This window comes from Talpa europaea (genome assembly GCF_964194135.1).
Source record: "Talpa europaea genome assembly, chromosome: 7".
Classification (NCBI taxonomy): Eukaryota; Metazoa; Chordata; class Mammalia; order Eulipotyphla; family Talpidae; genus Talpa; species Talpa europaea.
In genome coordinates this window covers 120,574,383-120,646,471 of record NC_140074.1, presented here as the reverse complement: position 1 = coordinate 120,646,471, position 72,089 = coordinate 120,574,383, and the positions used below count along the sequence as shown (strand labels likewise).

General features: G+C 44.4%; 1 protein-coding gene across 1 annotated transcript; it reads left to right on the top strand.

The window, feature by feature from the left end:
* Nucleotides 1–45,906: 45,906 nt before the first annotated feature.
* Nucleotides 45,907–66,203, top strand: STAT5B (signal transducer and activator of transcription 5B; the record flags this gene model as incomplete). Its single annotated transcript, XM_084239325.1, has 18 exons — nt 45,907–46,034; nt 49,110–49,266; nt 50,369–50,458; nt 51,330–51,504; nt 53,405–53,535; nt 53,756–53,907; nt 54,361–54,516; nt 54,816–54,995; nt 55,438–55,525; nt 55,600–55,722; nt 56,300–56,392; nt 58,501–58,707; nt 60,120–60,214; nt 60,313–60,443; nt 61,563–61,733; nt 65,119–65,170; nt 65,457–65,564; nt 66,077–66,203. 18 exons carry the CDS (start codon nt 45,907–45,909, stop codon nt 66,201–66,203), a joined length of 2,364 nt encoding a protein of 787 aa, XP_084095451.1.
* Nucleotides 66,204–72,089: the final 5,886 nt, after the last annotated feature.

The window sequence follows — 72,089 nt, the reverse complement described above, 5'->3', positions numbered from 1 at the left end:
TTTGGTGTGTGTGCTTCAGAGAAAAACCAAAGTTTAAGGCTGCAGGAGGTGGAATGTCTGGGTCCCCTCCCACCACCCCACTCCCACTTCCATATGTGGTCGCAGTCTCTTAGTTGGCAGGACGACAAGGAAAGGAATTGAAAACTGTAAGGGGGTTCTTCTGAAAGACTGGGGAAACCTTGCTCCTCACTTGTTCTGCGGGGGTCCTGGGGGGCACCATGCCTCCCCTTTTCCCCCATTCTGTGCAATAGATCGGCAGAGGACAGTCAGACACGTATTGCTGGAGGGCCACCTGGAATGAGAGTCAAGAATCAGCACTGGAAACAACTGTAATGATTTTACAAGTGGGGGGGGGACCGAGGCTAGAGAGGAGTGACGTGGCTGGTGACACACAGTCTGTCAGTGGAAGCTCCAAACCCACAACCACACCGTGCTCTCCAGCCTCTCGCTTCAAGCAGGTGCCTAAGTCCTTTGGTGAGAGCAGGTTCTCTGGGTTTCCAAGCTCTCTACGCCAGGACTAGAGGGCAGAGGTCCACTCTTGGCACACACCCACATCTGGAGACCTGGAGAGGCTGGCCTGGGGTCCCCAGCTCAAGTGGAGGCCCTACCCATCCATTTCCAGGCCGCTGCCTCTCCAGCCTCCTCCCCAGGGCCTTCAGCTGGCAGCCCCACCCAACCAAACATCTGGCTCAGTTGGACAGGGCTTGGCTAGGGAGTGAATAGTCTTCCCTAAAAACTAGCATTGAGGTGCTGTGAAGAAAACCAGAGAGACTGACCCAAAAAGGTGTGACCCAGTGCTTTCAGAGCCCCTTGTGTCTTCTCCACACCTTGTATCTATGGTCACGGCAGTTCCCCTGGCCTACCTCTGGCGCTCTACCCGCAAGAGGCCCTGAATCCCAGGGTCCTGCACTGCATTTTCTCCTCTTGCTTTTGGAGTCTCCCCCTCCTTGATTCTTTTTCCTTAGGTTCCTTTCTCTCTCTGGTTGTGTCTGTGTCTCTCTCCATTTCTTTGAGCCTCTGTTCTTACTTTTGAGAGGCAGCAGGGCAGGGAGGAGCCCTGGAGACTTCCCAGGATGGGCAAAGGCCAGCCAAGGGAGAGAGGAGGGAAGGATGTCAGAGTTGGGTTGGGGGCAGAGGTGACTGTGGTCAGGGCTCCGGATAACACAACTACCCGGAAATGTCAAATTTGGGGTTTCTTTTTGCTTTCAGTCCCCTGGTTTGGTCTCTGCTATTTCCCACCACAAAGCACCCTGGTGGTTTTAGGGGCCCAGACTAGAGAGGAGAAAACAGTCTAGGGGATGGGGTTCAGGAAGATGAGAAACTGCCAAGGATCTAGGCTGAGCCAGGATCCCAGGCTTCCCCTCATCCCCAGTGGCAGCATTGAATCAGGGTGAGAAGGCATTAAAAACCCTACGGGAATGCCTCCCCCCCCCAGAAAACTGGCCACATTTAATCAGGAATCATAAGCCCTGGCCTGGTCTGTGACAGGCACACTATATACCCATCGGAAGCGGATTGTAGCACAGTTGTGTACACACTCACGATGCAGCAACAACCTTCAAGGTGGTCAGGGCCGGCATCACACCCTGTGATTAGTCCAGGAATGAGGCCTGACCGAGACTGTCTGGGCGCTGAGCGCACAGCTGGTGCCAGAACCCAAGTTACCCAGTCCAGTGGGCAGGGTCTTAGCACAACCTTCTCAACTTCTCTCTGCCCCAGCGCACACCCACAGCGTGAAGATGACTCCGTGGCCGGGCCAGCCCATAACCCCTATGTCTCCCTGCCAGGCCGGTCTGTGCCTCTGCCACCACCCCGAGGCAGTGTGACCTGTGCATTCCATGCAGGTGGGTTCAAGTTTATGGAGAGAAGGAGGAATTATTTCAAGTCCGGTTTCTAGCCTGTCCTGGAAGACCGGGTTTGCCAAGAAGGTCCTGCTGATGGTCCTACCCTGGGAGAACAGAGTGAGGTCACCTTGACCTAACTGTCCCTCATCCCTGCAGTGGGAAGAACAGAGGGGTACAGAGGTGCCTTTGTTTCCTCTGCTCCGGGTCGCTTCTTCAAGGAGTGTTCCTGTTGTGTGGGAGCCAGAGGGGAGGTGGGGTGGGGGTGAAGAGCCTTCCCAAGAAAGCTGGAGGCATTCCAAGAAGTCTCTGTGTGGCAGAGAGGGGAGAGCTCAGGCCTCGAGCTCTTAAATATCCTGCTTCCCCCGACCTTGCCTTGGCTTGGATTGTCTACCTCCACTCTAGCCCCCACAAAGATCCCGGAAGCGGGGCCTCTGATCCACGCACAGCATATTCTGCATCCCCAAGCCCAATGCCCTTGCCTCTCCCTGAGTCACTTCATCCTGGTACTTCCCTGAAGAAATGCTGCTTCCACTCTTGTCCATGAAGACAGCCCGGGCCGAATCCAGGGAGAGTGTGTGTGATGAGAAACTCTGTGTGGCTTGGGGGAGGGGAAGGAGCTGCCGTGTCCCCAGGGAAGCTGTCCACACTGCCTTCCTCTGCCCCTGCGCTCCAGCACTCTTCAGGGAAGTCAGTTTACAGTGAAGTCACCAAGAGAACACAGGGCCATCCCGCCTGAGGCATGGCAACTGTCCTCTGATTCTGGGAATAGAGTGAGGGGAGGGGTGGGGACTGCCCACCTGCCTTGGGAGAGATGCTGGAAGGACAAGGAGAGGAGGGGTGAGTCCCTGGCCTAGAGGGGGGCAGTGTGGGCCTGTCCCGTGGTGAGCAGCCGGAGTGGGAGCTGCTACCCCTTCCTCCACAGTGACCACTAGGCCCCTTCCCATGGAGCTGGCTTCTCTGCTTCTTGCCCAGCAAGAAGTCTTTTGTCCTGCAGCCAGCCTGGTATCCAAGTATCCAAACTCCAGCGCTCTGGGGGCTGTGTGGGAGACGGCTCTGCATTCCCCCCTCCCACCCCCGTCCCCACTCACCACTCTCCTTTGTTATGACTGGAGGGCTTTCCTTTCCAGCACACTCTCATTGTGGTCTGGTTTCTTAAGTGCACAAACCCACTCATGTCTCTGCTATCCACTCCCTGCTCTGAGCCTCAAAAATGAATGCCCTCCTCCAGGAGCAAGAGGGGCATGTAAAATCCAAATGAAGAATGGCCATTGCCCCATTCTCTCCTCATTGGCTACTGGCCTGGTCTTCAGTTGCAGCTGAGATGGCCCCAAGAATGGGCCTGTCCTTCATTCCAGTACCCCCCCTCATCCTCCAGTGCACTGACCTCTTTCAACTGCAAGGCTTTGCCTCCTCTGTTCCTCCTACCTGGAATGCCATTCCTCCATTGGCCGCCTAGTGACATCCTCCTTATCTTTCACAGTGTCCATGTGGCATAAAGGAAAACATAACAGCTCTGGAGCCCTAAGGACCAACCAACCAGGTACAAATCCTGCCCCTGCTGGGTGACCTTGGGCACTTGAGTATGCCTCTCTGAGCTTGTAAAAGGAGGGCATCAAGACACACCTCCCAGAATGGCTGCGAAGATTCAGTCACAATGCCTAGAATATAGTAGGTGTTCAGGGATCTCAACCAGATAAGCGAGACTGTTTATCCTCAGCACCCCGAGCCCCTCAACCGCACTGGTGTTTCAAGCTTCTCGGGGCTCTTACTAGATGCCTAGACTCTTAGCAGTGACTTCATAAGTATTTGTTGAATTAATGGAGATCCCTTTAACAGGCCCCCCTGAGCTCCAACAGTTCAGGGGCTCCCTTGGACCAGAGCAGACTCCTGTTTGTCTTACATATCCTGACCAACAGCAACCTGAAGTCTCTCTCTTTGCTGCCTTGGCCTCTGCCAGCTCAAGTCCTGCTGACCTGCTTCTCCACGGCAGTGGCTGTGGAAGCCTCAACTCTGCCTGGTGCTGAGCTGACTTTTGAGTTTGCGATAGTGCCTGGGGTGACTCTCTGCTCCCTCCTCTGTGTCATGCCCGCCCTCTCTGGATAATGGAGCATTGCCCCAGGACTCTGAGTGGAGAGGGCAAGGTGACCCAATCCCAGAAGGCCCTCAGGCCCTCCAGAGAGCCACTGCTTCTAGTTCTGGCTGGAAGGGAGCCCAGACAGGTGAGGCACACAGGAGCAGGACGGAGAACCTGCAAGGATCTGCAGGTGGTGAGTCTTGAACAGATCTTCACATCCCACCCCTCACCCCTGCTCTCCTTCCTCCCGACCCAGCAGGCTGGCAACGGTTAGGCTGAGGGGGAAAAAGGGATTGTTTTTCAAGTATCTTCTGCAAGACAGACACAAATACTTAGTGCTTTGCAGAAACCCTATCGCTCTGCTTTTTCCTTTTAAAAATGTTCATTTTCTGAATGTTTTAATAGGATATGTGGTGGAGAGTTTCCTGTGCCCCTTGCAGGGATAACCACAGTTACTAGGGCTTTATGTGAATGCCCAGAAAGGGTCTATGCATTTACAAACATAAATTATATGTTACCTCCTATTAGATGCACATGAAGGAAACTGAGGCCCTCAGAGACATTATGTATTTTTTCTTAAAATTTATTTTTATTTATTTATGCATACAAGTATTGGGGTATAGGCCAGAGGTGCAGGGGTGAGAGGATTCACAGAGACAGAGTGGGGAACAGAACAGGCAGATCTACTGAAATACACTGCTGAGGGGAGTAGTGGGCGAGACAGAGAGGTCTGCTGTGAGACAGGAGAGGTCTGCTGCGCCATGTGGGTAGCTCCCTGGCAGAGGATTGAACCCAGGCCACAGTGGCTGGTGATAACTTGATAGCACTGAGATTTCAATGCCTGCACCACTAGGGAGGCCCCAGAGACATTATGTATTTTGACTAAGGTCACACAGCTGGTAGGTTGGCAGAGCTAGAATTTGGAAACTTATCTGCAAAATTTAGCTCTCTTCACTGCCCATGCCCTGGCAGAAGTAAGCTCTGTCACTGACCAAGCCCCTGGCCAGTGAGCTGCTGTGACAAACCTCCATTCTGAGGCCCTGAAGATCTGGAGTCTCTGCCTTCCAGTCCGAGTGTCTGATGCCTCCCATGGCTCCAGCGGCCAGTACTGACTTAATACGGAGAAATCATCCCCATGTGGAGGAACGGAAGCTTCTGTAAGTGTCCTTCCTTGGTTACTGTGTGGCTGGCGTTTCCCCGGAGCCAGCCTGATTCCTGGGGCCCAGAGAAGACAGGAGCATGAGTCTCTGGCCAGAGGGGGTCATGGCTATAGTTTCAGTTACACTTTCAGAAAATGGCCTCATGTTCTCCCTGTGGCTGGGCAGCGCAGAGGGGGGATGTGAGCCCTGGGGAATTGCTCTTGGTGGCAGCCACTTGCTTGTCCGTGAGACTGAGGGAAGGAGGCTGGAGGAGCGGGTGACATGCATGAACAAGGGCTGCCCACCAGACTTCCAGCCTCCCCCTTAACCTCTGCATCTCCGGGGTGAGGCCAGGTTGGGCTGAGGCGACTGCCTGCCTGTCTCTCCTGTGAACTCTGGTCTTTCGGGATCTTAGCTTCTAACTCAGCTTCTCTCTTTCTAGGACTCCATCAAAGACTGCATCGTGATCAGTCCAGTGTCCTCTCAATCCAGGGGACTATGTCCCTGAGGCCCAGGAGAAAAAGTTCTTGCCTCATCTGAATGGGCAAATAGGGAGAGGCAGGTATTGTCTCAGGTCGACAACATTCTTGTTTTGTTGAGGTGGTTACCCAGAACATTCTGTCCTATGCCTCTGAGCACACAGCCAGTTAGCTCTAGTTTGGTGCCTAGTGGTCAGTCAGAGATGAGCGCTGAGATGCAGAAGGGAGAGCTGTCTGCCCCCAAGGATCTCTGACCAGCAGCCTGCCCATTATGCTAAGTGAAACATCAGAGAGAGAAAGACAAACACTGCATGATCTCACTTAGATGTGGAATCTAAAAAAAACAAAACAAACTCATAAATACAGAGGACAGCATGGTGATTACCAGAGGGGAGAGGGCTTGGGGGTGGGTGAAAAGGGTGAAGGGGGTCGAGAGGTACATTCAGTTCTAAAACAAGTAAGTCAGGTACAGCCTGGTGACCATAGTTAATAATATGACAATAATATTTGTTTGGTTTGTTTGATTTGGGGGGGTGGGTAGTGCCATATTGAAAGTTGCCAAGAGACTGGATCTTAAAAGTTCTCATCACGGGCCTCCCCGGTGGCGCAGCGGTTGAGCGCTGGGTTGCGAAGCTGCCCGCGGCCTCTGCGGCGCCGGTTCGATCCCCGGCTGCTTCCCGGCCACCGGAGGAGGGTCCCGCATGGCGCGCAGACCACTCCTGCCGCCCGCTGCTCCCCTCAGCAGTGTACTTCGGTCCTTCTGCCTGTTCTGCTCCCTGCTCTGGCTCTGGTGAATTCTCTCACCCTCCCGCGCTTCTGACTGTACCCAGTGCATGTATAAACACAACAAACAAACAAATAAAGAAAGAAAGAAAACATGCCTCTATAAAAAAAAAAAGATTAACTATACTATTAAAAAAAAAAGTTCTCATCTGGTGATGGCTGGTAACCATCTTGAAATGTGCGCAAATATGGATTGTAATTGTGTACACCTGAATGAAAATCGTGTTACATGTCAAGTATAGCTCAATAAAAATAAACAAGAAAAACAAAAGACCAACAAAAACAAATATCCCAAGGCTGCTGCTTTTCAGCACCCATGGCGGCTGATGGGGTCCTAGACCTGACTGGTCCTAGGAAGAGGGATGTAAATCTTAGCTGTTGTTAAAAACAATAATTAGAGCAAACTGCTCAATGGTGCTTTACAGTGTTTGAAGCACTAATTCTTGCAATAATGCCTCAAGGTTCCTTCTATATCCCTATCACCATGTTACAATGAAGCAAAGGCTTGCTCAAGGTCACGTGGTTCAAGGGGTGGACAGTGAGTCTAGCTTTAGATTGTGTGTTCTTCATTACTATGCCATCCACCTGGTTTCCACTTCTATTCCTAGAGTGTACGGTTATTGACTGTCTGCTGTGGGCTGGGCTGGGTGTGGGGTGGGGGATTTAAAGGTGAATGGGTTACTGGAAGCTGTTGGGGGTAGAGAGACATGTAAATAAAAAATTGTCCTTCAGTATGAGAAGTGCCCTAATAGGGCAAAATATGAGGTGGGAAACAAGGAGGCTGAGGTTTGTGCTACTTGGAGCAAGGGTCACAGAAGGGAGGACATAAAGAGGGCAGCAGGACATTGCAGGCAGAATGTGTGCAGGTATGTGAAAGCTTACAAGAAAGAGAAAGGTGGTGTATCCCAGTGTCAGAACATTGTGAATGGTGACCACAATGAGGCTGCCAGAGCTCAGGGCTGGTGTTTCTGTCCAGTTTCCTGCTCCAGCCTGTCCTCCTGCTCTGGCCTTCAAGCTTCCTGCACCTGTTCTGTGCAAAGCACTGTGCCAGGTGTTGGCCCATAGTGTGGGACAGAAGCTGCAGTCTGGGTGAGGGAGGACTTTGTGATCAGCTTACACACACAAAGATCCCTGGGGCTGGTGTTAGTCTGTTGGTGAAGGGAAGGCTGCTGCGAAGAGCTGCTAAGGGAGGAGCGTGGGAGAACTTGGGGATTTGCAGATCGTGGTCATCTCTAGACATGAGAATTTTCAGACTATAGGGTGGGGGAGATCTGTGTGTACGGGTGGTCCTTTTCCTTTTGCCCCTGCAGCTGGGTTTCTGGAGACTGCACATGCCATGCTTTGGTGCTGCCCCTTGGAGGGTTGCCAGGGAAACCGTTGGCCAGCTCAGGAGATGAAGCCTGAGAGGAGAGTGGGTGACTCAGGCTGCCTTCTCACATACACCACACCCCCACCCCATTACACAGAAAAAGGGTCTCAGAGACCCTTTTCTTCCGGATCCTACAGAGGCAACCCTGCTTATTCTCTCTTCTCTGGATTGAGCCATCAACCCCTCCAACAACTTTGGTGGGAGCCAGCAAGGCTCCTCAGGGAGGGGAACGGTTTCAGACGCCCCCTGGTCACCGGAGATCCACTCTGAACAGGGGACAGTTCAGTCTGACTTTTCTCACCCCCTGAGAGACAAACACCAGGAGCCCCAGCTGAAAAGCCCTCCAGGGAGCAAACCCGGGGTAATTATTGATGGGGCAGCGGCGGACTTCTGACCCCGGCCTGGGAGGGACAGGCCCCGGAACCGGGCCTCGGCCCAGGGGAAAGGAGGTGGGCGGGCCGCCAAGGGGCCAATCCACACGACCCCGCCGTCCAGCCCCAGCCAGGCCCGGGGTGGTCGCCCCTACCCGACCCCGCGGCATGTGCTCCGGCCCGCGGGGCCCGGCCGGGGAGCCGAGCGGGGTCGCCCCCGCCTCCAGGGACCGCGCGCGGCGCCGCCCCCGCCAGCCCCTCGCGCGCCGCCACCCCCGGTGCGCGGAGGGGGTTCCGGGTCCCTCCAGGGCGGCCGCCGAGGGGGTGCCGGGGACCTCGGGGTTCGCGGGCGCCCGCCGGGCGGAACCAGGAAGCGGCGCGCGCCGGCGCGGGGCGCGCTTGGGGCTGCGGGCGGCGCGCGGCCGGGCCTCCGCGTGCGCGGCGCGCGCGTCCCCGTGGCTCCGGCGCGAGGAGAGTCGGCGGCCGGAGCCGTCACCCCGGGCGGGGACCCAGCGCGGGCGACGACGCGCCGCGGCCCGGCCGAGGGAGGGAGCGAGCGAGCGGGCGAGCGCGCGAGCGAGAGGGCGGGAGGCAGCCGCTGGCGCCCGAGGGCCCGAGCGAGGTAAGAGCCGCGGGGCGAGCGCCGCGCTCGGGGCCCGGGGAGCGGGGCCGGGGAGCCCGCCCGGGCGGAGCCCGCGCTCGGGCCGCGGAGAAGCCGGGCCGGGCCGGGCCGGGCCGGGCCGGGCCGCGTCGCCGCCATCGCTGCCCGGGCCGGGAGGCGGCGCGCGCGGGAGGCGGCCGCGGGCCGGGGGCGTCGGGCGGGGCGGTGGGGGCCGTGGCGAGCGCCCGGCGCGGGGGTGCGGCGGGAGTGCGGGGCCCCGCGCCCACCCCGGCCGTGAAGGGGCTGCCGGCGCCACCTCACGCCTTCTCGCGGCCGCGCCGCGTAGCCCCTGCAGGCGCCTGGCTTCTTCTGGGTCTTGACGAAAGAGGTATCTGTGGTTCCCCGGGGTGGGAAGAGCCCGGAGCGCCCGCTGGGGTGGGGGCACGAGCGGAGCTTCAAGGAACAGTGCCTTATATGGAGTCGAGAGGACAAATAAGAAGCTTTCCTCCCGGCCCGGGGCTGCCGGATCCCGCATCAGGACCCGCCAGGCCCGGGGTCGTGCGCCGGAGCAGCGCGTGCAGCCTGCTCTTCTCCTTCCTAGCCGGGCCGAGGAGTAGAAAGTGCTCCTGGCGCCCGGGGGGGACCCGGCTAATCGGCGAGTCGGGAGGGGAGTCCAGGTGCACCAAAGCTCGCGTGTGGCTGAAGGAATCTGGCAGCCTAGGCCCATCAGAGAGGAAAGAACTTATGTGGAGCAAGAGGCGTTTGCAAACACTTGTAGCCGGCAGTGATGGAAAAGGCAAAGAAAAGCAAGTGCCAGCTTTTAGGAAGCTGGGATCCTTGAATCCCACAAGCGTTTTAAAGGCAAAAAGAGCTACCTACCACTCCCCTCTTTCCCAAAGGGCCATACCCAGGCTCACTGTCCCCTATGAACCTGTCATACCTTTGAGCGAGTAAATAGTGCTCAAAGTGGGTCACAGAATGTCAGGGTGTTAGAACGTTACAGTGTTAGAACTGGCAGGATCCTGGGGAGCCTGCCACGTTCTTTTTTTGTTCTAATGTGGAAACGGAGGCACAGAGAGGTGGAGTGAGTGGCCAGCTCCTTTCACACAGACGCTTAGTTGTCCAGGGATCAGAGGACTCTCAGAGCAGTGCTCTTTCCAAAGCACGGTGCAGTAGCAGATCTTTGCCCGCATGCGATTTCATAAATTGTCTTGGGAGTGTCCTCAGAAAATGCCTCTTGAAGGGACTAGTGTGTCACCAAATTAAACTGAGCTTATGTCATTTTTTCAGTCATCCAATGTGTTTATCATCTACTTGTATCTTAGGTTTCCAAGGCGGTTGGATAGCCGCCTGGACCATAATCAGCTTTCAGCTGGGGAGCATATAACCTTAAATCATTTTGTTATTGTAAATTAAGATAATATAACCACCTCTTTCCTCAACATTCCTCCGTTATTGTTCATTTGTTTATATTGTGTTGTTTATATTGTTTATAGTCAGTGGCTGTAGTTCTTAGAAGAGGACATATTTTATTTTGTTTAGTGTGCCTTTCACATTTTCCTAATTTCGTTTTGTAACACTGTGAATGTCGGTAGGGTCTGATCCTTTCAAATGGTGGAATCTTATTGATTGACTTTCTTTGAAGGCTTTGGGTTTTTTGTTTGTTTTGGTACCAGTTTCTATCTCATGGAAGAGCACAGTTGTTAGACTTGGTAGTGCAAATGGGTAACCAGGCTGCCTATTTTAAGAAAAATTGACTTTGTGACCATATGTGAGGACTGTTGTATTTACTGAAAACAACAGCACACCTTTGGTCAGGTAAGTGTTATCTAGTGGACTACCTCCTATCCGTAGCCTTAGGAAGATGAAAATTTCAAGCATCTGGTTGAGACACAAGGAAGAAATAGAGAGACTTTTTGAAAAAGCAAAACATCAGAAAAAAAAAAGTTGATTTCTACTACCAGCAGTTTGGTTATTGCATAACTTGCAGCTGACTGCACAGACTCTTTGCTGTTCACCCAACTAAACAAATGATACTACCCTCTCCCTAGCCTTAGCCTTTTTTAAGTGTTCACATTTTTGCCAATAAGCTGTTTAATACAGATTGTGTTAGGAAATTTAAGATGGACATGTTTCTTAAATGGGTACTTCTTGATGTATGTGCTATAAGAGGAAAGAGTACTATCATTGTTTAGAGGGTTACAACATAAATATTTTGGTCAGCACTTCCTATTGTGCCCCAACTTCTCGTTTCATCTTCATTTTCTTGCTCTCAATTGATTTTTTTTGAATTTTATTTGCAGAGGTAAAAAGCATGTCAAGACTAGCAAAGGGTGCCTTTTATGGCTCTTTGGGTACTTATGTCAAGTTTTTTTCAAGTTGTATGAGTGTTAGCACTTGAATTATTTGTGATGTGTGTTAGGTTTAAATTTACGAATATGCTTGTTATTCATTTGGCTTGTTCTTCTGTAGGTGGGAGAGAATCTTATAAAAGGAAGCTGTTATGAATGGGTAAATAACATGCTCCAGAGTAATTGCAGGTTGAAGGTAGAATCAGAGGTAGAAGCCTGCCTGTTCTAGTGACCTAGGGACCATGTATATATCTCACAAAGTTAGTCACAGATTTCTAAATGTTCTAATTACCAGTGACACAGTTTTTTCTGTTAATTAGAGTGTAGATTACCACATTATTCCTACAAAAGGAAGCAAAAAATATCACCAGTTTTCATTAATTTGTTTTGAGTTTTTTAAACTTAATCTAAAAAAAATTACCTGACAATTCCAGGTTACTGACCTCTTCAGAAGAATTATCTTTATACTGCATAATAAAGTATCAAACTACTCTGATTCTGGAGCTAATTAATAAAAATAACATTTAAAAGTTAGCTCCAAAGTAATTACTGTCCCCAAATTGGTGTGATGTTTGAAGGAAAAACAAGTTCTTTCAACCTGAACTTTAATTCAACTGTTGTAATTTCAGAAGCATTTTTCCCCTGCAATATTGGAAACACAACAGTTTTATATTTATTTCTGGGAATAAGAAGTCATACTTAACAATCTAGTTTCCATTGATTGGACAGATTTATTTTTTGTACATTTAAGTGTTTTTTTTTTTTAATTGCATTCACTCTTAACTATTATGTCCTTGTCTTAAGTAGAATATCGATTTTTGTTGTTTTCTAATTAATGGTGTACCTTTACTCCTGAAAAACCTAAGCCAGTTAGATTTTACATATCTAAATCTGCTGTTTTTGTTTATCAAAAGAATAATTTGTGTTAGATTTTTAGATTGTTTGAACAAGACCCTCAGTTTTGGTTTCAGGGTTTTAAATGACGTTTTATTACTTTTGTTAGTTTTGGTCACACCCATGACTTCCTTGGAAGGTATCTTTGAGGTTTGGTTTCCTTTTTTTTAAATGGTAATATTGGGGTGGGGGTGCTTCCTGTTTGTATTTTCAAAATTAGGTCCACATGTTAACCTTCCTGTAGCGTCACATCTTCATTTTAAACATACGAAGACAAGCGTCAAGTGTCCTGTGGTCTGTCTCTGATCCATGGTGCGGCTTCATGACAGCCTTCCTGAGCCCTGGATGTCTGGGTGAGAAGGCAGGACTTTCCTGAGTATTTCCCCAACTTTCTTCCAGACTTGGCCACCCTGGAGGGAATCTTAAAACAACTACACATGTACAGTTAGCCCCCCAAACTGGGAGGGGAGCGCAATCTGATTCCTCTCGAGTACCTAAGAAATAAGACTCTGATGGAGTTTGAAACAAGGTTCGCAGATCCTTGAATGTCAGACCTTTCAAAGGGGTTGCCATAGGCTTATTTCATACAGAGCCCCATGTATTAAACAGCAACTCTGACCTCCCCTGAAAGCCACATACACTGTTGTGTAGGAACAGGGAGAACACATAGGATATGTTGGTAGAACTCTGGAGGGATCATCCTCAGTAGTAAAACTCTTTCTTGACTCTCCTGAATAATTTTGACATGCTAGGTCTCTTTCAAAGTAACTGTTGGAGTATGCGTTATATGGAGCCCCGAGAAGTATATCCTGGAAAAAGGAGGATGCCAAGTATTGTGTCAATGGATGAAGCCAGTAGTTTTTTTACTGGCCTCCAACTAACTGTATTCAAAGAAGTATAATGACTAAATAGACTCAATTAAATTAGCATTCAAATATGTTTGCTGCTAGATTTTCTTTTGGATCACATTACTAAAAGCAGTACTGCATTAGCATGTTGCACAGTTACGCATAATTTGACTTGCAAATGAGGTTAATAGGTTGACCTCCCATTACTCCCCTCCCCATACTCAAGAAAGGAGAAGTTTTGATTTGTCATATACTGGATATTTTCTTTGGGCTTATTCATACTAATCATATCTTTCCCCCATGTATTATAATACTATTAAGATAAAATACATATATCGATGAGTAAAGAACATTTATCTTTTGGAAGCTAATTTGCAAGATCTACTCCGTACTTACTGTCCATTTATTCTTCCATTGCCTTTGGTACTCTCTTTACTTTTGGAGATTTCTGTTGTGAAGAGAATCAGCTCCATATTCTAAGCACTGCTTTTTGAGGTGCTTGTGCTGACTCATTTTTAAATTATACTAAGATATAGAGTATGGTTTAAGAACAGTAATGAGATTCTCAGAAAATATGAAAACTTTCCTTTCTGATTAGTTAGAGAAAGGTTGGGGAAGACAAGGGGAAATACATCAATGAGCCAATCGATTACTGTTATTTGTTGGGATTAATTTGGTGACTAATATTTTCAATGCCCATCAGTCTAGTAAAAGTGATTTTGACTTTACTTTGTAATGATAACAGGACAGCCCAAGTGTTTTCTAATATTGCTTGTTTTCCCCGGGTCGGGGATTTTTTGCATATGGGAAACCAAGCCAAACTTACTGGTAATAGCCACATCCATGATTTGTATTAAAAACAACTATCCCTCTGGGCTAGTTAGATCTGCTTACATGGGTGCATCTGGGAACATAGGCTAGTTATCTGTATAATAATAACGTGCCATCTTTCAAAAAGGGATCAGAAAAATTAATTAAAAAGTACTTCAAATTATGCCCATGGTCAAAAAGAACATAGTAGAAATGATTCTGAACATTGTCCACTCAGAATTTACCGAGCAGAGTATGCCAAGCAGATGCTTATAAGTTCTTGCCATGTTTTAACTCATGATCCGCAAAGAGGTGGGTATTTTCCTCAGATGAGAGAAGAAGAAATGGCCACAGAGAAGCTAAGTAACTTGTCCAAGGTCACATTACTAGTGGTGGCAGGGTTGGATCCAGGCTGAGGCCAAACTGTTCTGGAAGCCGCATTCCTAACCACTGTGGTACAGAGGAGAGCAGGCACCTGCAACTTTGCAGCAAGACCCTTGGTTTCTTTAAAGGCTTTTCTTTCTTTATTTGTGTTCCAAATGGACTCTTGTTGGTTTTCAATGGAAATTTTGTTATATGTATTCGTTAAAGTGCATGAAGGTAATTAAGTATTTGTCCGACTAATATATATATATATATATATTCCTGGAAATGATATGAAAACAGAGAAACTCTAAATTCTCTGACTGTAGGTTGTCCTTTGCTGTTCTCCCACCAGCGTGGCCACAGACATCATAGGAGAGGAGCTATAAGCTGTCTCCTCGGCCGGTGTTTACAAACAAAAGAATCGTGCATCATGGCAGGTGACATGGGAGTTTGTGTTTTGAGAATGCAGGTGTCCAGCTCACTTTATTTACAACATCATTTGAAGGGATTTATGGTCTAAGTCTCGTTTCATTGAAGCTTTAAAAGGCTTCAATGAAAAAAACAGCATTGCTTACTAATTGTGACTTCTGAGATAGAAAGACAAGAATTTTAATTTCGGGGGATAGATAATTTTTAGAGCAATTGAACTAGTTACTGTGTGTCTACAGCCTTTGAAAACTAGTTTTAGAAATGTCTTCCTTTCCATATGTTGTGGCGCTTTTCTTTCAGCGCTTTTCCTTGGAGGTGGGTTTTGAAGTTGAATCTTGGTGGCAGAATTCACCACCCTAAAGTTTACTGATCTGAACCTGAGAGATCAAGTCAGGGGTGAGAAAAACTTCAATTCCCTGGGCAGATTATAAGCTTGTTCAAATAAACAGAGGATGTTAGCTTCCAGAATTGTCAAACTGTCACCTTTGACCAGGGTTGAATTTTCTTTGAATGTTGACAGAAATTACAGTGTCAGTGGAAAAAGCTTAATGCGAAGTATCTATAACTCAGAATTTCCTTATGTTTGTGTCAGTAAGATCCTACAATTAAAATTGGTTATTTTTTTTCTGTTGTTTTCTATGTCTGATGAGTTTTAAAAGCTTTGAGTGGGGTTTTCCAGTCTTCAGATGAGAGTAAATTAGAAAGTTTGTGAAAAACTCTTTTCTGTGTTGTCTAAAATTCAGAGCCTATAGCCGGTGGCAAATCACTATGTTTTTATAAAGAGTAGGATTTAAAAATACAGCCTGGGGAAAATAAGTTAGATTCACAGATGCATAGTCACATTATAAAAAGAAACTGTTAAGCACTCATCTGTTAAAATGCTAAAAGTTGGAATTAATCAACTTTATAACAGAACATTCTACAGGATATTCATCTGTAGTTTAAAATTGGTAAGATTTTCTTTCAGAAGTAATTCCAGTTCTATTTCTTCATTTTGTTTCATGTTTCTAACAATTTTTTGGTCACCTTTTAAGCTTGAGAAAAGTAGCACACCAGGGGTCTACAGAAATACACAGCTCTTCACAAAATCAGAGTCACTTTGCCTACCTGGTAGGTTTATGTTGTTATGATGTTTAGATTTGTGATGTTTCTAGCAGAAAATGAGGAAGAATTACAGTGAGAATTGGACATTACAGAGCCTGGTCCTCAAAGGGGCAGAGGATTTAATATACAGGGTTTCAATAAAATATTTCCTCATTATTTGTTGTGTTTCACTTATGTGATGATACATGGAGAAGCCGAGCATACGTTTATTTTGAAGGTGAGTTTATACTGCAGTGAGTTTAAACGTCCCAAGAATACTAATTCCATTGTATTGGCCTTCCTCCTTAACTTTTGAAGGTATCAAAACAAAATAGGAGATATTTGGCTTCCTGAATAGATGAATGCAGTTAACATGCTGTGCTGGTGATGAGGCATGATCCTTTGATTTTTGCAATTCCAGAGCAAAGCATATAATTTTAAAGGAGTGAGTTCTTAAATAAGTCACTTATTTCCTTAGCACACATTTTACATTTTGTCCTAAAAAAGTGACTTCCTTAAAATTTACAGTTTTGAATTTTTGTTACCCAATGTGAGAGGTCTAGTTTGGATAGAACTTAACATTATGTTCTGGTTAAATTTGAACAGGACGAACATAAAAAAACAGTGGTTTTTATGGAGTAACTCATTAAAAATTGATACATATGTATAAATGCATAAGAATTATTAAGAACTTCTTTATGGCAAAAATGCCAGGAACCAAAGGTAAATGACAAGAGAAGAAAATATTTTTAGCATATATGACAAAAGATTAGGGGCTAATAGTCTTGATAAATAAAATATATATATACACACACACACACACACACACGTATGTATATAATTAGAAAAAGATAGTTCCCTCAATAGGAAAAGAATAAAAGAAGAAACACAAATGGCCAGTAATCATGTAAAAGTATGTTCAGAAATTAAGAAATGTGGGCAGAAGCAGTGGTATAGTTTTTCTAGTTTACAAAGGCTAAAAGTACCGAAAAAAGTGAAAAACGGCATTGCTTAGGAATGTGGGGAAACTGGCACCTTCATACTCATTAGTTGGAATGTAAATTGATACCTTTTTTTTTGAAGAGCAGTTTGATACATATATTGAAAGCCTTAAAAATTTCATACTCTTTGACCTAACAATTCCATCTAGATGACATAATCTGAAATGCATTCACTATTTGTATACAAGGATATTCCTCTTATGTTATTTAAAATAGCAGTAAATTGGATACATCATTTTTTAGCATTACAGGATAACTAAACTAAACTGAGGCATATCTGTACAATGAAATACTATTCAGCCATTTAAAAATGTTACAAAACAATATTTAATGACGTAGGTAAAGGTCACAGTACATTACTAAATAAAAAAACAATCACATACAGTTGTGCTTGGGGCAAAAAACAGGCATTGAAAAAAGATTTCTTCTGGGGTATGGGAACCTGGTATGTTTGTGTTTCTAATATCTTCTCATTTTTCTGTAATAATCCGGGACTACTTTTGCAATTTAAAAAATGTTATTTTTAATACATGGATATAGAAAATATGAGGTGTACATGTATATATGGAATATTACTTAGCCATTAAAGAGAAGGAAATTCTATTTGTGACAACCTGGATGACTCTTGAGGGCATTTTGTTAAGTAAAATAAATCACGTAGAGAAAGAGAAGTCCTGTATGATTTTACTTATTTGTGTACTCTGAAAAAACCGAACTCAAAAACAGAACAGATTGGTGGTTGTGGGGCAGGGACTGGAGAAATGGGGGAAGGTGGTCAAAGGGTACAAGCTTCCAGTCATAAGATGAGTAAGTTCTGGGGATGTGAAGTGCTGCAGCCTGGTGACTACACTTAACAATACTGTCTTGTCAGTTTTTAAGTTGCTAAGAGAGTAAATCTTAAAACTACTGGCCACACACACACAAATTATAAGTGGTAATAGATATATTAACCATATTGTAGTAATCATTTCACAACACATGTATATAGACATACCAGATTTTCAGGTTGTACACCTTAAACTTCTATGATGTTACTATGTCAAATATCTCAATAAATCTGAGGGGGGCTTCTTTTTTAAGATTATTAAGATTAAGATTTATTTATTTTAGGATGAAAAAACCTGTCTTTGTTTTCACTATGCCCTTTTTAGCAATGAGTAGTTTGTAATGTTTTAAATATTTGCCATAGTATACTTGTTAGGTATGGTTATATGACATCTTTTGTTGAAGAGATATCAAAACCATTCTCATTGTATTTAATGTTTTCAGAGTTAAGTTAATAATTTGAATTTAAGGGCTGAGTTATTTTCTGTATCTGGTGGAATATTCTATGTTTTTGTATATAAATTGATGGAAAAGTATATTGTTTTATAAATATAAAAAGAAATTATAGGAGTTACTCAGTTTTACTGGGTCTCTCCATGTTCCTATAAAATTTGGGGAGTATTTTTTTCTCTTGTCAAAAAAAATTATTTTGTTTTACTTGTATATGTGCTCTGCTAATTCATCATTCATTTCATATTGAAGATGTGGTTTTTTTTAACTTTTGAAACAGTTTCATCTAGTTTATTCTACCTTTGCACCCTGAACATTTTATTATTTCGATATGTTTTCTGCATTTGCCTTGGTACTGCTTTCCCTTTCTGAGGATACCCACAAAGGCTTCTAGGTTTATGGATTTCTTTTCTTATAATTACGTTAGTTATGTTTAATGACTTCTCTAAATGTTATTATGGTATTCATTTGGGACTAACTGGTGAAGGAAATCTCTAGTGAAAGATGCTTTCTCTTGGGTATATATCATTGCTAATACAGGAGACTTCTGTTTTGCCTTAATTAAATTCATATTTAATAGTTTCTTTGCAACTAGATTTAGTGTTTAAAAGCATTTTAACATTTTAAGGAATTTTAAGAAGAAAAATGAAAATAGATTCAAGTTGATGTTTTAGAATTGTGGGGCACAGCTGTTGGATCTTATCACTTTCTAGCAAATTGTGTGTGTGTTTATGTGTTTATATGTGTGTGTATATATACAGTGAGAGAGAAAATTATATATATATATATATATAGAGAGAGAGAGAGAGAGAGAGAGAGAAGACCTACTTATTTTATGTAAAATTTGACTCAGTAAAAATCTACCTTCACTTAGATTGTGCCTTGTAATTTATTGTAATGGAATTTACTGTTACAGAATTTTGTTTTTTGTTTTGAGAATACTAAAACATAAAATAAATCATACAGTACTTTTTAGTGCTTTTAAAATCCAAATCCATAAGTAGTTCATTCATAGTATTAAAAACTATGAATGTGTATTTGCTGATGTGCCTGCATAAATAAAACCTGCTGACTTTGTTTCTTTTTTGTTTACCCTTACCTCTTCTGCCAGCTGAAAGTGTGATGATCTTGTTTAATCCAAAGTTATGTTTTCTTCTGTTTACAATTCACTTATAGTTGCTGATTTCCCTGTAATTTGTTTTATCTCAATGATATTTAACCAGTTATGATAATCTCCATTCTTCTTCCTATGTATCTGAATCATTTTCACCACACCGTGGGACATTTTTAAAATCATGTACATTAGGTCATCAAATCTCGCATCTTATATTTTATAATGTGATCTCAATAAATTATAGAACATATTTCAAAAATAATATATAAAATGATTTATTGCTTTTTTAAATTTTGTTACTTGATTGTGTTCTAGTCATTATCTGATTCTGAGAACTTGGCTATCTTCAGATTTTTGTCTCGTGTGTGTGTGTGTATGTGTAAAATACTTCCAAAGTATATAAAGAAATTTAGGGCCTCCCGGGTGCCGCAGCGGTTGAACGCTGGGTTGCGAAGCTGCCCGCAGCCTCTGCAGTGCTGGTTCAATCCCTGGCTGCCAGCGAGGGTCCCACATGGCGCGCAGACCTCGCCTGCCGCCCGCTGCTACCCTCAGCAGTGTATCATCAGTCTGCCTGTTCTGTTCCCCGCTCTGGCTCTGGTGAATTCTCTCACCCTCCCGTGTTTCTGACTGTACCCAGTGCTTGTATAAATAAATAAATAAATCTTAAAAAAAAAAAAAGAAATTTATTCCAAAATTTTATGGTGATTAGGTTACCAATCAAGGTAAGACTTAGAAAACACTAAGTAAATGTTTGCTGACTAGTGGGATGTATAATTTTGCTGACTAGTGGGATGTATAATATTTGCTGACTAATGGGATGTATAATTACATATGCTATTTAAGGCAAAATTAGACAACAACTTGACCTAACAAATTATATATATATGCCAGTGGTTCTTAACCATTTGGGGTAAGGAGGCCTTTTGAGATTCTCTTCCCAGTAAAAAAACACCCATATATATGTATATTTTTGTATATATATATGTTTGTGTATATATATTTTTTTGTGTGTATGTATATATATATATATGGGTGTTGTGTGTGTGTGTATATATATACAAAAATTATATATATATATATATATACACACACACACACACACAATTTTTGTATAGAGATTCATGGAATCAGATTATGAGCCTCCGACATGAGCAACCAGCTCCCCACTAACACGGGTAATGCTGGTTGAGGAATATGGAGAAGAGATAACAATCCAAATTTATGGTTAAAATAAACATCTCATATGGTCTTATTTTCTAGGAGCTCAGGAGGGACTTGTTTCCCCTGGAACTCAATAAATATCAATCTACTTCAGCATTCTTAAGGTCTATGTTTCACTATATCTATAGCCCTAAATAATTTAGTTAACCCATTATTAATCTATTAATGGATATTTAGGTAGTTTCCAGTATTTTACTCCAGCATTGCAGTTTCTTGGGCTGAGTGGGTTTTTCACATTTATCAGACCATCTACTTAATGGAAGTTCTAGAAGTGGAGTTGCTGAGTCATTTGTATAGATAGTGCCAAACTGCCCTCCAAAATGACTATTCCAGTCAACATGCCCACCAGTTAATAATGCTTGACAGGGTTGGCCACTTCCCCACATTGTTTATAATGTGAGTGTTAACAGCCTTTATGTCTTTGCTGGTCTCTGACTTTCGTTTGTATTTCTTTGTTTCACATGTGTATTACCATCTTGTTTCCTCCTTGTGATTTGCCTTTTTGTATAATCAGTTTGTTTTTCTATTTTAGGTGTTTGAGTTTTCCCAAAGATCTTGTTGTCTTAAATATTATGAGTAATTTCCTCTTAGATTTTTTTTTTTTTTTGGGTGGGGACAGATTTCAACTATGTTTAGTATTTTTTTGCAGCACAAAACTGTTAACGTTTTTATTTAATAGTTTTTTCTTCTCTGATGGCTGTCAAGACATGCAACACATTTTTTTTTAAAGATTTATTTATTTATGCATACAAGAGCTGGGGTACAGGCCAGAGATGTGGGGGGTGAGAGGACTCACCAGAGACAGAGTGGGGAACAGAACAGGCAGACTGACCAAAATACACTGCTGATGGGAGCAGTGGGCAAAACAGGAGAGGTCTGCATCGCCATGTGGGTTGCTCCGTGGGCGGCCAGGGATTGAACTGGTGCTGCAGAAGCTGCGGATTGCTTCATAGTGTGGTGCTTAACCCCTTGCAACACCAGGGAGGCCCGACATGCAAGACATTTAGATAAACCTCCTCTACCCAAAGATTGTAAAATTTTCATTGGCATTTTGTTTTAGAATATTTTTAAAAGATTTATTTATTTATGCATACAAGAACTGGGGTACAGGCCAGAGGTGCAGGGGTGAGAGGATTCACCAGAGACAGAGTGGGGAACAGAACAGGCAGATTGACTGAAATATACTGGTGAGGGGAGCAGCAGGTGAGACAGGAGAGGTCTGCTGCACCATGTGGGTCAGCTCCTTGGCTGGGGATCGAACTCGTGCTGCCAGTAGCTTCATAGTGCTGAGGCTTAATCCCTTGCACTACCAGGGAGTCCCCTGATTTAGAATATTTTATGGATTTATTTCATTAAGTCTCTAGATCCATTTGGAATTTATTTCTATATAAGAAGCGAGGTGAATGTAGTTTTGTTTTCCTGAAAATAGCAAAACTTATTGTGTGCTCACTTATTGTGTGCCAAGTCCTCAGCTAAATGTTTTGCATGTATTAACAATTTTACCTTAAATCAATTCTACATGGCTAGTCAATTATAAAAAAATCAACCATTTTGCACCAGCGTTCTCTTTTCCCCATTGAAGTGAAAAGCCATCTTTATCACATACTGAGTCTTCATATATGTTCAGATCTGCTTCTTGCCTGTGCTGTTCCATAAATCAGTATATCTCTGAATATACCGCATCATCTTAATTTTTGGACAATTTATTTGATCATTATATTTTGTTCAGAGAATAAGTCAGAGAAATGAGAATGCTGCATGGATTAGGATAGATTTTTTTAATATAACTCAGAATGAATTTCACATTGTTTGAACAGATGGTAGATCATCACCAGTCATTCCATTAAAAAGTCATGAGATTTAGTTGTCTTAAACATATCTTTCTATAGAGATTATGTGACAGAATAATTTTTAAAAATCATACTCTAGGGGCCTCGCTGGTGGCACAGGGGTTAAAAGACACAGTGCCATCAAGCTATCACCAGCCACTATAGCATGGGTTCAATTCCCGGCCAGGTTGCTGACCCACATGGCACAGCAGACCTCTCCTGTCATACCCGCTGCTCCCTTCAGCAATGTATTTCAGTGGGTCCATCTGTCCTGCTCCCTACTCTGTCTCTGGTGAATCCTCTCATTCCCTGCACCTCTGGCCTACACCGCAGTTCTTGTATGCATAAATAAGTACTAAAAAAAAAAATCCTCTCTATGTTTTCCACTTAAAATAGTGTAGTTTCATTTAAAATTTTCAGTAGGTATAGCAAGACTATAAATTTTGTAATTTAAGAATTTAGTATTGCTTTCAATTTTTTGCTCATTCTAAGCAAAATATAGAAGGAAAATTTAAATGTTATAGGTAAGACACATGTGAACTAGAAAACTGTAAAGCATTATTTAGGAATATGTAAAACATTTATTATAGATTAGCATTGTCCAGTACAAATATAATTTTCAATAGCCAAACTTCAAACTTTAAAAAAGTTTTAAAAAGTTGAAATTAATTGTGTTTATTTTTTAAATCAGATTTTATTGACTTATCATTTATTAACAACACCGTACTTTCTTGGGTGCTTCTTCACCCCTTAGCATGTGCACCAACTTCACCCACCCACCACCGAAGCCCCAGTGCCACAACCTTGCATGTTTATCCCTTCTCCCCTTCTCCTTCTCCCCTGCTACCCTCCAACCTTGGTGCCACCATATTTTTCATAGAGTCTAAGAGTTGTTTTTGTTGTGTTTTACCAGCGTGTTTTCTTTGGTTATTATGAATGAAACCATCTGGTAAATTGTCTTTCTGAATTAGTGAAATCAACTTTACTAATACATTTTCTTTAACCCAGTATATCCAAAATATTGCCATTTCAACATGTAATCAGTGTAAGAACTGTTAATGAGATATTTTGCTTTTCTTTTTTTTTGTACTGAGTCCACAACATTTGGTCTGTATTTTAAATTTATAGTATATTTTAATTTGGGTGTAAAATTTTTACCAGAAATACATGAACCGTGTTCAGATTTAATAAAACTTAGGTGATACGGTTGAAAAAGTAGATTCACGTGCTCAAGTTGTTCCAAACATACTTAAAAGTTTTCCAATAACTGAATCAAGCATCAGTTTTTGTTAACATTTACGTTAACTAAAATGAAAAGTTTAGTTCCTCAGTCACGTTAGTGACATTTCAAGTACCCAGTGGCACCTGCGTATTGTGTCTGTCATACAGGACAGTGCAGTTAGTCCTTCTAGACAAACAAAATACAGGAGGCTTGGGCCTCCCCGGTGGCGCAGTGGTTGAGCGCTGGGTTGCGAAGCTGCCCGCGGCCTCTGCGGCGCCGGTTCGATCCCCGGCTGCTCCCCAGCCACAGGAGGAGGATCCCACATGGCGCGCAGACCTCTCCTGCCGCCCGCTGCTCCTCTCAGCAGTGTACTTCAGTCCTTCTGCCTGCTCTGCTCCCCGCTCTGGCTCTGGTGAATTCTCTCACCCTCCCGTGCTTCTGACTGTACCCAGTGCTTGTATAAACACAAAACAAACAAACAAATAAATAAATAAAAACATGCCTCTAAAAATAAATAAATAAATAAAATAAAATACAGGAGGCTTCCTACTTTTAACATCTAGTTTACAAATGACTCATACAAATATGGCCTGGGAACTGAAGCCACTTTTCCATATGGGAGCACCAGTCACTCTTACCTGAAGGTGATACCCTAAAGCTTCCCACCAAATTCCACCCCAGAACACACAGATGTATATATGTGCACCTCCTTTTCTGCAAATTGCAGCATTGAGGTCTGGTTGAAGCATCAGCCACATCCTTGGGGTGCCTGCTCTCAGAGGCCGGGCTCTTTGGGGAGTGGAAGATCAGTCTTTCCTGTGTGGAGCTGGCATGGGGAACAGCCGTGCTAGAACCATTGCTTTGTTACTAATGATCTCCCCTGACTAAAGATTTAGCATCTTCTCCTTTAAAAACAAAATTATAAAGGGTAATTAGGTTTTGAAGCATTGTAAATCAACTTTACAGACTCACCTAGCAACTTTTTATCTCTTTATAACTTTGTATCTCTGGGGAAATGTGCCCTGTCCATACAACAAATGTGCAAGTGCATCTTGGAATATGATTTTATTTGTAAGGCAACCCAGGAAGTGTGCAGGGAAGAGATTGGGGGTTGCTTGTTGTTTTAATTAAAGAAAGGTGTAGGGGCCTGAGTTTTGGGTTTGATGCCTTGCCTAAAGTGTCTCTTGTCTCCTATAACCTTGCTTATAACTCTGGAACAAACCCATTCTGTTTTAGGTATAGCTCAACTATCAAGTCCTTTTTGGCAGAATATTTTTGTCATTTTGTTTTGCTCAAAGGTAGGGAGGTGTTTTTGAGACTGAGTTTGCCTAGAAAAGAACTGTAGTCATCTGGTTTCAGCTACTATTGATTTTTATAGTATACTTAATGTCAGTGCTTAAAATGTGAGCGCTTACAAATGAGATTTTTCCTTCAAAAGGCATCCCTTCTTCCCACCTATTAGTTTAGTCTTAAGAGATACCTAAGGGAGGGAAGTAATTTTTAGCTGTCTTATGGAGGAGATGATGATAACTCCAATAATGTATGGAAAACTGAACAAACAGAGCCTCAGAAGGCAGACTTGGAGAGTTTCTAGGACCTACCTGCTGCATAAGTCCCATCTCCCCCCATTCTGCAGGCCTGCCTTCAGACCTTTATCTTCATGGTCTGTTTAGATCTCTGGTTTTAGAAGGAAAATTTTGAAAAAATGAATAAAACTTCTGCTTTTCTCTGAATATTGGCTGACATCTAAGCCATATTAGTAGACTGTTTAATGTTAAAACAGTAGCTTTTACTACTAGGTGAACAGAGCTTTAGGAACACCTTTATTTATTTATTTTTTCAAATAATTTTTTAAAAGATTTTATTTATTTATGCAAGAGCCGGGGTACAGGCCAGAGGCACAGGAGGGTAAGAGGATTCACCAGAGACAGAGCGGGGAGCAGAACAGGCAAACGGACCGAAAGCACTGCTGAGGGGAGCAGTGGGCAGGCAGGAGAGGTCCGCCGCACCATGTGGGTATCAACCTGGTTGGCCGGGAATCGAACCTGCGCTGCAGAGGCTGTGGACAGCTTCACAGCACTGCACTCAACCTGCTGCGCCACTGGGGAGGCCCAGGAACACCTTTATTTTAATACAGTGCCCAAAGTAGCTTAATTATAATGCTTAAAAAACATCCAGAGGGCCTCCCCTGGTGGCACAGTGGTTGAGTGCTGGGTTGCGAGGCTGCCCGCAGCCTCTGCAGCGCCAGTTCAAATCCCAGCCACCGGCGAGGGTCCCACAAAAAAAAAAAAAAAAAAATCCTGATGCAGTTTATTGAATATAAATTATTCCTAAATAAAACTGAGGCTCTTTCCATAAAGTAAAAATCCTTTTCTTCCAAATATAATATGGCAACCCATCTTAGAATATTTAAAATCATCCCTTAAAGATGAAAATGTACACATAAGAATTATGCACCAAGCAGTCAGATTCTTTTGTTATAAAATTCATTCTATTGATTCCACAAAAGATTTTTGCATTGAATTGAGAAACAGTTGGGGAATTTTTAAGTATTTCAAAATATTTCTGTTATACCTAGGTTTTCACTATGGTGGTATTTGTTGTTTCAGTAGGCTATGAGCTATATTTTATTCCATGGGAAGAAGAGGAAGCTAAATGCCTGCTGGCCACCTACCGCCTCCCGCTGCTGCACATTGACAGGTGGAAGCACAAGTCCTGTTGTGGATTTTTTAACTTCATGCTGTGTTTTTAGAACCTTGTAGAGATTGAATCTGCAAATAATCTTTGAAGAATAAATGATTTTATTAGTGGCAAGTATGAAAGTTATCCTCTAAAACCATGTATCATAGAATAAAATAAAGAAGTGATCTTAACTGTGGGATCCTGATTAGACCAGATTCATTTTGCAGATACTATAGTTCCATAAAGGTGATCAGCTCTCAGCAGAGAGGAACAGATGTCTTGGTTTTATCAGAACTTGTTTCTACACTGCCAACCAAGCCTTTTGCAAAAATCAGTCACTGCCCTTGTTGTTTTGATTGTATTCAAATGCTTTTAATTTTTTTTTCCAGATTTTAAAAAAAGATTTATTTTTATTTATTTATGCATACAAGAGCTGGGGTGTAGGCCAGAGGTGCAGGGGGTTAGAGGATTCACCAGAGACAGAGTGGGGAGCAGAACAGGCAGGTCTACTGAAATATACTACTGAAGGCAGCAGTGAGAGAGACAGGAGAAGTCTGCTGCCATGTTGGTCAGCTCCCTGGCTGGGGATTGAACTTGTGCTACAGTGGCTGCCATAGCTTCATAGTGCTGAGACCAGGGAGACCCTTGTGCCACCAGGGAAGCCCTCCAGATGTTCTTAGATGCCCAGGCTTTGCTGTTTACCTAAAAGATTCTGTAGTAGTCAGGTAATATCCTTTTCCCCTAAAATAAAAAGAAGAAAAGTAACAAAAATTAGAAATAATAGTATAGGCTACATTTACTTAAACTTTAAAGTATTTAATATTAGACACTAGAATTTAAGTTCCATAAAAGGCATGTCTGTTTTGTTTACCCCTTATATCGATACCTGGGTAGAACCTGTCATATAACGGATGCTTATTGAACATGTGTTAAATCCTTATTGTTTCTAGGAGAGGGTTGTTTACAGTAGGCAGATGCTCATCTCTGATAGCAGCTTAATTCCATTTACTCCCCTTTAATCTCAATAAAGGGGTTATATGTAGAGACTGCTTCATCCTTAGAAGGGCTGAAAGTGTGCCTATCACTTTGGAAGAAAGAAAAGAGGGGAAAGTCAATTCTCTTGGTTTCCTTTAAATAATAGAGTTAAAGATGAAAGAAATTTTAGTTCACTAGGCAAGAACCCCCTTCCCAGTACAGATTTTCCTGTATTATATCTATGTGTGTTTAAATTTTCCATTTTAACCATCTTTAAGGGCAAAGTTAAATGGTATTGAGTCCATTCGTAATGTCATGCTCCCAGCACACGACCCATCTCCAGAACTGTTTGATCATCCCTAACTGAAACTGTACCCATCAAAGAACAGCTTCCTATCTTTCTGTCCCCCAGACCCTGGCCACCACCATTCTATATATGTTTAGCCATTCTAGGTACCCCATGTAAGTGAAAGCATACAACATTTATCTTTTTGACAGTTTTTCTTTTCTCTGGTTTTAAAAATTTTTTTTCTGGTACCTAGAACTAGCCAGTGATGCATGCACAGTAGGTAGCCAAAGACCAGTCAATCCTACAGTTTGTTACATACCACTAGGGGGTTATTAAAGCTCTGGGAATGTGATTCCTCATCTGTATGTCTGTAGGCTTACGTCCTCCATGTCTTGCTGATAAACCTGCACCAACAGTAATATCAGAGATTAGTCTTTCTCCATGTTTCATAAGCAAATTGTTCTTCTTCTTACAGCCTAATTATGAATGGAAAACTACTGATACACTGTCATAGTTGTATAGACATTAAGAAAAACTCTGCATAAGAGACCATAGCTACAAGAGAGGTTTCTTCAATAGCAATTTCATTTAGAAATTTTAGTCTTATACTTTTTTCTTTGTTTTCCTATTCTTCTTGTATCTTCCCTTTCCCTCTCCCTATCTCCCTTCCTTTCCCTTCTTTTCTAGCCTCTCTGCTTCCCCTTCCCTCCTCCCTTCCTTTTTTCTTTCTCCCCCCTCTCCCCAATTTTTCTAAGTAGTTGCTACAGAGACAGCTTGATCTTATGCTCCAAATAAAAGTTGTGGGTCTGTATCAGTCCACCTGGAGAGAGATGGAAAAAAAGAGTAAGAACTAAAACTAAGGAGGAAAGAGCCTAAAATTTTTTTTTTAATAGAGGCACGCTTTTATTTTATTTTATTTATTTGTTTGTTTGTTTTGTTTATACATGCACTGGGTACAGTCAGAAGCACATGGGAGGGTGAGAGAATTCACCAGAGCCAGAGCGGGGTGCAGAGCAGGCAGAAGGACCGAAGTACACTGCTGAGGGGAGCAGCGGGCGGCAGGAGAGGTCTGCGCGCCATGTGGGACCCTCCTCCAATGGCAGGGGAGCAGCTGGGGATTGAACCGGCACTGCAGAGGCTGCGGGCAGCTTCGCAACCCAGCGCTCAACCGCTGCGCCACCGGGGAGGCCCAAGAGCCTAAAATTTTTAATAAACAGAAACTAACTTGTTGAGGAAAAGGAGAAATACACTAGGAGATCTGAGTGGTAACAAAACAGGGAAATTCTGTAATGAGAGAGAGCGCATGCGCCTTGGAAGTAATTTGAAAGTAACCTGTGGAATTTAGATTTCAAACAGGATCTTAGTCTATGGACTGTTTTAGAGCCTCTTCAACAGAACATTGAACATGGAGCTAGTCAGGTAAGTTCTGCCTCTGTCTCCTGCACACTTACATGGGGCAGAGCTCTTCTTTCCTTGACTCTATTTCTTCACCCTGTAAAATGGAGGGTCAATAATTAGATTTAGAACCTCAAGAGTTTGAGCATTTTTAAAATTGCTCTGCAAGCATTTTTTAAAATTGAATTTTTATTGTGTCTCCAAATGTGGGTGTTAGTGTGCCAGACAGTAGTATTCACAATGGCAGATTGCCCAAAACCAAGATGGACTTCCATTGGAGAGGTGGAAATGGCTGTGATGGAACTCAGTAACCCCAGTACCCTGGACTTCGGGATGTTAGGAGAACATTCTTTCCGTCCTTCTTGTGAAAATGTGAGTCGACGTACACTGCCGTCATCGTCATCGTCCCACAAATTGAGATGGCCAGGATCTGTAGCGTTTGCTAGTCACAAATAGATGCTTGCGTTTCTCACTTGTTGTCCTACGGCCCTTTTTCAGTTCAGTATGCTTTCATTGGCACTTACTTTGGTTTTCTTTACAGCAGCAGCTGCTAATTAGTGACAGCTTTTGAGCAAACAGCTTGTCATTTTTGGCAGGGGTAGAGGACAGCCACAGCAAGTCAAGACTGTATTTTCATTTGCTAAATATACTTTGCTACATGGAAATACATCTTGAATAAAAAATAGTCTGTAGTCAAAGGTGGCTGTATTTCCTGAAATATCTTCCTGAGTTGCTATCCCATCCTGTAGCTGAGGAACTCTGAGGAGATAAAAAATAGGTTCAGTGTCTATCAGACCAGATCCATTAGTCCTGAGTCATTGTCCTAATGTTAATCTACATTCTGGATGTAGAACCTCATCCTCTTGTTTTGGCACAATAATAAATCTTTCTGGATTGTATTTGGTAGTAACTGAAGGAGTGAATTGTTGATAAAGGAGCTTTCCATTTGTACTTAACTTTCTTGAGACATAATCAAAGGAGAGAAACAGTTTCATTTGCATAAAGAAGCAGCTTTCTTTGGAATTTCAGCTCATATTAGCATCACCATCTTCCATGTAATTCTCTCTGAAATTGCTGCATGGGGGTCTTATCTCTATTTTACACACTGGTCACAGTGTTTATGGAATAGTACAACTAGCAATTATATTTACCTTGATTAACACCAATGATGAGTCAAAACCTCCGTCACAGTTTCTATAAAGTATGATTCAGTCCCATTATTCCTGTAATAAGGATTCAAGTTAATGATCTTCAGTGTTAAAAATAACCTCTTGAAGGAAATGACTGACCTACTATCTATTTTCCCCAATTTAGCTTCGTTTTGTAACATGCAGGTCTGCCAAAATTATATTTAATTTAATACACAATTATTGAATATCTACCAAGTACTGTCTTGAGGAAATCAAAATGAAAAAGACATGGCCCTGCCCTGTGGTAACTTGCAGTCTGGTGATTGAGCAACAGATCACACAAAATTGCTTTGTTTCTTATGTCCATGGAGTAAATTCTAATTCTAGAGAGGTGAACAATCCATCTTTTAAAAATGGGATGATTAAAATGATAAAAGGCATAGGATGCAAGTGTTATATTGATTCTTTTTTTAGCTAAAGATGTTAAAGGTTGTGTGAGGCACTTTTCACAGGAGTCTGGAATTGCCAGGTGTCCCTGTCCCAGATTTCTCGGGCATGTCACCCTGTCTCTGCACAGCGCTGTGAAATTCTTCCCCAGCAGAGCACCTGCTGCTTGTGTCCTGGCTTGATGAGCCCAGGTGATCTACCATTCAAGTGGGGTTTCATCCACACTGTACACAGCAATGTAGTCATTTCTACATTTGTCACGTTCATGTTTATATTTATAACTTATTTCTTTTCCTAGCACTTAATGAATATTGGCATTAAGTAAGTTGATGTGTAATTATTGATGTGAACAGTTATCCAGGTGACAGCTGACTTCAGTATTCTTTGCAGTCCTATCTTACCCATGAGAATATTTCACAAGGTTTTCTTTTTCTTCTCCGCATTCATGTTAGTGATATTCTTCCTTTAATGAGAAATGTTTTCTGTCAGTGGAAAATCTGGTGATGGATAATAATGTATCTAATGGAAACCTGGTAAGGAATTTGGGAATGAATAGAACCACTTGGCTTATAGGAAATGTCACAGAGTCATTCTGACCACAAGCGGTCAGGATCTGGCTTGGGCCTCATTGGAAAGTTACCCACCCCCACAAAGGTTCTGGTTATTCTCCTCCCATTCCCTGTTACAATCTAAAACTTTGAGCTGATTTCTGACTGATTTCAAGCAGTGAAGGTGAACCACCAAACCCCTGCTATGGCTTCCTTTGGTCATGTTTGAGGTTTGTCATCTGGCTGTTTTCTGATCTTTAGGGAAGGGAGTCCCACTTAAGGCAGTTTGGGATTGCCAAATATTTTTTAAGTCTCTATTTGTAAGGTGCACTTTGTGTTAACTCACTTTGTAGCTTCTATCATAAAGCAGTCTGAAACCACAGGTATCATTGTCAGGAGAAACTCATTTGGTTATATGAGGGTTTTTAGTAGGTACAGCACTGGGATCGAGAACATGACTGCTGGAGGTGGGCGGTGTGGGTGCTAATCCTAGCCCCAAGTGTGCAGGACTTTCGGAAAGTTTCCTGACTCTTGGGCCTGTTTTCTCACCTATCGAATGAGGATGGTGACCGCGCTGCCTCAGAGTGTTGTCATCAGAATGAAACGAGGGTACATGCAGAACACATGATGTAGAAAGAGTTCCTTGAATGTTTATCATCGCTGCTGTTACTACTATTATTACTGCTGCTACTAGTGCCCCCTTTCACCCTTTTGCCATGCTGCTTCCTTTGCTCCTGTTTTAAGTTTGGTAATTAAGTATAGGAAAGGCTTAGAAACTAAGTGGGTTATTTTGTTTCCAATGTGACACAGTTTCTAAATGTAGATAGCAGTAATTAATTTAGCATATGTAACAAACTAATACGTTTTTCTTTGAACCTGAAACTCAGCATTTCATATGATGTAGTCTCTCAGTTGGCTTGCAGACTCTCCGTCATCCACGCCTAGAATCTTTGATGATGGGAGCATGTAAGGGAGAACAAGAGTTTGTCTCATAAAAATGCCTTGTGCCTCTGTTGCCACCACAACCTGAAACTAATGACTTAGAAACCACACAGAGCTGCTGTATGGCAAGTAGGCAGGGCCCCTCCAGAGGACTTGTCCCAATTTCTTGTGAGATGTATGCACATAGCTAAGCCAGGAACTGATCTGGCTGAGAAAATGTAAGTCTTTGTTTTCCCTGCCTCCTTCACTCTTCCACTCAGAAGGATCTAATTTTGTTGCTTTTAGGAAGCTTGAATATATATATGCTCCCTTAATTTAAAGAAGTCCATGTGAGAATGTTGTATTGCTTCTTTGGGGATGGAGATCTTCAATATTATTCCATAAGTATTTGACGTTAGCACCTAAAGAAGATTTAAAATCCTATTTCCTTTCCTCTCCCCTCTTTATTATTAGCTGTGTGGACTTTTCTTCATGTCTAACCTAAGAAAATACTATACTCTTCACATATGTACTTCTACTAACCCAGCCGGTGCCTTAGTTTGTAGGACAACTAAGGATTTGACTGTATTTTGAACTGAGGAACGCTAAAGACTTGTTTTCATGTAAATCAACCGGTGACCTTATATGTTGTCACATTTATGATAGCCCAAATACCATTTTATTTTTAGGTGCAGGCTTCTGGAACATTTGTGCGACATCTAGGATGGTTGTAATCCTGTCCTTTTTCTCATGTGAAAGTCCACATTAAATCTGATAATTCTTAGTAATTCCACGGTTACTTAAAAGTGGGGTGCCATGTGATCCTGTTGTCTTTAATTCAGTCATCAGAGAGACACTTTATCTTGCATAGGTTCTGGATTTCACGTTTGTTTTGTTTTTCTTTGGAGCTTTACTGGAAACCAAATGCTATTGCGTACTAGCTGCAGAAGCATGAGGGGAAGTTGGCAAGAATTAACTGCTTTCTGTTTGGTCTGTCTGAGGCAGCTGACCTTTTGGAAGGAAATCGCTGCTCTTTGCTTCTTCCTGTAACAGTGCAGCCTGCGAAGGAACAGCTGCACGGTAGGGTTCTGCCGTTATCCTGATGTCTCAGGGCATATGCCGTGAGTTAAGAGATACAAGTCTTTCGCTGCATCTGTCATATGTTGTAGGAACATGCACTCATGCGCACCTGCGCTGTGCTAACTTGTGTGTACATAGCCTTATGTATGGAGAGAGAGAGAGAGAGAATATGAGAATGTTTCCAGAAGAGGTAGTTTGTTTTGGTAATGGCAACTGTATTTTATTGCAAAATCCCAGCACTAATGCTGTGGTTACATGGGCAATTGTCTTGTGCACAATTTTGATTCATCTTAATGTTGAGCATCTTGATATCAGCATTGCTCTTACATTGGATAACCCTTTTTACCCCCTAAGAGACCAAGTATTTTTGTTTCCCAAGACAGGCGCTCTTACTTAAATGTCATTTTCTCTCAAAGCTAAAACTACCTTCTGAACAGAGCTGCTTCCCGTTGTCAGCCCCACCATTTCTGAGGACTTGTTTTACGTAAACTCACACATTGGCATTATCTTCAGAAAGCTTCAGTCAGGCTTCACAAACAGATGCCATTTAGAGAACAAATAAACTAGCCATTGAGGTATTTGTCTCCTTAAAAAGGAGATTTTAGTCATCCATTATTTTAACTAAAACATTTAAGTTCATTTTAGAACCTAGCTTTGTTCTTTTTGAAAGAACTTATAGCTAAGTAATTATGTATGTGCAAAAATGAAATGAATTATTGGTAAATTCAGAGAACACAGCCACCTAAAAAGAGGGGCCAAAACACCATATTCTTCTGCATTTAGTTTGATTTCAGTAGGTCGCATGCTTTCCCAGGGTGTCATTGGTCCCTGTCGCAGATTTACAATTGATAGATTGTTGGGTATCAGTGGTGATGAGCGGTGGGAGAGTATCCCGGGGGGTTGCCTCCAGGCTTCTTGAGCAAGATACGCTATAGTGTGAGTCTTTTGTTCTTGGCAGTGGGTCAGACCTGTTCAATCTTCCTGAGATAGCAGAGTATCTGAGGGAATACACACTTTGCTTTGGCTGGAGGTTTGGGATCTTGACATAAATAAGTTCTTGACATTAATAAAGCAGGAAGATTTCCCCCCATTTCTACTGGCCTTTGAATAGGAGCTACCTTAGGAACCAATAGCTAAGGTTTTGTGGGGTCTGTTTTGTGACAGTCCCCATCTAGAGGACTTAAATGGTTACCCTTGAACTATCAAGGGCCTTACCTAGGACAGTTGTGTTCAGGTGCATCATTGAGGGTAAGGGAAGTACAGTTTCTGAAAAGAAATTCTTGAACTGTGTTGTGAGTGGGCTTTTGTGTATTTCATTCTAGTCACAATAAGTGCATATTTGCCAGGAGAATTGATTAGTTATATCAATGGCAAAAAAAGAGCCAAACACCAACCTAAGTATGTATTATTTCTTGTCTTGAAATATGACCTTCCCAAGTATTCCCCCCTTTCCACCTTTATTTCAGAAATTACAATAAAACCTCCAAAATTCAAGCTTTGTTACCACTGAGCTCTCTAATCTTCAACCTCTTCTGAGTTCCAGTTTACCTTTTTTCCCCTTTTGTATTCTCAACTTCTTACTATGAACATTTTCAAACACATGCACAATAAGACAGAATAATAGTATATAATGAATTTCCGTAGATTTGTAACTCAAAAAATTCCACAAATTTTGTTAATCTTTTTTCATCTACTCTGCACATACATACTTTTTTGGTTTCTTCTGGACTTCAAAAAAATTGCTTCAAAATATATTTCTGTGTCATTTCTTTTACTTGTGTCTACTTCTAAAAGAAGGGTTTTTTAAACAAAATAATGTAAATACTTAATGAGTGCAACAAATTCTAAAGGACTTAAATAAAATATTGCATAAATATATTGAAATTACAAGTTAATTTTAGCTATTAGTAGTCTTGAAGCACTATTTGAAAACATATTAAGCTACTAAATACATATACTTGAAAGTGATAGGATTGCATTACTTTGAAAAAATTTATATTTCTGAAATTTTACTGTATCATACCCTATTTAAATCAAGACTGCATAATTTGTAAGAAAGTGCTGTAATCTGGAGAGTGTCATGTTGGTAAATATTTCTTCCTATGTCTTTTGCATATCCCCTTATTCTTGGTTCCTGTGGGGTAAGGAATAGTACTAATTATCCATGATTATTAAATGTATACTTCAAGTTCTACATTTTAAACAAAATGTAGTAAATAAAAAACTTTATTATAAAAGGTTGTACCAAAACTCCTTCATCTGAATGTAACAACTGTTTATAGTTCTCTTTGATCTTTCTCTGGGGTGTGTGTGTGTGTGTGTGTGTGTGTGTATATATGTCTGATTTTCTTCTGTAGCATATAGTATACATTTTTCATTTGATACACTTTTTTAAAAAAATGTGTCTACATGGCCTGCCTTGTATTTCAACATAATCTTTATATTTCACTTGTATTGTTAACACATTATTTCATCACTTAAACCATTTTTATAGTTTGGACATTTAGGATTTTTCCAGCTTCTCACAACCATATATTATACTGTCTAGCTAATGGTTCTCCTGGGAGTTTACCTGGACCTAGGTACTTCTCAAAGAAAATTTGCTAAGTGGAAACTTGATAGCTTAATTCTCAATGGTAAGAGGGTGGCTTTCATGAGAAACCTTAAATGAACTTTAATGAGAAATATACTGGGTGCATATGTAGATTTATCAGTAAATTGCCTTTTTGAAAAACCTGAAGAACATTTCATCTAAATGGTACAGAAGCTCAGTATATTGTAGTGGCTGAGGACTTCTGATTTCATACTGTGTAAGCGACACTCTAAGATGAATTGGTCTTGATTAACAGCATAAAATGAGTATAGATGGAGACCTTGGGTGAAAATTCTGAGGCTACTGTAGAACTACTTGTCAGCTTCAACTCACATCTTACTTTTCCACAATGCAGGTGGTCATTGCTTGGGGCCTAGAGCAAATGTTGGAGTCATCTGGAAAATGGTGTTGATGAGGCTTCCTCCCAAAAGGGTCACTCAGGGTGCTCTGTGGCTGTGGCGTGGCGGTGGGGATAGCACATATGCACTTGCAGCCTGTGGGGCACCGGGAGCCGGGAATGGGTGGCCGCACTCGTGGGCCCCAGCACAGTGACTGAGAAGTCCAGATGTTTGTGTACTACCCGGGACAGTTTTAAGAGGAGAGTCAAATCTCTACCCTCGTTGTTTTGTTATTCTTTTCTGGGAGTTTTTGTCCTTAATTTTCATTTCCAAAAAAGTTTGAATGACTGAAATGTTGAAAGACTAGAACAGTGAACACTCATGTATACTTTGCCTTGACTAACCAACTGCTATGTTGTTATGTTTGCTTTACTACCCTCCCCCCCACCCCCTTCTTTCCTATGAAAGTAAGTTGAGGGGGTGCTGGGCCGGGGCTGGGGGTGGGGGAGAAAGTAAGTCGCAGACATCATGACCTTTTACACAACCATACGTACCAAACGTGATTCTGCTAAGAACAAGCCACTCCATAGAACCTCAGTGCCATTATCGCTCAAGAAATTTAACATTAATACAGTACTATCCGATCATATGGATCATATTTAATTTTAATTTTAATTTTTAATTGTCCTGTTAGCGTCCTTTACAGTTTTGTTTTTGTAAATTATGCTTTAGGTAGTTCCCATGTCTCTTTAGCCCCCTTTCATCTAGAACACTTTCACATTTTACTGGTTTTGGTAAGAACTTCACAGTTTGGATTTGTCTGATTGGTTCTTTATGATTAGAGGCAAAACATTTAATTTACGTTTTCTTTGCAGTGCCTCACATCTGGAGGCATATAATGTCTGTCCCGTGACTGGGGACTGTGATCACTCGGTTAAGGTACTGTTTGCCAGCTGTTTCCACTGAAAGTGTACCTTTTCCCCTGTGTGAATAATAAGTAATATGTGAGGCAATTCTCTGAGTCTGTGTGAATATCCTGTTCCCCAACAATGTCACCTAATGGCTTTGGCAACTGTGACGCTCCTTGTCTGAGTCTACTCTTTATTTCTGAGATTTCGTGGTTTTGACCAACACATATTTGGGTAAGAGTTTTAAATATTTGATAACCCATTGATTAAGATTTGGTCTTTATATTTAGCGCATCACTCCCCCTTCTTTCCTCCTTTTCTTCCTAAAGTAACACATAGTGGTTTGGCTGTGATAGAAGATTTATGACTGATTGTCTTCCTAGAATATTATCATTTCTGTGTTGCTTGGCAAATTTTTCCTCATTTATTTCCTTGTAAGTCAAATACTTTTATTATTTCTGTTCCGTTCCCATCTGTTTAATAATCTGATTTTGTTAGAGAATTGCCTTCCTGGTTACTTGTAAAGTCATATTTAGAAACCTTTTTTTTTTTTTTCAAGAGCAGATGGCTCTGGTATTGACCTACTTCTAGGTGGACAGTTTTACGATAACTTTCTTACTTGATGTTAGACCACTTTTAATATGAGCAGTCTTAATCCTTTGCTATTACACTTACTATTTTCCTGTCACTCCAAGTTCCTACTACTAGGTAACTATCACCACTGAATAAATTTAGTGATGTTGGTATTTACAGTAAAGCAGTGAACACAACTTCGGAACTTTCTCTTTATATTCTGTCCAAAGTCCTTTCATCATTAAATGGTGCTAATATGGTTAACAGTTTTGAATCCTGGTCCCATGCCTTATATCTTTCAAATTAGAAGCAGTGTTTATACACTACTGTTTCCTCTGTCAACTAGCAAGGCTTTGCCAAAATCAGAGCCACTCAGTATTAATTAGGCTTCTTAAGCTAATGTCTTACTCTTTTTCTTTCTTTAAATTATGAAATGTAACAAGTACACAGAAAAGTACAAAAAAATAATATGATAAGCCACCACAAGTCCTCAGGACAAAGGTACAGAGTCAAGGGCCAGACTGCCCAGATCCAGCCCAGATGGTACCCCTCAGAAAGGTGGGACTGGGGGCAAGTATTTTACCCCAACAAGAAGCCTGTACCCATAGCACTCACTCCCTGTTCCCAGAGCCCATAGCATCCAGCAGTCTACTTTGTCTCTCTGAGCTTGCCTGTACAGACATTTCATATAAATGAAATTTACAGCACGTGACCTTTTGTGTCTGACTTCTTCCACAGCATCACGTGTTCATGGTTCACCCATGCTGTACAGTGTTTCAGCGCTCCCTCCTTTTTATGTCTGAATAATATCCCATTTTCTCCATTCTGTGTTCCCATTCATATCCATCTTATCCATTCCTTTGTTGATGGACATTGGGCTCTTTCCATTGTTGGGTCATTACGCATAATGCTGCAAGGAACACTTGGGTTTTCGAGGACACGTTTCCATTCTTAGACACATACCTAGGAGTAGAACTGCTGCGTCATTTAGGGACTCTATGTTTCATCTTTTGAAGAACTGCCAGGTTGTTTTCCAAAATTGTTACACAACTTTACAATCCGATTTAATCTTGGTAAGACTCAATTCTCTCATCTGTAAAGTGGGGATATTGATAGTGCATGACTCCTAAGGCTTTTGTGAGGATTAAATGAGTAGATTCATAAAAGCACTTAGTGTAAGTGTGTAGTAAATGATAAATCTGAATGGTAGATAATAACACTAGTGTCATTTTAAATTCATTTCTGAATTTACTTTTATGTACTAGATGAATTGAAATATTTAATATTTGTTGCTAGTAATTCCTACTTTAATAAGTAGGTGTCAGATATGTCCTTGGATTAACTAGAGAAGGGCATAGTTGCCTGCTGGTATAGTCGTCTCTGTCAGGAGAGCACATCTGAATGGACATTTTAGTTTTTGTTTTTGTTTTTGAGTTGTGTGTGCTCCAGGCTTGCTATTGCTAGACCTCCTTCTGCAGTTCTCAGTTCTCTTGTTCAGAGGTGAGAGAGCAGCTCTCACAGTGCCTTTCTACCACCTCCACCAGTTCTTGTCTATAGAATACTTGTGCCAGTGGAATTTATTAATAAATGGGAACATCATCATTTTAAAGATGAGGTAGATTTTACTGCAGGACATGATTCTGGAAAAGGGTTGCAGGAGCTCTCTATACAGAATTGACTGTGAAAGGTGGTTTATTGAGTTAAAATTGGAGATTGGGAGAAGGAAATCACCTCTGTAAGTTTAAGGTTGTGAAAGCAAGAATAATATTGAGTGTTCCCTATGAATCAGAGTCTGTTTTAAGCATTTACACATATTAATTCATTCTTACAACAACCCAATGAGGAGCCAATAAGTACTATTGCCACGTAATTTCCATAATTTTATTAAAAAAGAAAACTGAAGCACCAAGAGATTTGAGAGGTTAAATCTTTTGTAGAACTCTATTGGGGGTGAATTTGCCATTATTTCCAAAACTTTAACCCCCGTTTTAGCTACTTTGTTCCTGGAATGGGATGGGATGGAGCTGTAGTGGTAGGAAGGTGGAGATTAGGAGCTATAAAGTGCTTTAAACTATACATGTGAATTTAAGAAGACAAAGAAATGGAAAGATTTAGTGCTCAAAGATCGGAAGCATTAACCAGAGCAATATAGATTTTACCCAGAGCAATATATAGATTTAATGCAACCCCTATCAAAATTCCTTTAACATTCGTTAAGGAAATAGAGCAAACATTACTGAAATTTGTATGGAACCACAAAAGACCACAAATAGCCAAAGCAATCCTAACATAAAAGAATAGAGGTTTTATGCCCCCAGACTTGATACTATTCTACAAAGTTATAGTAATCAAAAACATTTTGGTATTGGATTAAAAATAGACATTTAGATCAGTGGAGATGAATTGAGAACCCAGAAATAAACTCACCATTATATGAACAGTTAATTTATGACAAAGGAGCCAACCTCATACAGTGAAGAATGCAAAGTCTCTTTAACAAATAGTATTGGGAAAAGTGGACAGCCACATGCAAAAATAAATAAATAAAACTAGACCACTGTCTCACACCAGTCATAAAAATTACTTTTTATGACCAGGGAAGAAAGGGCCTCCCTGGTGGCGCAAGGGATTAAGCACCGCACTATGAAGCAATTCACAGCCTCTGCAGCAAGAGTTCAATCCCCGGCCAGCCAGGGAGCAACCCACATGGCGATGCAGACTTCTCCTGTCTCGCCTGCTGCTCCCCTCAGCAGTGTGTTTCATTTTCTCTACCTGTTCTGTTCCCCACTCTGTCTCTGGTGGATCCTCTCACCCCCCACATCTCTGGCCTGTACCCCAGCTCTTGTATGCATAAATAAATAAATCTTTAAAAATAAAATAAAATAAAATGGAGGAAAGCCTTGGCTATAAGAGCTGAAACCATAAAAAACAGAAGAAAACAGGTAAAACACTCCACAATATTATTAGCTTCAGTGACATCTCTAGGACATTGACACCAATGGCAAGGGAAACAAAAGCAAAAATAAGCAAACTGTACTGCACCAAACAAAAAAGCTTCTAAACAGCAAAAGAAACTGTCATTAAAATGAAAAGACACCCTATGTAAGTGGGAGAAAATATTTGTAGATCAGACATTTGACAAGGGGCTGATATCCAAGGTCTACAAAAAAATCATGTAACTTAACAACAAAAACCAAATAACCCAATTAAAAAATGGTCAGAAGATCCAAATTGACACTTCTTTGAAGAAATCATAGAGATGGCTAAAAGGCATGGGAAAATTGCTTATCAATACTTATCATCAGGGAATGTAAATCAAGACCACAATGAGCTACCATCTCACACCTGTGAGAATGGCCCATATCAAAAAGACCAGAAAAAACGAGAGTTGGTGAAGCTATGGAGAAAAAGGGAACCTAGTACATTGCTGGTGGGAATGTACTAGGACCAGTTTTCCACTGGTCCAGCCCCTGTGGAAAACAGTATTCAGGTTTCTCAAAATATTAAATATGGACCTACTGTACAGTCCAGCAATTTCGCTCCTAGATATCTACTTGAAGGATGCAAAAACACTAATTCAAAGGAATTTGTGCACTCCTATGTATAATTGCCAAGTTATGGAAACAACCTAAGTGCCCAATGAATGGGTAAAGAAGATATCTGTGTGTGCACATACACACACACGCTCAGCTGTAAGAAAAGGTGAACACTTGTCATTTGCAGCAACATGGATAGAACTGGAGAGGATAACGCAAAGCGAAATAATTCAGAAGGAGAAAAACAAATACTGGATGATTTCACTTATGTGGAATATAAAGAAACAAAGTAAAGGATCAGACAAAACCAAACTAAAACAAACCCTTGGAATCTGACTGCAGAATGGAGGCTACCAGCAGGGGAAGGGTGGGACCATAGGGGAGAGCTGGCCTAGTGCACTGTGGTGAAGGATCATTAGTACTTCGGTGGTGGATGTGGTGTGGTAACATGCATTTGAAGAGGTGTGAATCTGTACCCCTAAAATATATACCGTGTTGTAAACCAATGTTACCTCAATAAAATACAGTAAACAAAACAAAACACCCACAGTGAACTATAAATAAACAAATAAATAATACACTTGAATCCAGCAAACCAAATCTCTGCGCCTGCATGTGTGGATCGGCTATATCAGGTGTGGGCATACACCCCCACTCCCACCCCAAACTAAAATCCACTCGCTGGGGGCAGATATGTGTCGGGAGTCTCTAGCTCACAGGCCTGTACCTCACTTCCCCCACAGGTCATGGCATGACCTTGACCACAGTGTTCTGAAAGTCTTCAGAGAGAGTGATGTTTTTCTTTACAAAGGTCTATATTTTAGTTTTCAGAGGGAAAACATCTGATGATTGGTAGTTGTTACTGAGTCGAAATTATCTGTAAATACCACCCACTTCTACCATCTGTTGATGTGACTGGACATTCATTTCTATGGTTCTCAGTAAACCTGTAACATTTCGAGCTATGGGATGTTGGGACTTTTTTTTTATAACCTGTGTTTTTTATAACCTGGGTCTGCTTTCTTGGGACTCCTAGGATAGCTCCAGTTACGTGGGTGGATGTAGTTGCCTCGTGCCCTCAACAAGTGCAGTGTTCTCGCCCAAGCCTGTCTTAAGTTGCTGGGATGCTTACCAACACTAAGAGTACAAGTAAGCCGAGATCAAATAGTTCTCATCTTTGGCCTAAAAATAAGATTGTGAATCCATTTCCCAGTCTTTAGAGAAGCCCCTGTGATGATTTACCAAAGATACAAACCACTTCCCTTGTCAGAACGGCACGCATTGAAGATGAAGCTTCAGTAAATAAGCAGAAGAATGTGTGTATTGAGGGCAGAGGTACAGCCCCTGCATGTGTGGGGTGGCCTCAGCTGGCTGGAGAAACACGGGTGGGAAGGACGAGGGAGCGCCTGCATCGGGTGTCGGCATAGCTGATAGCGGTCGTGAAGAATTTTGAGATGTAGGAAGAAAAGCACTATGGGAGAGGTTTTTTCCCTAAATTAGTTATTTAAATCAGCACATGATAATATCAGTAAGTCATTTCATGTGTATGTAATTATTAGTAAGTAAAAATGATTCTATACTGTTCAGTGTATTTTATTTTACATTTTTGTCTAATAGTAGGCAAAAATTACTCTCCAGCTTGGTTTTTTTTTTTTTTTTGAACAGGTTTTTTTTTTTAATTGAGGTAACATCAGTTTACAATACTGCATATGGTGCAGAGGTACAGGATGACACCTCTTCAGATGTTTGTTGCCACACCGCTTTCCAGCTTTGTCAAAGCATTTTCATGTAGTGAAATTAAATCATATTTTATTTATTCAGATAAGTTGGGCACCAGCTGTTCTTCAAATGGCACTTCATGAAATAACAATAATGATGTGTCCTTATTTAGAAACATAAAATATATTCTGACAAATCCTGAGACCTCAGCATTCCATTCTTGATAAAAACTAAGAAATTATAATTTAAAAGCTTTGAAAGCACTAATATGCAAAAAGTAAAGGAAGTGGGCCTCCCTGGTGGCACAGGGGTTAAAGACATAGCACTATCAAGCTATCCACAGACATTGCAATACGAGTTCGATCCCCAGCCAGGGAGCTGACCCACATGGCACAGCAGACCTCTCCTGTCTCACCCGCTGCTCCCCTCAGCAGTGTATTTCAGGCAGTCCACCTCTTTTGTTTCCCACTTTGTCTGGTGAATCCTCTCACCTCCCGCACCTGTGGCTTAAACCTCAGTTCTTGTATGCATAAATAAATAAATAAATAAATCTTTAAAAAAAAAAAAGTAAAGGAATTATGCAGTGGAAAAAGAAACAGGATAAAATAAATCATGAGAGGCTTATATAGCACCCCTCCTTGTGCAGTGTATCACCATAGTATTTCTTTCTCAAAGCAATAATAGAGTCTTGTAATTTGCTCTGCCAGCAGAACATGTGAAACATTTACCAATAATCAGTCTGTATTCATTCAGCAAGTATGTATTGACTACTGACTGTGACAAGCCACCACAGAGGTTCTGGGAACAAGTGGTGAATAAGTAACTCCCTTTACTTACTGTTCTCACAGCCAATGAGGAAGCTAGACTCAAACATATTAATAAATGCTAAAAGGAAAAATGACAAATTGTGGTATGTTCTTCAGGAACAAATAGACCATTGTTATTATAGACTCATCCAGATTATAACATCTTTTTTTTTTTTTTGCCTTGATATTTCATACTGATATCTTGTTCTATAGTAACTTTGAAAAAGAGCTGATGGGGGCCTCCCTGGTGGCACAAGGGGTTAAGACGCAACCTATGAAGCTGTCCGCAGCCTCTGCGGCATGAGTTTGCTCCCCGGTCAGCCAGGGAGCAACCCACATGGCGCAGCAGACCTCTCCTGTCTCGCCTGCTGCTCCCCTCGGCAGTGTACTTTGGACCATCTGTCTGTTCTGTTCCCCACTCTGTCTCTGTTGTATCCTCTCACCTCCCGCCCCCGCACCTCTGGCCTGTACCCCATTCTTGTATGTATAAATAAATAAATCTTAAAAAAAAAAAAAAAGAGAGCTGATGGATTTGACCAAATTGTGTGTATACATTTATTGTGCAACAAAAATGCCCCCCGGATGCTTATGTGCCAAGCGCTGTTCTAGGTCCAAGAGAAAGAGCAGAGGACAAAAGAGCATCGTAGTGTTGGGGGAGCTGTCACCCCAGTGGGAGGTCCATGAACAACAATGCAGTAAATATCAGGAAGTGATATGTTACAAGAAGAAAAGTAAAGCAGACTAAGAGCCTAGAGAGTGACCAAAATACGACTTTATTTCTATGAGGGAGTCTCAGAGGAGATGGTTTTCCCACCATTTTCCTTTTTTTTTTTTTCAAAGATTTATTTATGCATGCAAGAACTGGGGTACAGGCCAGAGGTGTGGGGGAGGGGGTTGAAAGGATCCAACAGAGACAGAGCGGGGAGCAGAACAGGCAGATCTACTGAAATACACTGCTGAGGGGAGCAGTGGGTAAGTCAGGAGAGGTCTGCTGCACCATGTGGGTTGCTCTCTGGCTGGCTGGGCATCGAACTTGTGCTGCAGAGGTTGCAGGCAAGAGGTTGGACAGCTTCACAGTGCTGTGCTTAACCCCTTGCACCACCAGGGAGGCCCCATTTTCCTTCTTTTGTTATTGGGTCATTCAGCTAGTGAGTACAGAACATGAGGTCACCTTTGTGTTTGTTGGTATCGTCACATATTCATGCAGAGAGCTGTGGTGAGATCCTACTTCTTTCTAATTCTTAACACTAAAAGAGATGAATACCTGAATTATTTTCTTAATACCTTTAGCATTCTTCCATACATTTAAATGTTTAGGAAATGCATCCATCCATCCATCCATCCATCCCGTTTATCCAAAACATATCCTTTGGTATCTGTTCTAGTTTTTAAAAATCTTGGGATATGATTCATTTGAATAAAAATCCTGTGTGATTAAATGTCTTCCAGATGTTTGATTATTATGTGGAATTGCTTCTGAAGAGAGTTCTTTTTATCCAAGTCTTTCTTCTAGTAAACTCTTAGCCATTGAAATTTGATGTCATGGGTGATCTTACAGTAATCCCAGCCTTAATGCCGAAAGCCCTAAATAAAGCTGCACACTACTCAAATGTTCTATAGCGTTGCACAAGTCTAAAATAGGTAACTGGCACCCACCCCCCTTCATTGTTGGCTCACTGACTTGTCCTATAAATAGCTCGATGTTACATGATCAGGCAACTTCAACTAACTGAGAAGGGATTTTTTGTTTCCTAACATGTGTAGTTTTTTATATTCAACAAATTCATAGTCTAATTCACTGACCCCCAACTGTAACACAGTTCCTAGGAGAATTGTGCAAATTAGTGGCCAAATCATTTTGGATGGGATTCAAGATGGTCCTGCCAATCTTGCTCACAGATTAGAGCAACCTTCAGTGCTAGTTCTCTCTATGTTCAGGAAAACAACGCTGCCACACAGCCTGGGTAATCCCAGTGAGCTTCTGTTGAGTGGTTCAAATTTCCCAGGTAAAGGCATCATGGTGGTTTTATAAAATGGTGTTTCTGAAATCAAGAGTATGTTTTTAAAACGCACCCATATTGGAATATAATGCTTCTTGTTTCTTACTCTTAGTTGGAATGTTTTCATATCTGAAAGATTTTTAAATGTTGTAATTTAACAGCGTTGTTTCATAAATTCCCTAGCAACAACTCAGGTGAACCATGGGTATTTTTTTTTCAGCTAAATCAGTGCCCTTTGTGTATCAAGTATTGCTGCTTAGGTAATTAGCAGTCATACACAGCGTTCCTTCTGTGCTTTAGATATTCTTACTTTTCTTTTACTGGGTCTTTTTTGGAATGACAGTATATTTGCTACATTTCTTGAAAGTCAAAATATCAAATCTAAAACAAGTGATTTTTTTTTAAACCTCTGTGCTAATTATTTTTATCATCACTCTTACAATGCTTCCTACTCTTACACAAAATTTGGAACAAAAGTAAAGAATATTTTTCCACTATCAAATCTGTCAGCAGTTCTCCAATGCTGGTTTTGCGTTTCAGCTTATTAGGTAGGTTTGCATACATCTCATAGTCAGAGCTTCATACACCTAGTCGTAGATCTACCTCCCCACGGCCACGCTGAACATCTGCCCTTTGAGAGCATTTTAGAGCCAAATGTTTTTAAAACATTACAAAAGTTTACAAAAGATCAGTATCAAGAATACCAAAAAGGGTTTGTCTACCAATAAAGGCTTACCAGCATTTACCGCTAGCTTTGATAACTGTGTGAATATTTTACTCTCATGGATCTAAAAGGGGAAGAAGAAGAGGGGAAAAAAACCCACCAAAACTACTGATTTTTTTTTTTTAATAGATTGTAAACAATGGCTGTGTGGATCCAAGCGCAGCAGCTCCAAGGAGATGCTCTTCATCAGATGCAAGCACTGTATGGCCAGCATTTCCCCATTGAGGTGCGGCATTACCTCTCCCAGTGGATTGAAAGCCAAGCCTGGTGAGTGAGTGAAGGTTTTTATACCCTATATCATGAAGCACAAGAACATTGCATTTCGATTGGAAAGATAACATGATAGAGACTTTAAAAGTTGTACGTTTAAAAAAAAAATTACATGGCCCATGAAAAGGTACTTAAGTCCATCTTAGATTTTAGGAAGATGGAATGCCTCTTGAGATTTTAAAAATAGGATTGTGCCCTTTAATAGTAGATTATAGCTCAAAACATTAGCTAATAAAAATTTGTTAATTGCTGCTAAAATGCAATTAACAAATGAGTTTTGAGTGCTTTTAGGCTGTTGGGCAGTGTCATAGGAGGTAGTATCATAGAATGAGAAAATTAATATTCCTTGTTCCTAAAGAATTTCATGCTTCATGGGGCAGATAAGATATGCATGTATTTTAATAAAATGTACTATTAACAAATCTAACAATGGAATAACTGGAGCTTTTAAATTGGTATGTATTACATTCATACACATTGAACGTGTACCAGTATACAAGAAAATATTAACAATAGCTATGTCTTGGTGGCAGATTTAACGAGCATGTGTATTTTTCTTATTTTCCAAATTACTGTTTATTTGCCCAGGGGGGAATTGTTTTTAAGCTATTTTAGAATGAGCACAATGCAGAGGGCTGACAACAGAGCTTTCTAATCAGCAGCGTCCCTGCACGTACAGCAGCAGACTGTCTGCTTCTGTGCCCGTGGCCTGGAACGAGTTGGCTGGTTGCCAGGGTGCCAGCCTGAACCGACACATCTCCGGATGCTCGAGGCCTCCCCGCCGGGGCAGGGTCCTCCTCCGACAGCCGGGAGAAGCCCTGTCTCCACGCCACTGTTTGAGGAAGGCTGTGTACCCCTCAGTAATGTTGCCTTGGAATAATTGCAGTCTTGTGTTAGCAGCAGATTTCTGTCCAGAAACTAGAGAGCGCCAAGGCAAGGCAATTTTCTAGGCAATTAAAAAAGAAAAAGAAAAAAGTCTCAGCCTTATGTAATTAAGTGAGAAAAACGACGCGCTAAATGAGAGCATGTCAGCAGCCTCTCCCCTGGTGCTTTTCCACTTCCTTCTCATTCTCCTTTCTGGGTTAGTGATTTGGAGAGTTCAGAAAAACATGAGTAGGGCGTGTCTGATGATTTAAATTTTCATTTAGGTGTAAGGATGCTGCTGCTTCTTGAATAAACATTAAAAGGCTTGTGTTATTTTGTTGTTGTTTTTTTCACACAAGAAGTTTTAATTTATTGACCCTCTCATGAAAACTCTGCACAGTCGCCACAGTCTTAGCTTCTTTTTGCAGTGCCAATGCTGGTCTCGCAGCCCCTCAGGTCTTCTTCATTCTGTTCTGGGGTTCCTTTGGCAGTTTTCTTGATGTCTTTTTTCCCTCCTCACACAGGCCACGTCTGGCAAGTCTGTTCAGGTTCAATCAGTGGCGAGAAATCATAACTCAGGCCACGGTCAGTTGTCTTGGCCCCTCCAAAATGGGTTCTGTGTCCAGACACAAAAATGACATCTTGGGAGGTCTTGCACATTTTGGCTAGTTTTTTCTGGGCTCTCTGTTAGGTACTCTTGCCTTCCCAGGGTGAAGGCCCCACTGCTTGCCCAAAAGCAGTGGGCTGGTGATGAACTCCCTGGGCCCGAGAGTCTCTACGTCCCTCCTGATGGTGGTGGACCTTCAGGTGGCTAGTGGTGGGGGCTAGGGGAGAGGGAGAGGCTCTCAAGACTTGTGCTGATGTTAAGGAAAACCTGAATTTTATGTACTTTTTGTTTGCGTAAGAATATAAAGATTTGAATAAAAAGTCTTCAGTTCTGCTGTTTGAACTAAGAAAATTGCTTTTTTAAAACAGAGTTAAGCTTTCAAGTACAAAAGCCATGAGTTTTGCTCAGAGAATGGCTCTCTTCAAGAGCGGGTATGTTCCTCAGATGAGGAACAGGATTTGCCAGTAGAAACAGGCAAGGCTGCCTTCATTCCTCCAGGCTTCCATCTAGTACATGTTTAACTTAATACATAGCGTGTCACATACATATTTAAAACTTGGCCTTCTCGGGATACAGATTTGGGCATATTATTTGATGTTGGATGTTACTGTTATTTTGTGCTTCTGTTTGAAATTAGTCGCTGGCTGGTTTCAGGGGCTTAGGGGTGACAGAGCCTATAGCCACCACAAGATAAGCTTCAGACCTGGTCAGCAGTAACTGAACATTATTCCAACCTGACAGCTGTTTGGTTTCTCCAGTGAGCTAAGCGTTTTAGTACTGCCCAGCAGCAATTATTGCCTACGTTGTTTAAAAAAAGAAAGGAGAGTTGGGGAGGGGGGCAGATAGTGGGAGGCGGAAGGGAGCGAGCAAGAGGGAATAGAATGAATCCCATCCAATCCCTGTCACCAGTTGAGTGGCTCTGGGTTAACACTGAGCCCAAGATGGTTCCTCTGGCTCACGGGTAGAGTTAGTGTTGCCTGTGGGTCCCAAAGCTGCAAATAGTGATAAAAATGCGTGACTTGTCTAAATACTTGCATCTTCTGTCTTAATATATTATGTCCAGGGCTCCTTAGAACTAGCAGCAAATAGCTTTTCACCTACCTTAAGAAATGCTCTGTGTGAAAGTTAGCAACACACAGCACTTAGTCAGGCTGGAAAACACTCAGAGAACATTCTTGACCTTGTACCCCCTACACCCTTGAGGAGGTCACTATAAATAGGAAATTATCGGAGTCCTTATTTCCTTCAGAGTACACAACGCACTTTTCTGTTCATTCCTAGGAGCAGATAGCGTAGTCAGAAGGAGGAAGGAGATGTTGAAAAGCAGTTTAAAAATATTATAGAATATGTATGTAGAATATGTAACATTTAACATAGGATAGTATATATATGTTTATATGGTACAGCTTAAGGGAATTGTGGGTTAGAAATGGATTAATGTATATAGCTGGTTGATTTAAATGGGACCGTTCCCTAAAGTTTGCAGTGGGCGTTATGAAGAATTCACTTTAACCAAAGAAAAGGTGTGATGTGTTGAGGCTGCATTTATACAGGATTGTGTGCATGTATGTATACATATGTATGTAATTTTTTTCCCCTAGGGACTCAATAGATCTTGATAATCCACAGGAGAACATTAAGGCCACCCAGCTCCTGGAGGGCCTGGTGCAAGAGCTGCAGAAGAAGGCGGAGCATCAGGTGGGGGAAGATGGGTTCTTGCTGAAGATCAAGCTGGGGCACTACGCCACGCAGCTGCAGGTGGGTGCGGGCTGGTCACCCTCTTCCCGTCCCTCCGTGGTACCTGGGGGGGGGGGGGGCTCATCCTTCATCTAGTACTTCTGTTGAGATTTTCTTCTTCAACATTGTCAAGCTCCATGTTACGTGTTTAAGTTCTAATCATTTGGTTTTGTGATTAGTCTTACTTTCTAGCTTTTGATTTGCAAATCATTTCACATTGACACAAAGTAGCAAGAATGATACAAAGACCCTCTACAGATGCCCAGACTCAACTGTGGCTCACATTTGCTTTATCAGATGCTCTCTCTAAACACACACACACACACACACACACACACACACACACGTTTTCTTATCCCTTGAGAATATGCAGTGTATATCATGTTCCTTTTCTCCTATTTAGTGTGCATTTTCTACCTTCCCTTGTGTAGTTATAACACAGTGTCAACTTCAGTAAATTTAATGTTGATGCAATACTTTTAAGTTGTCTTATATCTTACAGTGTTTCCATTTTGTTAGCTGACTTAATAATGTCCCTGGAGGCATTTTTTCCCCCTTCAGCCCAGGATCCAGCTCAGGTTCACACACTCTGCAGGTCTCCCTTAGCATGGAATCATTTCTTGACCTTTCTGTGTCTCTAAATTACACTTACAATTTAAAATACCTTAACATCTCAATATTTTTAAAGGTAAAATGCGCCTCATTTTGGGTTTCCTCATGAATAGACTCAGGGTAGACATCAGTGATGGGTTCTCAAGAAGTGCTGTTGTGTCCTTCTCACAGCCTCCCATCCAGAGACACAGACAGCATCTCATCCTTGCTGGAGTAGTCATCATGCTGGCCAGTCAAGGGTGTCCAGCTTCCCTTGTGATGTGGTCGTTAGAAATTTATTTAACCTGTTTTTAAGTCTGATATCTTAGTACTTTAGGCAAGTTAAGATGCAAGAAACAAAATCATTTTACCTTCTGACTGTTATTGGGATTCCTTTTATGCGCTTTTCCTGGCTACACCACCATCTCCAGGGGTCTCCTCCGCCAAAAGATCTTGCCCCCTGTTCTGAGGTAGGGTTGGGTTCCCTAGCATGGAATGAAACAAAGTGAACGCTGCTGTTGGATTCTTCCAGAACACCTATGACCGCTGTCCCATGGAGCTGGTCCGCTGCATCCGCCACATCCTGTACAACGAACAGAGGCTGGTCCGAGAAGCCAACAACGTGAGTGTCTGTGGGTCTGGGCGGCGGGCTTGGGAAGGCCTTTTTGCACCTCTCTCAGAGCCCAGCTTTGTCGAGGCGGCTCAGGGTATGTCTACTGGTGTCTCTATAAATACAGCATGGTCCTGAGGGGCACAGAAGAAACTGAAGACTGGCCTGTGGTCTTCACTGATTTATAGCCTTGATGAGATACACACACAAATCAGTGCAAAATAATTTATCTCCAACTGAATAATTGTTGAATAAGGAAAGGCATGCTTATATTCATGTAAGATTACGTAGGAAAGAATTAGGAAAACTTGCCTCTCGTCTCCACCAGGTGTTGAAGGAATGGGCCCGCCAAGTCCCTTGCATGGCTGGATCCACAAAGGCCTGTTGGTGCCTCCCCTGTGACTTTATTCTGGCGTCTCCAGACACTGCCTCTGAGAGCTTCACCTTCTCCCCCCAGTCACAAGAAAGTCTTGAGGGTGGACACAGACAGTGTGTTTCCATTGTTACCCTACGGTGTCCCAGCTTCTGGCACAGTCTGTGGCCTTGGGTCAGTGCATGTGAAGTGTGGGGTCATCATCATTGGCAGGAAACCCAGGTAACTCAGGCACATGTTGAGTTCTGGTTTCTCCAGAGAGGACATATGCGGGCCTGTTTGGGGTCCTCTGATGGAGGCCGGAGTGTGTGCTGTGCTCTGTGAAGACGCCATAGTTTGCCAGCTCACCTGTCTGCTTTCCCCCAGTTCTTACAAATGGTGTTTGCAATTCCACTGACTCAAAATTCAGTTACAGGTTCTGGCATTGGCTTTTCCTTGAGACCAGGCCCATGGGGTTCTCCACCCTCCCAGCCAGCTCACGGTGTCTGCTCTCTCCCCCACTGTGTCCAGGGTACCGCTCCAGCTGGCAGTCTCGTGGACGCCATGTCCCAGAAACACCTTCAGATCAACCAGACATTCGAGGAGCTGCGACTGGTCACGCAGGACACAGAGAATGAGCTGAAGAAGCTGCAGCAGACTCAAGAGTACTTCATCATCCAGTACCAAGAGAGCCTGAGGATCCAGGGTGAGGCTGCTGCGGCAGGACAGTGTGTCTTGAGAATGGAGCAAGGACTAGAAGGAAGCTCAGATTGGATTGAAGGAGAACCAGTCTTCACTCAGAGGCATTTACTTTTCTCTGGATGGAATCATTTGCATTGAAGGCAGTGCTGGGAGGATGAAGCTTAGAAAGGCAAGAAGACAAGCGGTTGCCCTTGGAGAGTGCGAGGTCTTGCTCAGACTTCCCACACCCAGGGAGCTCCTGGTGGGAAGGAGCACACAGTCTGAGTAAACAGTACCCAGCAATACTATTGTGTAGAGGAGGCATTTTATAAATGTTGTTTCGCTGAAATGCTAAACTTCCTAAGCAGGGACAATACAAGGGTCAAGGGACTTTGTGTGGTGATGAACTTTTAATGTTCTGTAGTGTTACTCAGAGATGCCTCCTGGGCCAAAGCACATGGCGCACTTTCCCTCTTAAAGTCCTTATAGACAAAGACTCTCCTTCCACTTGTGAGTGGCTTCATGCTTGGCTACAGAGAACTACAGTCTGGAGGCCATGGAGCCCCACCAGCGCCCCCTATTGGACTTGTAGGCATTTGGCGTGCAACTAGAGCTCTCTTCCCTGCTTGCATGCCCAGCTCAGAATCCTAGAGAAACCTTTGCTCCACCAACCAGGACACAGACACAGAGCTCCTCCAGACCATGCACTTGGGCTTGATTACATAACTGCATTGATACTGACTCTGTCTGCACATTAGAATAGAAAGTATTTGAGGGGGAACTGTATCTTTTATCTCTGTACCCTGAGACTACCACATTGCTTAAATCCATAGTAGGCTCTGAGTAATTTAGGGAGGGTGATCCTACCATGTCTTCCTTCCTAGACTTATCCCAGAGAAGGCTGGCCTCTTCCTAGATTAGGAGAAGGAGATTTCAGGCTATTATTTCTATCCTGGGTGTTTCACTGGTTGACGATATTGATCTTACTCTTGGGTTTTCTGTTTCCTAGGTATGGATTTGGGTTTATAGCTATTGTGCAATGTCAGTTCAGTCTCAGTTATCAAGTTCACCCATCAGAAACACAGACTATTGATCTGTTTGTACAAGGGAAGGTTCAGCTCCCTCCAACGGAGCAGACAATTGCCTCATGTCTCTTGGCTTCCTTCCCAGAAGTTTATGCAAATTGCCAGGAGAACCTGAGTGGGTCACTTGCATGGAGAGATGGGGTCCAGGTGTTGGGATTACCACCAACTCCGTGTGAGTGGAAGGGTCCCGAAGGCCACCCAGCCCACCCTACTATGTTCTGTGCCAGAGAGTCCTTTTCCTGCTCAGTCCCCTCAGTGACAGTCGAGGCATCTCTCTCAGCCTCTTCCAGTTCTTGGCTTTTCCTGGGAAGAGCTAGAGTTGCTTTCATCTGACCCAGCATGTGTGTCCCCTGGGCAGGGTCTGGGTCAGTGTGACATGGACCTCAGAGGCCTGCCAGGCTATGCTGACACTCACAGCCTCTTGACTCAGTCCCAGTGATGACTGTGGGGTTCAGAAAGGTGACTTTGGAAAGAAGAATGGGTTTGCAAGCAGGGGAGGGTATGTAGGTGGCTTCAACTGTGGCGATGTGGCTCCAAGCCCGACCCCCACATGGTGTGAGGAGAGCTGGGCAGCCAGCTGTGTGTTTGGTTGGGGGGAGGCCATGGGCAGGATCCTTCTCAGCTGTGCCCACAAGCTGCCATCTCCCCACTCCCTGGAGGGGAACTCAGGGTCAGGAGGCCAGCAGCAGAGCCCACTCATCTCTGCACCCTCAGTCCAAAGTCTCCTGACCTGCTGTCGGCCAGAGGTATCCCTTGAGGGTCTTGCCTCCAGAAAGATGAGTGCGGCTCTGCTGGGCTTCCAGCTGATAATCATCATAGGTGTCCTGTCCCCCCCTCTAGCTCAGTTTAGCCAGCTGAACCAGCTGAATCCCCAGGAGCGTATGAGCCGGGAGACGGCCCTCCAGCAGAAGCAGGTGTCCCTGGAGGCCTGGCTCCAGCGCGAGGCCCAGACGCTGCAGCAGTACCGTGTGGTGAGTGGGAGCTGTGTCCTGCTGCAGGTGTGGAGGTCACATCCTGAGCTGTCTGGGGGCCTGAGAGAGGGTGGAGCCCTCTGTGGGGGCTTGTGGTTGCACAGCAGGTCGGGAGGGGGCAGCCTGGGCCTGGGGCTTGGGCCTGGCCCTGCCTCCTGAGGGAGGCCTGCAGGCTTGTCGCCTGGGAGCCAACAGGGCCTGCTCCCCTGCCTCCCCACAGGAGCTGGCCGAGAAGCACCAGAAGACCCTGCAGCTGCTGCGGAAGCAGCAGACCATCATTCTGGACGACGAGCTGATCCAGTGGAAGCGGCGGCAGCAGCTGGCGGGGAACGGAGGGCCCCCTGAGGGCAGCCTGGATGTGCTGCAGTCCTGGTAAGGGGCATGGGGTTGAGGGGCAGGATGGGGGTGGCAAGGGCAGGCAGGCACTCAGGGGCTGCTTCCAGCTGCTGACGCTGCTTCCCACTGGCTCCCTCTGATCCTGACAGTCTCATCCCAGCAGGGGTGCTGCTTCCCGCGATGGACTTTGGTGTCCACATCCCATGCCACCTCCCCGGGATCAGCGTCCCTGCTGGTGAATGGGGCAAGGCCCAGGCTGTTTGGTGCCAATCAAGGTCACTCCTCCCCTGTATTTCCCTGCTTCTGGAAGGCGGGGAGCTGTCTCTGCTCAGTGGCTAGGAGAGGCAGCTAAGGCTCCCAGCCTTCCCGGGTAGGGGTACGGCTGGGTCTCGGGGGTTCTCTCCAGACCGGGAACCTCTCAGACTGCGGCCTGGGGCCTGGACAGAAGGAGCCAGTGACCTTCCCATTGGCCCTGGGGTCCCCGTGCAGGTGTGAGAAGTTGGCCGAGATCATCTGGCAGAACCGGCAGCAGATCCGCAGAGCTGAGCACCTCTGCCAGCAGCTGCCCATCCCCGGCCCAGTGGAGGAGATGCTGGCGGAGGTCAACGCCACCATCACGGACATCATCTCAGCCCTGGTGACCAGGTGATGGCTGCTTCTGGCCTGCGCCCCGCAGGGGAGGGCAGCCCCATGTGGGCGGTGTTGGGAGGGCGGGGGCAGCAGATGGGAGCCCAGAGTTGTGCTGGAAGCCTTGTCTCTGCCTCACGTCCTCATGGCCTCCGGCCCCGCTGCTCCGGCTGCTCCTTGTGGTCCTTGTTCCCTGCAGCCCAGGCCGGCTGCTGAGCTCACTCCCTGCCCACCCACCCTCACTGCCTCCTTCTCCAGCTGAGCCCCATGGTGGGGGCCGGGAGGCCAGTCCCTGAGCACATCCCGTGTCCCCACAGCACGTTCATCATCGAGAAGCAGCCCCCTCAGGTCCTGAAGACCCAGACCAAGTTTGCGGCCACCGTGCGCCTGCTGGTGGGGGGGAAGCTGAACGTGCACATGAACCCGCCCCAGGTGAAGGCCACCATCATCAGCGAGCAGCAGGCCAAGTCGCTGCTCAAGAACGAGAACACTCGCAAGTACGTGTGCCCCCTGCTGCGGCTGCCCGTGCCAGGGTGGGGCACCTGCTGCCGTCACAGCCTAACCTGTGGCTAGGGACAGCAAGGCCTCTCCACGGCCACTTCCTCCAGTCCTTTCACTGGCAGTATGTGGTCCCTTCTGAAGCATAGCCGCCCCTCTGTAGGAGGCGTTGGCTCTCCTGACCTGTTCAGCACTCAGAGCAGGAATACTAGCAGGAATACTGTTTCGTACAGATGGGGAGGCTGCTTTTACTTTTAGTCTAGCTGCATCCAAGAAATCATCTTGTATATTTTATGTGTATTTATTTCATATTTTTTACAGCTTGTATATTCCCTAGATGACATGTTTTTAACTCTTTATTTCCTCCTACGTGAAACTTATGACCTACCCATGTGAACTGAGATTCTCTGTGGCTTGAGAGCTGAGTTGTCTGATTTGCAGTGACTACAGCGGGGAGATCCTGAACAACTGCTGTGTGATGGAGTACCACCAGGCCACGGGCACGCTCAGCGCCCACTTCAGGAACATGGTGAGGGGGAGAAGGGAAGCACACGATTTCCCAGTTGCTTGAGGGCCTCCTCATCTTCCCTTTCCCCTTTGTAGTCCCTGAAACGAATTAAGAGGTCTGATCGTCGTGGAGCAGAGTCAGTGACAGAAGAGAAATTTACAATCCTGTTTGAATCACAGTTCAGTGTTGGAGGAAATGAGTTGGTTTTTCAAGTTAAGGTAAAGCCTCCCCTTACCTCTGTGTGTGTGTGTGTGTGTGTGTGCGCGCGCGCGAGCGCGCGCGTGCATGTGTTTACTTTGTCACAAAAGAAGTTTTTGAACATTTTTTATTATTGATGAATGGAATGTGGGGAGACCTCATCCTCAAACTGTATCTCTTAGATTCTCTTGAGACACACGCAAGAAATAACAAACTGAAGTAACTGGAGATACAGGTGGAAAGTGAATCAGGAGAAACGTCACTCAGGATGACTCTGAGTGACAGTGGTGGCTTTGTCTAGACATTTGCTACTTACTAATTTTTGCCAGGAATGTTTTCCATATGCTCTCCTCCCTCCTGATAAAGTTCTCTGTGTAACTTTGAGAGACTTATCCATACTTCTGAGACATCTAGTCACACCTCATAAAATATCTAAAATTTCTAAGATTGTGTTAGTGTGAAGTCACATCCTTCCTGGAGCCATGCAGATTCTCTGTTTACTGACTCTTAAGGAGAAGAAGAACGTGTGGGGGTGGGAGGAAGGGGAGACGGGACAAACGTGCGGCTATGAGTCTCAGCCTGCCCCGTGTTTTCCAGACCCTGTCCCTCCCGGTGGTGGTGATCGTTCACGGCAGCCAGGACAACAACGCGACAGCCACTGTCCTCTGGGACAACGCTTTCGCAGAGCCTGTGAGTGAATTCCTGGGGCCTGAGGGTCTCAAGATCTTGATGCTGGTGTCATTAATCTCATGTGTCACCCTCCTCCCCCAAAATACAAGGAAAATGCTGTTTTCTTGTTGGGAGGCAGAATAGAGAGCATGTGGAAGTGGAAAGAACGTAGGCTTGACTTCAGGCCAAGCATATTCGAATTCAAGCTCCACCAAGTGGGGCTTCACTTTACCTCTCTGGGCTGAAGTGCCCAGTAAGTGCCTGCAAAACAGGGACAGTAATGCTCCGTAGCACTGTTCGGGTGGTTAAATTAGGTAACAGACAAAATGCTCATCACCTAGTCTGTACTTGCTGTCATTTGGAATATTGGTGAAACCATGAGTGGAATTTTGTATTCTCAGGTTCCTTGTAGCTGTTGGGTTTCTCAGGAGGTCCCTGTAGCTTAGAAATTGATTCCTGTCATCTTCCAATAAACGGTTTTTATTGAGAGTGGTTTTTAATGTCTTCCAAGTTCTAGATTCTGTGGTTCCAGGTTTCTCAGGAGGAATGAGAGGCTTTGTTTAAGGGAACAAATGTGAGTTTTGCAGATTTAGGTACCTAGATGCTCTCTGAGTACCACTAGCGTGCTGCTTAGGGAGCAGCTTCACAGCCTCCAGCAGGCAAAATTCTGTGTGTTGCATATTTCCAGTAGACGTTAGTCCATAAAAACATGACCAAGGGTTATAGCTGTTACCTGGGACACAGGAATCTGACTTTCTCTAACTATGACTCTCATGTGATTTAGCATTCCCAACGGTCCTCTTCAGAGAACAATATTCATAGTAGAGAGGTGTGATTTCTACCATGGCAGAAGCTCTACCATGCTTATACTACAAACCCTGGTCCTTTTAAACAATATCTGCCTCCATCTGTTCTGCTGAGTCTTCTGGGTAGGAAGCCTTCTCTGTCTGACATGTCCACTGACCTCCGTCCCCTCACACCTCCCGTAACACGTTGTTGCTGAAGTATGTTGTCTAAGTGAATAAGCATTTTAAACATTTTTCTGTTACGTTAGTGACTAGTGCACATCTTAGGTTGTTTTGAAATAAATACATGTGTGAATTTACAAGATATTTTTGCGTATGCATCATCAATGACATAACTCCGTTGCAACATCATTTAAAATGGCTGAAGATTTGAGATCAATATGTGCATGTCCATCTCTGGGGGTCTGGTTAGATATGGTATTGTTCTTCCATGCTGTAGAATATTTAAAGGGCATAAAAGAAAACGAGGAACTTCTTTAAGTGTTAGTTAATATGAGTTCTCCCAGTGACCGTATCAAGTGAAAAAAAAGATGCAGAACCTGTGAATTTAATGCTACCATTTATATATTTTGAAATGAAAGATTATACATGTACATATCTATCTGCTAGTATGTATGTATAGCATATCTTTGGAGCTATACACCAAAAAGTAGCTTACATGCTTTTGAGGGAGAGGAACAGAGGGGGCTAATGACTTTACTGTGTAGCCTCCTATGGTTTTTAAATTTTTTATCATGCAAATGAATTTCCTGTTCAAAAAATTAAAGCTAAGTACTATGGCTGAATGGGATGAAAAGCAGTTTATTAAAAATTCATATTCAGACCTGTCTCAATGAACTCACCTCACTCCCAGCTCCACTCTCCCTTACTAGCTTGTCTCACTTTGAGCCAGAGGTCTGTACAGGAAGGTGTCAGAGGCAAGGGTCACACTTGTGCACACACGTGTCTGAGCACGTGTTCCGTGTGTGCATGCACCTGAAGTATTTTGGATCCTAAATTCCCATTGAATTTACAGTAATAAATAATTGCCGATCCCGGTCCAGGTTTGTTTTCATGGCGACTGGATTAGACTGAGCATTGCGCTGCTCATTGACAAAACAGGAGGTGATAGCAGGAGGTGACCTGAGTTGTGTGTGAAGATGGTAAAATGGAATCTTCCGAATGCCACAAAACCGCACCCCCCTTGAAAACCCAGACTTATCCACAGGCCTGACAAAAACGAAGGTCGCAAGCTACTTCCAGCCTTTGGTGTTTGTCTCCTGCGGGTTGAGGGCATAAATCACGCCACTGTTTCCTCATAGTGCTCTGGCCTCTCTCCCCCAGGGCCGGGTGCCATTCGCCGTGCCTGACAAAGTGCTGTGGCCGCAGCTGTGTGACGCGCTCAACATGAAATTCAAGGCTGAAGTGCAGAGCAACCGGGGCCTGACCAAGGAGAACCTCGTGTTCCTGGCACAGAAGCTCTTCAACAGCAGCAGCAGCCACCTCGAGGACTACAGCAGCATGTCGGTGTCCTGGTCCCAGTTTAACAGGGTGAGCGCCCAGCCGTTCCAGCCGCCATCCCTCAGTCACTCCCAGCCAGACGCTTCCAGGAGTCTCCCTGCCCCGGTCCCAGTCTTCATGCCCCTAATAAAACGTGCCCAAAGTAATAGGAAACCTCCAAGTAAAGGGACAACCACATTCTTTCTGGGTAGGGAATCACATGTCTGGCTGTGTCAGTAGGTTGGGTGAGTGTATGGCTCCCGCCCCTGTTGTGTGAAGCCGAGCTCAGCAGACGCTGATGTGTCTCCTCATGAGGAGTCAGACTTTGTGGTGCCTGGAGTCCCCAGCTCTGTCCTGCTGACTCTTGTTCCCTGTGCGTAACGAAAAGCCCCAGGCCCCTCAGCCCACACAAGGGGCTGCCGGTGAGGAATGCAGTTTCACCAGCATCTGTTTATTCACCTGTCAGGTCTTTGATTTTTAAATTTAACTTTCATTTCTTTTTTTTTTTATTTTTTATTTTATTTATTTATTTATACAAGCACTGGGTACAGTCAGAAGCGCGGGAGGGTGAGAGAATTCACCAGAGTCAGAGTGGGGAGCAGAGCAGGCAGAAGGACCGAAGTACACTGCTGAGGGGAGCAGCGGGCGGCAGAAGAGGTCTGCACGCCATGTGGGACCCTCCCTCAGGTAGCCGGGGAGCAGCCAGGGATCAAACCGGCGCTGCAGAGGCTGCAGGCAGCTTCACAGCCCAGCGCTCAACCGCTGCGCCACCAGGGGAGGCCCTAACTTTCATTTCTTTTCTGCCTCTTTTCTTTAAACGCTCTAGTTGAGAGACCTCTGAGTCCACATCTTTTAAATCATTGTGTTAACAGTTGGCCAGCAGGTTTGCTGGTTGTCAGAGGAGGTTCAATAAGGTGAAACAACGTCTCCACGAGCAGTGGCTGCTGCCCACCCTGGAATCAGCTCGATGCTTGCTGCTGCTGGTCCCCAGCTAGCAGCTGGCAGTGGAGTAATCCTTGGGGCACCATGGAGTCGTCCAGTCCAGGTCACACTCACAGAGGACCTGGGCATCTCGCTAGGATGCAGGCACTGCTTCACCTGCATTTCTCAGAACTTGCTGCTGCTGCTGCTGGTCACTGACCACACATCGGAAATAGCAAAGTCCTGGTCATCCAGATCCCAGGGAACTTGTTTGTGGCAGGGTCCACTGGGTGATGGTCACTGCACTTGGTTGGGTTTCTCCTCCTTCCAGACTTCTTTCTGGAAGTATTCTTTATCCTAACTAACATAAGGGTTTTGGTTGTAGGACTGTTTGGCAAAGCAGACAGGCATGCTTATTTGTTTGACCCTGCTAGTGCAGATGTTTTTTTTCCCCACCCAGTTTTTCCCAGTTAAAGTATATTCAGGTAATATTCCACATGACATCCTTGCCTCCCTGTGTTCATTGTTATGTCTCCAACCAGGAGAATTTACCAGGACGGAATTACACTTTCTGGCAGTGGTTTGACGGTGTGATGGAAGTGTTAAAAAAGCATCTCAAGCCTCATTGGAATGATGGGTGAGATTCATCATTTCTTAGTTAGCAATAGAGTTTGAATATCTTTCTGGCATTAAAACATCACACTGTGCTTCTGCTCCTTTCGCTTTGTGATCCAGAGCTATCTTGGGTTTCGTGAACAAGCAACAGGCCCATGACCTGCTCATTAACAAGCCCGATGGGACCTTCCTGCTGAGATTCAGTGACTCTGAAATTGGGGGCATCACCATTGCTTGGAAGTTTGATTCTCGTGAGTACCCTCCCTTTTTAAGACTCGCACTAACTGCTTTTGTTGCAAATTGCTGTCACAATTTATTGCATATTTATATTTGTTGGGGCCTGTAATGAGTATGGGAAACACAGACGTGTTACATGTTACACAGCAGGATGTGTAAAATCTTATTATGAGAAACACAGTTCTTGATTTTGAGAAAGACAAACCCTGACGTGACTCCCAGTAATACAGTCTCCAGTGCAAAATCTCTGCAGCTGGGGCCTTCCTGGTGGTGCAGGGGGTTAAGTCTCAGCACTATCCACAGCCACTGCAGCATGAGTTCGATCCCGGCCAGGGAGGTGGCCCACATGGCACAGCAGACCTCTCCTGTCTCGCCCGCTGCTCCCCTCAGCAGTGTATTTCAGTGGATCTTCCTGTGCTGCTCCCCACTCTGTCTCTGGTGAATCCTCTCACCCCTCCCCACACCTCTCGCCTACACCCCAATTCTTATATGCATAAATAGTTTAAAAAACAAAAATTTCTGCAGCTTCCCTTTGAAATGTTTGCATTCTCACTACTCAAACTTGTGCTTATTTCTGTGAAGAACTGCTTAAATGATCGGGAGTCATGAAAGTAGAAATAACATGCCACTTGAAGTATTCTTTATCCTGACTAACATAAGGGTTTTGCCACTGATCATCCCCACCCTAGAATGTCAGTTCTTTCCTCTGGTCTGCACAATAAGAGTAGCTTGCTAGGTTTTTTTTTGTTGTTGTTGTTTTTGTGACTTAAAGATTTTAATTGCTTTTGGTAGCTCTCGCATGTCCTCTGGCCATGGACATGGTTCCTAGTTCTCCTGTGTTTTTGTACAGGGAATCAAGAATTAGGGCCTATAGGAACTGTTTCTTCTTCACAGAATACTTTTTGATCCTAAAATTACCTGAGCTCACTGCATCCCCAGGGAAGTGGTGTGTGTGTGGCCTGCTTATCTACCCAGGACTTTTAAGAGTTACTTGATCTACAACCTGTGCTTATTTAAACGATCTTTATTGGGATAATTTTAATGGAGAGTTTTGCTGTGTTAGGTATTTGAGTGTTAGCGTTTCCCATTGAGAAATAATGTTTAGAGTATGATTGTTCTGTTTATTCACCTAGAGGAAAGAATGTTTTGGAATCTGATGCCTTTTACCACCAGAGACTTCTCTATCCGGTCCTTGGCTGACCGCCTGGGTGACCTGAATTACCTTATCTATGTGTTTCCTGATCGGCCAAAGGATGAGGTGTACTCCAAATATTACACGCCGGTCCCCTGCGAGCCTGCCACTGGTAACAATGTTCGCATTTTGATTTGGTTATGTTGTGATTTTTGTGTCATTTTAGTTGTGTGTCTGTGTGTGTGTCTGTCTTAAAAGAACCTGCACAATTAGTATCTAGTTATTGCTGTTTGATCATTTTCCAGGGCACATGTAAAGGTGGGGCTGTGTTCTTCAGGCACATAGGAAATGCACCTGCTAGCCCCAAGCATCAAATTGAAGGGAACAAAGTGTTTTTAATACATACTTAGGATAAATAAAGTTGGAAAGGTGAAACTTTTTTTTTTTTTTAAACAGAGGCAGTTCGTTCTTTTTTGAACATGAAAGTATTATCTGTTGTAAAATTTCCAGAAAAGTAAAAGATATATGCAATGCCTCTCATCTAGAGATTTACCACTATAAAAAATTTGGTCACTGTTCTCCCAATCTATATAGGTATGAATTCGCCATTGATTCAGGAAGTCTGTCTCCAGATGCTTATTAAGTACTTCTGGGGGGGGAGGGGTTACAATTTAGTAGCAGAAGGAAGACAATAAGTAAACCAAAAAGTGTGTTTAGTGACAGCTACTATGAAGACAGATAAGCGAGATAAAGGGATAGAGGGTGACAGGGGAGAGGATGGTGGTGACATTGCCATGGGGGTCAGGGAAGATTATTCCAAAGAGGTGAGAGCAGAATAGGCCTGAGCTAAGAAAGGAGGCTAGCCACATGGGGGTCCAGAGAGAGGACATTGTAGGCCTAGAGGACAAGTGCAGAAGCACTGGGTGGAGATGAGGCTGGTGTGTTTGCAGAGTCCACCAGAGCCCGGGATGTCCCAGCTGGTGGGCAGGGAAGGACACGGCAAGAAATGAGGGCAGGGCCACAAGAGGGGCCGGTGGGCCCACACATGCCAGTCTGGAGTCCAAGGTGATAGCATGCGTTGTCTTCTGTGACCTGACTGTTTTTTCACTTAAAAATATATCATCGGGGCCTCCCTGGTGGCGCAAGGGGTTAAGACACAACCTATGAAGCTGTCCGCAGCCACTGTGGCACGAGTTCCATCCCCGGCCAGGGAGCTACCCACATGGTGCAGCAGACCTCTCCTGACTCACCCGCTGCTCCCCTCAGCAGTGTATTTCAGTCAATCTGCCCGTTCTGTTCCCCTCTGTCTCTGGTGCATCCTCTTACCCCCCACATCTCAGGCTTGTATTCCCGTTCTTGTATGCATAAATAAATCTTTAAAAAAATATATATCATTGGCAGAGTTATAGGCCAGTAAATATAACCGTACATCACTTTAGTGATGGCATAGAATTCCATGGCATGTGACTCCATGCCAAGATACTTACAGTTTACTATTGATATGGAGATCATCTAATATATGCATCTAGTTCAACTATTTCCTGAGGATAAGTTCCTAAAGTAGAATTTGTGCCAAGTGGCATGCGCTCTCTAAGCAGTTTGACACCTCTTTTCAGACCAGGCCCCCCAGAATACGGAATCCCCTTCCCTCCCACAGGGGGTATTTGCATCTCCATCCTCCAGCCAGTCCTGTCTGTTTCATGCTTGCCAGTCTATTGGCTTCAAAATGGTATCTTAGTTCTTATTTTCCTACAATGACAGTAATAATTAGAGTAATAATAGCAGCTAACATTTATTACTTACTATGTGCCAGACGCTTTCTGAGCAGCTTCACGTAGTATCTTATTTAAGCCTGAAAACAGGTCTGTGAAGTAGCTGCTGTGTTGCTCCCATCTTATATATGTGAGGAACTAAGGTACAGAAAAGTAAAATATTTTGCCAAAGGCCTCATAGCCAAGAAGTGGCCGAGCGAGGCTCTGAGCTCACACGCTGCAACTCCAGAGCCTCATTTCTTTACCACCACACTCGTGGCCGCTTGGCCTTTCTTTTGTGAAGTGTGTGCGTGTTCCTTGCTCACTTTTCTCTTGGAGATCTTTTTTCCGCTAATGATGTCTAAGTATTCCCAGATAGTAAATAACCACCTTCTTGTAAGGAGCAAATATTTTTCACAGTGTATCATTGTTCTTTTAACATTTGTTGTGTTTTGCTGAAGTACGAAGACTGTAATTTCTTCATACCCCAATCTGCCATTCTTTTTCCTATATAAATTCTGCCTTTTGTATCAAGTCTTCCTGCCCTAAGATAATGTTTATGTCTCTATGTGGAGAAATAAACCAAAATAGTCTTAGATTTATGTGGTGTTTTGGATTATCCTTAACACTTTTTTTTCCTCAGTGCAGCTAATCTGGATTTTTGCCATCTATTTTTTACAGCATTTCTTGGGTATTTAGTCTGCCAAGCTATAAAAATTCTTTGTAGACCATAAAGTACAAAACCCATGAGATGCTATAAAATGATAGACCCTGACATTTGGAAACCTAGAAGAAGCAAGTTAGGACCACAAGAAATTTGCGAGCGGTATAGCATTGCCCCGTCCTGGGCTGTTTCCTGGGTTGTTCCTGGGCGCTCATCCTAGCCTCCTTATTGGGCTCGTGGTCTAACCGAGTAAAGATGGCACCTGTTCCGCCCACACGTGCCCCCAAACTGCTTCCACTCCCTGCCTGTAGAATGTCCATACCTGCTGCCTACTTTAGGAAAGGTAACACGGCTGACCAGATCGCCTTGGAGTTTATCGCCTAACCCCCCACGTCCCAGTGGGGATTCCGTGGCGAAAGAGAGACTCAGCACCAGCATTCTTGTCACCAGGCACGGGGAGCAGGCAGCTCTCCCAGGATGAGTGACCATCCCAAACGCAGAGACCCCAGGGCACGAGAGTCCACAGGGTCCTGGAGGAGTGACACCCCCTTTCCTCAAAGTAGAAACTCAGAGAGTAGCTTCAAGGATTATCAAGTCAAATGCATTCTTCGCAAATGCTGAGAATATTTTGTGCAGCCCCTGACAAGCGTTTGTAAACTTTCTGCCTGAAATCCTCCAGTGAGAAGGGAATCACTTCTCTCCAAGACAGCCCATTTCTTTTTTGAACAGTTGTAATTCTTCCTCATAGAACTAAAAATGGATTTTCCTGTGGCCTGTTGTTCCGAATTTTGTCCACTGAGCCCAAATCCTGTCCCTCCCGCCCCTTCATCTTTAAACTTTTTAAGACTTTTTTTTCTTTACTTAGTATGCATTAAAGCTTGAATCAGAGCGGTGTGTTTCTGTGATTTGAAGATTTGATTAACAGATACCAGCCAACTTGGAAGATATCTTAGCTTGCAGATTTAGCCCTGAGGCGTTTCCTCTGCCAGCTCAAACTAATAGATGCAGATAGTACTCCCCTCATCCCCTGAGGTAAAATGAGGGGCTTGTGTTGTATCCTAAGGAAAGTTGTGATTCTTAAGAGAGATTGCATTTTTATTTCATTTGAGAACTTTGGTTCTCATCACCTTTCTCCTCGGCAGCTAAAGCAGTGGACGGGTACGTGAAGCCGCAGATCAAGCAAGTGGTCCCTGAGTAAGTGTCCGGGTCCAGCTCTGGGCCTGCCCTGCCCCCACAACTCCCCCCATGGGCCCACAAGAACACATCCCCTCCCCCCAAACCTGCCTCAGCCCCAGGGCAGGAGCTGGGCTTGATCACAATGAGGCTGGCACCCAGGACCCCTCTCCTGCAGCCGGAACCCCTGGTCCAGTAGGGCACTCAGTCCTCCTACACCCTGAAGAGACACAGAGACCCCCCTGAGCCCTCCCCAGGGGAGCTGCCGCCCCAGGCCGCTGAGGCCCTGCTCTGCCTTCTCCTGCAGGTTTGTAAATGCCTCTGCAGACTCTGCGGGGGGCAGCGCCACCTACATGGACCAGGCCCCCTCCCCAGCCGTGTGCAACCAGGCTCACTTTAACATGTACCCACAAAAGTAGGTGTTCTCCTGGGGCTCTGTGGGGAGGAGTTGGGGGTTTGTCCTCAGGCTGGAACCCAGGGGGTGGATGGGCAAAGGAATCCAGAGGTCCTTTGGGTCAGAGACCACCCGGCCGCGGTCCAGGCTCTGACACATGCACAGATGGGAAGGAGCGATCAGACCAGAGGACACTGGTAGCTTAGCATGGAGCTGGGCGACTGTCATCTGCTCGCGTCTCCCGTAATGGAGATTCTTCTTGCTCTGCGTGAGGACTGGATGGGGTTTGGATGTGTCTGGACATCCCGTGTGAGGGACAGCTGGGAGGGGTGTCTTAGTCTGAGTCTCTCTCAAGCTAGCTCCCTGAGTTCACATCAGAAGTGGGTCCTTTCCTCTGAAGCCTGGGCTGAGGGTATAGGCTGACCTGGCCATTCCCTTAATGGGGTGCAGTGCTTGGGGTGGTCTCTGCTGTTAGTCGTTGATCTCTGACCCCCTCTCTCTTGCCCCCTCATCCCTTCTCTTTCCCTCCCAAGCCCTGACCCTGTCCTTGACACCGACGGGGACTTTGATCTGGATGACACAATGGACGTGGCGCGGCGTGTGGAGGAACTGTTAGGCCGACCAATGGACAGTCAGTGGATCCCCCATGCACAGTCGTGACCCCCAGGCTCCATCTTCAGCTTCTTCATCCGCGTCAGAGGAGTTACTCTTGTGGATGTTTCAATTCCATGAATCGCTTCTCTTTGGAAACAATACTCATAATGTGAAGTGTTGATACTAGTTGTGACTTTAGTGTTTCTGTGCATGGTGGCACCAGTGAAGGGAGTGTGCGAGAGCGAGTGTGCGTGCGTGCGTGTGCGTGTGTTTGCATGTTGTTTCTCTCCCCCTCGCTGTCCAGAGTGTAGCTGTAGCGGTGGGGCCACAGAGGCTGTGGTTTGGTTGTTTCAACGTTGTACACAAAGATTGTTCCTTGAACCCTGGAACTCGGCCATGTGTCTTGAGGGAGGCTGAACTTTGACGTGTGGCGTTCAAGTGAGAGAAAGACAAAGGGGGGAGAGCACCTCCTCTCTGGGGAGCCTTTGTCACTGTGTCTGCCAAGCCGTTGATGTGTAACCGTGATTATCTCCGCCTTTCTTCTCAAGTATAGAAACTGCCTTTTGACAAAGAAAGCCAGCCCTCCCGCCTCCCCTCCCCCCTTCCCCCGTTTTCCCGGGAAGAGACGGGAAAGGGGAGACATTCCACGAGAGCGTGGGAGCAAGAGGGGTCTTAGGTGGCTTTCTAAATAACACCCATCTTAATGTTCTCTCCCCCCACTCTGGAATTGCCACTGTGTGCCTGTGCGTGTGCACATGTGCAGACGCGTCTCACGAGCTACAGGAAAGAACCGAGGGTCACGTAACCGAAGCATGCAGTGCCCACGTCCCCTGTGTCCGCCAGAGCGGCCTGCCCAGCCTTGGTTCCAGGCATGAGAATGCCGGCCGGCCACCCTGCGGAGCTGCGTTGGCTCTGCCCAGCCGTGTGCCAGCAGCGACACAAGCGAGGCTTCGCGAGGGCTCGTGGAGGACGCTTTGTAGCGGACATTGAATGGTGTTTTTGTCTCTAGATGGGACTTTCTTTTTTCCTCTGCCCGCCCTCACATGCCGTAGGAGTCTCTTCCCGTGCCAGGCCCTGTGCCGCCCGCGCCAGGCCACTGCGTTGCCCTTCATGTTCATGCACCGACCACGTCTTCATAGTGGGTGGCAGGGGCATGCGCGAACCAGGGCCGCATGTCCAGCGGTGTCGTTGCCCCCAGGTGTGGGGTGCTGGGGGTGCTGGGCGTTGGTAATCTGTGGGGGGACGCAGTCAACAATTTTGCTGGGAAGTTTGGGTAACTGCAAACATAGAACAAAAAAGCCTATGCATAATGTTGCCCAGTTTCTTCCGTAGCTGCACACCTGAAGGAACAGCCGTGGCAGGCGAGTGGGAGGTGGGGGTCAGACAGAGCTTCAGGCTAGGCCTACAAGGTCAGCCCGCCCCCTCTCCAAGAGAAAGGCAAGACCACACCTGGAGAGAATGGCGCTAAAGACCTTATTTTTATACACCCCAGTACATAAGCAGATATTTTTTTTTACAAAAATAACTGAATTTATCAGTGTTTTGATGTTAAAGGAAAATATTCCTCTGTGGTAAATTATTTATTGGAAGATGATTTTTTAAAAGCTGCTGTTGGCCCTGGCTTGTTTTCATACACTGATTTATTTTTCTATGCTGGGCAGTAGAATCTCTGCCTCGGAGGAGCAGGTTGACCCTCCACGGGTGCCAGCATTGACACAGGATGCTGCTAAGCCCCATGTGCCCCTCAAGATGGAGTAAAATGCCGACTGAGATGCTGAGAGTGAGGGAAGGTGAAAAGGAAGCCGGACTGCGCACATACCCCGGCTTCCAGAGCGAGCCACCCGCCTGTCCCTCTGGGTGCTTCACAGCACCCACTGGGCCCTCGGGCCCCTCGTGCCGGCAGCTCTGACCGCATGAGGTCTGGCACACGCAGGCAGGCTGGTGCAGACCAGCCCGGGAGGTCAAGGGCAGAGGGCTGGAGGTGGGGTGTGCGCTGCTGCCCCAGCGGGGTGGGGTCCTGTGCTGTGCAGTTGCCGAGCTGTCCCTGCTCTTCCTGAGGCCGCCTGCGGCGGGAGATTTCCGGCTGAACAGTGCAAGCTCGCCGTCTGCGTTGTATCACTAAACTTTGAACTGTGAGTCTTAGTGCAGTTTCCATGGAGAGTTGCCATTACCGGCAATAGTGCCGTTTTGCAGGCAGTTGCAGCACTTGGGATTTCCCTCAGATCCAGTGACTTTCAAGAGTCCGCACTGGGAACTGTGTTTATGTCACTCAGTTTCCAGGGCAGAACCACAGAGGCGGCCGTGGCAAGCCTTGGCCACCCCCGCCTCTCATTCACTCCCAGACGCACAGAAGTCATCAAAATGTATAATGCAGTGTGTGGTATGTGCGGGGTTTTGTAGGGGGGGAGACTAACATTGACTATAACTTAAAACGGAAGTATACTTTTTATAAATTTTCTTTTTAAGACTTTGTGAAATTATTTCAGATACATATTTTAGTGTCAAGGCAGATTAGTATTTAGCCAGCCAAAAAAAAGTATTGTGTACAATTCGGGGCAGTCACAAAGTTGTGTATTTTATGTTACAATAAAGGTTTCCTCTGAAGGAACAGTGCTGAGTCCTGGTGTTTGGTTTGGTTTGGTCTTTTTACCCGGGTGGTGGGAGAGGGCAGTTTCCGACAGGGAAGTCTGAAAGCGTCCGTGTGAGGCTGGGCCGGGCACTAGCTGGGATGGCAGAGGGGGCACTTCTTACCTCCCGGTTCTTGAATTTGAAAATTAGAAGGATCGTCTTTATTTCCTAGCCTCTGACTCCACATTTTCCCTGTTACAAAGCTCATCCCAGACGGCCACATTTTCAGAGTGCCTGCCTGGAGCCAGGTGTTGTCTGTGGAATGAGAAATTGTCTCTTCCCAGAAGGCTGCTGTCAAGGAAGGGAGCTAACATGCCAGTATGACGGATGTCAATACGTGCCTAATAAAGCTATTCTGAGGTCATTGTTAAATACAAAAGAACGTAGTGGAAGGACTCCAAACAATAATCCTTAAACAATAGCTGACAAACAATGGTTAAGAAAGGACAAGGCCTTTGTCCAGGACTTGGGCACAGCTGGAGTGAGGGGTGGTTTGTGGGTCTCAATTCCAGGGCGCATCAGAATCTCCTGGGGACATGGCTGACCCCACCCCAAGCGGTTTTTTTGTCAGTAGGTCTGGGGTGAAGCCCTGTGTGCATTTCTTTCTTTTTTTTTTTTTTTTAAAGATTTATTTATTTATTTATACAAGCACTGGGTACAGTCAGAAGCGCGGGAGGGTGAGAGAATTCACTGAGCCAGAGCGGGGAGCAGAGCAGGCAGAAGGACCGAAGTACACTGCTGAGGGGAGCAGCGGGTGGCAGGAGAGGTCTGCGCGCCATGCGGGACCCTCACCTGGTGGCCGGGGATTGAACCGGCGCTGCAGAGGCTGCGGGCAGCTTTGCAACCCAGCGCTCAACCACTGCGCCACCAGGGAGGCCCGCCCTCTGTGCATTTCTGACGTGTTCCCAGGTGACAGGCCCAGGAACACCTTTGCAAAGGACTGTGGTAGTCATGAGCCTGGAAGGGCAGACAGGGGATTGATGCCAGGCTGAGTTACAACTTCCCCGAGCATGATGGCGCGTGATAAAGCCTGTTAAGCCAGGACTGTGACCAGATTGTCAGTGAAGAAATGCCGCAAAGATACTGTGTGGGATGGATTGAAAAGAGGCAAAGTAGATCAGGGACCAGCTGGGAGTGTGTGTCCACGATGCTGGTTGCAGGGACGAGGGCACTGCCCGGTGGCCCTGCAGCATAGTTCTTAGACCTGGTGACAGTGCTGGAGGGCAGGGCTGGAGTCCTGAGTGGCTCTGTTCTCTGAAGGGAAATGACTGGTAAGACAGAGGAGAAAGGTATGGGAGGGGGAGCAGGCTGAGGAGAAACTTCTGAGTATGAATCTAGATAAGTTGATGGTGTCCAGGTAGATGTGTGGTAACGAAAACTGAGAGGCTGGTCAGGCTGAGACACCCAGGTGGGAGGAAAGCAGAGAGGGAGCGGGGTTGTGCTTGTCTAGGTGGTGGTGAAACTGGGGGTGAGAATGAGCATTTGCAGAAAGGAGAGAAGGAAAGGTAGGGGAGCAACTGGGAGCACAGCATCACAACAGCCTAGGGAAGGGGAGCAGTGTCAGGGTCTAGAGAGCCCAAGCAGCCTGAAAGTACCCGCTGGCTTTGGCACTCAGGATGGTGATGACCTTGGTGAGGAGAGTCTGGAATGGCAGGGGCACAAGTCAGATTGCTGAGCACTGAAGACAAAAGAAGTCACCTCTGGAAGGAAGGCATGAGGCATTCCACAGGCCCGCCCTCTGGTGAACTGGTGAAATTATCACTCTTTTTAAAAGAGTGTGGCGGTCCTCCCTGGTGGCACAAGGGGTTAAAACGCAACCTATGAAGCTATTTGCAGCCTCTGCAGCACAAGTTCAAGCCCCGGCCAGGGAGATGACCCACATGGCACAGCGGACTTCTCCTGACTCGCCTGCTGCTCCCCTCAGGAGTGTATTTCAGTCAGTCTGCCTGTTCTGCTTCCCACTCTGTCTCTGGTGGATCCTCTCACCCCTCGCATCTCTGGCCTGTACCTCAGCTCTTGTATGCATAAATAAATCTCTAAATAAATCTCTAAATAAATAAATCTCTAAATAAATAAATAAATAAAAGAGTGTGGCATTTGAACTCACACCTACTCCCTCCTGCCTCCCAGTTCATGGAGATGGAAACCTCTCCAAACCAGACACATCAAGAACACGTGGCTCCATGTTCCCACAGCTCCCAATCACAGGACTGTCTTCTTGGCTAAAAGCAGCATTTTATTCTGCCCTCAGCTGCCTGTGATTGAGAGTATGTTCTGGGTATTTCAGGTGAGAGGTGGACTCCCTTCTGCTCAGGCCCCACTCCTGGGTGGACACTCTACCTTGGGCCTGGTGCTGAGAATCCAGGGACACTTGTTGCCTTAGTTCAGACCCATCAGGTGTTCCACAATGGAAGAGACAAATCACGAAAGCTTGAGGCTACTGTCAACACCCAGTTCCTATCCAGCACTCAGCTTTTGAGGTAAGCACATCACACAGAAGTGGGGCATTACCCCCACCCCAACACTAGAGTCAGGGCTTAGAAATTTTTCCCCAAAGGAGAAAGGCAGACTGTAGACCAGAGAGCTTCATATCTCTCCTCAAAGGAACTGGCTTCATTAGCAAGAAAAGTTCAAACTTAAGTGTCCCCTCAAGCACCATGGAGGTTGTGCTGAAAAGCAATTGGCAGGAGTACAATAGCTTCATTAGAAACTTCAGGAAAACTAGCTAGTTTCCTAAAGAGAAATGGGGAAAGAGACAGCTGGGAGGACTCTCTTGGGGTCAGAACAAATTACAAACACTGCCTTTGAAACTATCCCTTCAAAGAAGGCAGAATGTGTTTGGATCCGTTTGTGGAACAATTTCTTCCTCAGGACATTATTAGGAAAAAATACAGCAGTCAACAATTTAAGTCGCTTAACTGCTGGATGTGCTCAGGGAAAGAGAGATCTGTGAAAATCATTGTGTGCTGGGGTGACTGCAGGCATATTCACACCTGTTACCCTTTGAGGAGCAACATTAGAGGCCTCACCCGGTGGGTGTGGGGGAAGGTAGTGGATACAGGCTCACTAAGCTTACCCCAAACCGTCACTTACACTAAATGAGTAAATCCTTAGTGATACCGGAATTGTCAGGCCTAGTCTCCCAGCCAGGAACGGATCCCAGGCTGCAGGGCAGCGCTGAGCCCTGGCCACTAGACCCCCAAGGGTTGGTATCTCACGAAGCCGCAGCGGGAACTTCGCAGACGCTCAGGCAAGCAAGCAAGAGGAGGCAGGTTTGTTTAGAAGAAGAAAAAGTTTATTGAGGAGAAAAAGAGCAGAAATAAA